Raw genomic sequence first — 72089 nt, 5'->3', positions numbered from 1 at the left:
TAGTCAGTTCTAAGACACCAGGCTTAGGTAACATTCTCTCATCATCCATTTCATGTCCTTGTTTCAGAGTGAGTGCTTCTCCTTTACCTCCCTCACCAGCCGGTGGGATGTCTTCTAAATCCTAACCAAAAGAAAGGAGCTGTAGCTTGAATTAATCTCTAAGGTGATATTTGTAAATGCAATATAGACTATTTGACCTGAAACTTCTGCAGTTGTGTGTGACTGCAGAACTAACAGTGGTACCACATGGAAAATCAGACAGGTTCGGACTGCCATGGCTTCTCGGCCTCTGTTGAGAGCCTAGTCTTCTGGATTTTAGCTGTGATGTACTGTGTAAAGATGGTTACAGATGAGGTGTAATTAACTACTGTGGCTGTGATCCACAGGCATACCTCATGTTTTATTTTGTCCATAAGAAATTTCACTCTTTGCTTCTCATTTTATTTCCAGAGCATGTTTCACAGACTAGGCTTTATGTGGCCCTCTATCAGGTTCCCTGGAGGAGGGGCTGGCAACCCACGCCAATATTCTTGCCTGGAGAATCCCGTGCACAGAGGAGCCTGGTGGGCTGCAGTCCATAGGGTCGCAAAGAATTGGAAACAAGGGCTAAATAGCAGCCATTGCAGATTGCTTTTGCTACATTGATGGGGTTTCAAGAGACTTTATTAATAAGAAAACAGAGGAACATTTTACCTTGTCTTCATCAATTAAATGATTTATTAACAAAGCTTGTAACTATGCATGATTACTGGCAAATGCAATAAGGCAATGATTTACACAATATTTTTAATTCAAACAGAAATGCCTTCATTTCTGTTATGAAGTGTCTGGTTACATATATGAAATAACCTTGCAACTTTTTCTCTTAAGAACTCCTACATTCCATACCCCTCTTGAGATCTGTTCTCTTTCTGCTGAATCTCAGTCTAAAGGAAACCTTTTGGGAAATACACTGAGAAACTTTCAAAGTCTCTCAGGACACTGCACTGTAATTGCTTAGTTAGGCGCAAAGTCTGTTCATTTTGTTCCTCGCTGCATCTCGAGGGCTGCAGTCTGGTAGTTAGCAGACACTAGTCACTACTCGGAGAAGGTGATGGCACCCCACTCCAGCACTCTTGCCTGGAAAATCCCATGGATGGAGGAGCCTGGTAGGCTGCAGTCCATGGAGTCACTAAGAGTCGGACATGACTGAGCGACTTCCCTTTCACTTTTCACTTTCATGCATTGGAGAAGGAAATGGCAACCCACTCCAGTGTCCTTGCCTGGAGAATCCCAGGGATGGGGAGCCTGGTGGGCTGTCTATGGGGTCACACAGAGTCAGACACGACTGAAGCGACTTAGCAGCAGCAGCAGCAGTCGCTACTAGTGAGTGAGTGGAAACAACAGATTTCCATTTACTCTGTTTCTCCTGTACTTTTTCTCCTATACTCTGGTTATCCTTACCCATCTGCAAGATAGGATAGAGCATGACTCCACAGAACTGTTCTGCAAATAAAGTTAACTAGGTATTTGAAAAGAGAACTGTTTCCCATATTTTCTTTTCATAGCTAATTACTACTCTATATATTCCTCCCCTACATGAAGAGTGCTCCTTCTGTTAAGTGAAAAGTTGAACTAAACTGTGAAGAGTTTCCCTAAACTCAGTTTACAAGAAAAGCTTGTTTCCTCCCTGTTCTAACCAACCTTAGAAGCATGTGAGATCTTAGTTCCCGATCAGGGCTCGAACTCAAGTCCTCTGTATTGCCAGGTGAATTCTCAACCCCTCGACCACCAGGGAAGTCCCAGGACTTTCAACATATGAACTGATGGCTGGGGGAGATGCAGGTGCTAGGAACTAAGACTTTCGACAGATGAATTTGGGTAGGGTTCATAACATGATCCATTTCCTCTATTTCATACTGCCTCTCCTTCCCTCTTTTTCCAATATTAGAAGGTAATATTAGTTAAGATTTACCAGAGGGAGTAAATGCCAGAGGCATTAAACTCCTTAGTTCTTGAAGCATACCCTCTGGATTCCCATTCTGGTGTTGTCACTTTTAGCTCTGTGACCTGGGTTTCCTCATATATAGAATGGGGGTAACAGCATTATCATGTTAAGTGCTTCAGTTCTTTGCAAATATTACACTTATACATATATATTATAAAACATTACTGAAGAAGTAAATAGCATTCCAAGTCCAGATAGCCATCCGAAAACACAACACCATTTATTACCATGCGGTGAGGGCCCAGACTGCTAATGAATGGTTTTGAAAATGGCATTATTTCAGTTTCATTTCTAGTCCTAGATTTGCTTAAACCAATAGAGTCTCAATTCAGAGATATATGTTTATGATGACAAACCCAGGGAATTAACAGAGACACGGGTTCTCTCCCTGGGTTGGGAAGATGCCCAGCAGGAGCTCATGGCAACCCATGAGCTGATATTGTTGTCTGGAGAATCCCACAGACAGAGGAGCATGGCAGGCTACGGTCCATAGGGTAGCAGTCCTGGACTTGATTGAAGCAACTAAGCACGCACGCACATAAGATTTATTAAGAAGCACCAAGACAGCCTCTATAAATAATTCTTAGATGTCTATTTACATATATTTCAAAGATATCAATGACCAACTTCAGTACACAAAGCATAAACTCATGCCCTCAGGTTCTGGCATCCTTTGCTTTAGAACTACAAGCTCAAATGACAAGGTTTTTCTGTAAGTTCACAAATGTGCTTTACTTACCCCTATAAATTGGATTTTCAAAACGTAATCAGCTATTATGCTGATAGAAAGGGTCATCGATTCGGAATCTTTCTACTCTTTGAGTGGCATATGTTAATTTAACTTGCATAATTATATATATCTGAATATGTTGTTTACTCATTGTAATATTTAAACAATTTTTCTTTTGTGTATGTGAAAAATGATTATTTTTAATTTAGAAAATTATTTTATGTTGGAGTATAGTTGGTTAACAATGTCACGTGCATTTCAGTTGTGCAGCGAAGTGATTCAGGTATACGCATACATATGCCCATTTTTTTTCAGGTTCGTTTTCCATTCAGGTAATTACATAATATTGAGTAGAGTACCCTATTCTGTACCTCCTTGACACATATCTGGAGAAAATCTTAATTCAAAAGATACATGCACCCTAAAGTTCTTTGCAGCACTATTTACAATAGCCAGGACAAGGAAGCAACCTAAATGTCCATCAGCAGAAGAATGGATAAAGAAGATTGGTACAAATACATCATGGAATATTACTCAGTCATTACCTCCTGTGTGGTTTTTCCAGCAGTCAAGCATGGATGAGAGAGGTGGACCATGAAGAAGGCTGAGCACCGAAGAACTGTTGCTTTCAAACTGTGCTACTAGAGAAGACTCTTGAAAGTTCCTTGGACTGCAAGATCAAACTGGTCAAACCTAAAGGAAATCAACCCTGAACACTTGTTGGAAGCATTGATGCTGAAGCTGAAACTCCAATACTTTGACCACCTGGTGCAAAGAGCCAACTTATTAGAAAAGACCCTGATGCTAGGAAAGATTAAAGGCAAAAGGAAAAGGGGGAGGTGAAGGATGAGATGGTTAAATAGCACCACTGACTCGACATCAATTTGAGCAAACTTTGGGAGACAGCAGAACACAGAGGGGATGCAGTCCATGGGGTCAAATAGAGTCCAACATGGCTCAGTGACTGAACAGCAATATTACCCATTACTCAATTATAAAAAAAGAATGAAATAATGCCATTTGTAGCAAAATTGATTGAACTAAAGATTATCAAACTATGTTAAATGTCAGAATAAGACAAATATCATGTGATTTCACTTATATATGAAAAGTAAAAAAAAGAAAAATTATACAAATAAACTTATTTACAAAATGGAAACAAATTCACAGACTGACAGGTTTGAAAACAAACCACCAAAGGGGAAAAGTGTATGTGTGGGGGGGGATAAATCAGGAATTTGAGATTAACATGTATACACTCTGTGCATGCATGCTAAGTCACTTCAGTCATGTGGAACTCTGTGACCCCATGTACTGTAGCCTAACAGGCTCTTCTGTCCACAGGATTCTCCAGCCAAGAATACTGGAGTGAGTTACTATGACCCCCTCAGAAGACCTTCCTGGCCCAGGGATCTAACCCAAATCTCTTATGTCTCCTGCCTTGGCACACAGGTTCTTTACCACTAGCACCACCTGGAAAACCATATACATACTACTATATATAAATAGATAATCAGAAAAGAGCTCAAAGATTTGAATTCAAGATTTCTTAAAGTAGGATTTAAATTTAAAATGCAGCCAGAAAGACTGATTGGATTCAAATAAGCAAATATATGTTGGGGAACTACACTGTGCCAGTTGTTGAAGATGGACAGATACAAACTTAGATATAGACAGATCTATTTTTCTGTCCGGAGAAGGCAATGGCACCCCACTCCAGTACTCTTGCCTGGAAAATCCCATGGACGGAGGAGCCTGGTAGGCTGCTATCTATGGGGTCGCATAGAGTCGGACACGACTGAGTGACTTCACTTTCACTTTTCATTTTTTCATGCTTTGGACAAGGAAATGGCAACCCACTCCAGTGTTCTTGCCTGGAGAATCCCAGGGAGGGCAGAGCCTGGTGGGCTGCCGTCTATGGGGTTGCACAGAGTCGGACACAACTGAAGCACCTTAGCAGCAGCATTTTCCTGTCCATCCACCTATATTCATCCATTTGGCATTGTATATTGGGTAAATGTAATGACCTTCCCAATATATTACAGGAGATCAGCATTGTGACAAGGGCAGTCTTTAAATATTGTCTTCAAGCCTGTGATAACATAGAGCATAGAACCAAAAACTTCCAAGCAAGTTGAAAGCAAAGTTCAAAGTTTTTAATAGAATATAGAAGGTTATTTTGGAATCACTTTGGCAAAAACTTTGTATTATTTTGCTTTTTACTTTTTCTCCTAGTAAAGGTGCACTTCAAGGTAAAATTATAATCATTAATTCTTAAATAATAGATATAAAACACACCTAGCATATGATTTCCCAAGCATTTTGCCTTTTGTTGTATTTATAGTTTTCACTTCCTAAGCTATGAAGACATATTTATAATTAAGGATCTCAATCTTCAGAGTGTAATCAACACATTTGACATATTTTATGTCTGAATTGCTTTCTCTGTCTGACTTAGTCTGTGTGCCTTTAGGGTAGGCACTGTGTCTAGGATGATTTATACAGTGCTGCCTACTTGGTGTTCAATAAATAATAAACAATAAAGAAAGATTGCCTAGCAAAGTTACAACTCTCATGAGAAGGACAAATTGGCTAAATGACTTAGAATTAGTTTTTTTTTTTTTTTTTATGTTGGAAAGCAATGATTTAGCATATCTTCTTTGAATGGAGTAATGTTCTCCATTTTAATATCTCAAATTAATCTAGTTGTGTATGCTCTCTCTTGCTCTCATCTGAAGCTTTAAATATAGCTTTACACTCATTTTTAAATGTTCTTGTTTTATTGAACATGCACTTTTGAGTAAGATTTAATAAAAACATCAGTGAATTGGTGAAAGACATACTCTGGTTCATCTGCTGAGTGCAGTATATGCAAACATTTGAAGTGATTCCAAATTAAACTTATGTAATGAATGTGAAAACACTTCATTTACACTTAACCTTCACTTCTGGCTTTCATACACCCTTGCCTTCCAGATTGAGAACTCTTCAGTCTTTTGCATTGTTCTCTGCATTCAATTCTTTGGCATTTCATACATCAAGGGTCCCTGTAGGATGTCCAACTGGAGAAGAACACCCTTCTGTTTCTTGCTTCATTGCAACATCCCTCTAGGCTCAAATTGGTGGGAGAAGAAAATCATGAAGCTGCAGATTGTTTTGTTCAATCCCACCTCTGGGCCTCGGACAAGTATTTTCTGCATGGAGCCCTCTTTCCACTTCTAATACTTATATTACTTTCTTACCTTCTCTAGTGAGGTATTACTCACTCACATTTCAAAATAAATGATTCTCCTTCAGAAGAGTCCACCTCCCTACCTTAGCCTTGTACTTGGCTATGTTGGTACTCTGGTATCAATACCTTAGTTCCTGGACTTCTTCAACATTGTATTCATTAGATTTGTATTTGACATGTATCTTCTTGACCAGATAATAAATCCTAGAAAGGGATGAAATTAATGAATTGATCACTAGTATATCCAGAGAGCATATCTTACTGCCTGGCACATAGGGATCATTCAACAGAAATTTGCTAAATGTTTGGCCATTTGAGACCACCACACAAGAAGATTATGTACTTTTTTTTTCTTTTTTTTTTTCATAGACATAGAGAACAAACATATAGATGCCAAGGGGGAAATAGAGGGGTGGGATGAATTGGGAAATTAAGATTGACATATGTACACTGCTATGTATGAAATGTTTGACCACCTGATGGGAAAAATTGACTTATTGGAAAAGACTCTGATGCAGATGAGACAGCAGATGAGATGGTTAGATGGCATCATTGACTTGATGGACATGAGTTTTAGCAAAGTCCAGGAGTTGGTGATGGACAGAGAAGCCTGGTGTGCTGTGGTCCATGGGGTTGCAAAGAGTCGGGCATGACTGAGAGACTGAACTGATGTATGAAATAGAAAACTAATGAGAATCTACTATATAATTCAGGTAACTCTACCCAGTACTTCCTTTCCATCTAAATGGAAAGGAAATCCAAAGAGAGGATATACATTTACAAATAGCTGATCCACTTTGACATACAATGGAAACTAATATAACATTATAAAGCAACTCTACTCCAAAAATATTAATTAAAAAAAAAAAAAGATTATACTGTATTGGCATTTTTCTTTCTGGCTTACTTCACTCTGTATAGTAGGCTCCAGTTTCATCCACCTCATTAGTACTGGTTCAAATGCATTCTTTTTAATGGCTGAGTAATACTCCATATGTACCACAGCTTTCTTATCCATTCATCTGCTGATGGACATCTAGGTTGCTTCCATGTCCTGGCTGTTAGAAACAGTGCTGCGATGAACATTGGGGTACACGTGTCTCTTTCAATTCTGGTTTCCTTGGTGTGTATGCCCAGCAGTGGGATTGCTGGATCATAAGGCAGTTCTATTTCCAGTTTTTTAAGGAATCTCCACACTGTTCTCCATACTGGTGTACTAGTTTGCATTCCCACCAACAGTGTAAGAGGGTTCCCTTTTCTCCACACCCTCTCCAGCATTTATTGCTTGTAGACTTTTGGATCGCAGCCATTCTGACTGGTGTGAAATGGTACCTCATAGTGGTTTTGATTTACATTTCTCTGATAATGAGTGATGTTGAGCATCTTTTCATGTGTTTGTTAGCCATCTGTATGTCTTCTTTGGAGAAATGTCTATTTAGTTCTTTGGCCCATTTTTTGATTGGGTCATTTATTTTTCTGGAATTGAGCTATAGGAATTGCTTGTATATTTTTGAGATTAGTTGTTTGTCAGCTGCTTCATTTGCTATTATTTTCTTCCATTCTGAAGGCTGTGTTTTCACCTTGCTTATAGTTTTCTTTGTTGTGCAGAAGCTTTTAAGTTTAATTAGGTCCCATTTGTTTATTTTTGCTTTTATTTCCAATATTCTGGGAGGTGGGTCATAGAGGATCCTGGAATTTAGAAAGATGGTAACAATAACCCTGTATACAAGACAGCAAAAGAAACACTGATGTATAGAACAGTCTTTTGGACTCTGTGGGAGAGGGAGAGGATGGGATGATATGGGAGAATGGCATTGAAATATGTATAATATCATATATGAAACGAGTCACCAGTCCAGGTTCGATACACGATACTGGATGCTTGGGGCTGGTGCACTGGAACGACCCAGAGGGATGGTATGGGGAGGGAGGAGGGAGGAGGGTTCAGAATGGGGAACACATGTATACCTGTGGCAGATTCATTTCGATATTTGGCAAAACCAATACAATATTGTAAAGTTTAAAAATAAAACAAAGTTAAAAAAAATTGCATACTCTTGTGGAAAAGTAGTTAAAATTTACTTTTGAATTCGGCATGTAAATCAAAGAAAACTTGTTACTCTCACAAATAGCTTTGAGATCCAATCATTATTTGATAAAAATCTTGTGCCTCCCTTGAGCAAATTTAACACCCTGATGCAAAATACTGTATACATTTTCATAAAAGCTGAATATTTCTAGGCCTATAATCAGCTATTAGCTGATCAGGTAAAGTTAGCATTTATTTTTCCATAAAAATGATATGAGGTTATAATGCATTCGCATCCTCTGCAGGGGGAAAAAAAAAAAAAAGAATCATTAACTATCTGCATTTAAACTTAGGACAGTCTGAGAGCACTCTATCACAATGGTTTATTGTTATTCTTTAAGGAGGCCCTTAGAATAAGGCTGTGCAGGTTGAGACCAAGGACTGTGAGGATAAGAGGAAATCATTGCAGAAGGTTAGGGAAAAAGGGCAGAACCTAAAGTGAGGAGCTGGTGAAACTCAAGAGTGAAGAGCTGTTCTGTCTGAAGAAAGAATCTGGAGTACAGGATTGAAACACACTTCTCATGCTCACTAATCCATCAGAAGACAGACACTACCAAGAGGGACCCAGAATGCCAATGCCATAAAAACACATGCTCGGAACTGGCAGAACCATGTGTGAAATGTGGGATGCTTTTGCTTGCTTTCTTGTGTTTTGTTTTGTTTTTGGTGAATCAATAAACTTCTGTATTACCAGGACACTGGAAGTTTCTAAATGCTTCTAAATATGTATGTATTTTATAAGGGAAAGAAGAAAGCTGCAATACTGATATTTCAGGAAGAAACCCAACCCAACCAAGATTCTTGCATTTCCCATCCAGGCCTAAAGATTTTCAGAAATTTAATCTCATTTAATTTTTTTTTTTTTCTGAGACCCAAAATTTAATATGATAGATCAAGTAAGAATATTATCCCAGGAGATGTGAGAGATTGTCTGTCTATACATCTTAAAAAGAATCTTATGTCTACCTATAAGAAATCTAATTTAATTTATTTACCTTAAAAGAACATTAAATTATTGCAAGGCTTTCTGCAATTAGAATCACCTGTTTAAAAAAAAAAAAAGCTAAGCAAAGTTTTAACCCAAAAAAACTTTCATGAATAAAAGAGTATGAATAATCCAAAGATTTAAGCTACTTGAAAACAGTGCATGTCTTCCAATTATCCTGATTTTAGCCCACCAGTTATTTTAGAAGAATAATTTATGTTTGATTTATGGACCATCATAATTTAGTAATTATATCAAATTTGAACGTATATTTTTTAAAAAGGGAAACAGTGGGCTGGTCCAAGTGTTAGAATGATTTGTGCCCCCCACATCCTTAAATATTAACCTTGATTGAAATCAGTACAGGATTTTCTCCCCGTCCTGTCTTCATTTTTATTCACCCACTCACAAATTTCATCTGACAATATTTCTGCTAAACTGGTATAGGCTTAACCCTTTTAGATATGTATTTGACTGGAAACACTGACTTGGCGTTCATTTTGCCTTCATAATCACTAATTATTCTGAAGGAAAAAAAAAGAATCTCAAAGAGTAAGATTCTCAAGTAAAAGTAAGAGCAAAAGTAAGATCTTTATACAGTTCCTGCTCTCTGATGATTTTTTATCATTAAATGGCAAACATTTATGATGACGGTTATAATATGTGTTTTGACAATTTTATGAATAAAGAGTATTTGAGGTCCTAACAGATAGGCATACGCATTTTCAAAATATGGAATGCAGCCTTGAATTTAACTTTATTCTGCATTCTTAGTCTTTGTACCACTTCATATACAATGTTTAATATTATGTGTTTACAAAACAAAGATACTTCTGAATAATCCTGTAGTTCCAGTTTCAAAGTAAGATGCAGTTGGAAGAAAAGCTAACCCTTATACTAATTAGTTTGAGGCATAAAGTGGTTTAGATTGTCTCAGGAAAATAGTTATTCTCCCGAGAAGTAGCAGCTTCCAGAAACCTGAATGCAAGATTAACCAAGCAGAAAGCCTTTCATTTTTGGTTTTCGGTGTACTTCAGAAATGGAACCGGTTGCTTTAGCAGCAAAGTTCTTTTTTAAAGAAATCAACTCTGAAGGAAAATGAGACACCCAAATCCGATACAGGGAATCTATGATGGATGTTCGAACTCAGGGACAACAGAATTCTTAGTGTGAAATCCATTAGTCTGCCATGATTAAGGGAGTTCATCACCATTTAGAGGAGCACGTTCTTAGGTGATCAATGGAGGTTAAAGAGGATTTTTTTTTTTCCCCTTCTAGAACTGGCTTCCTAATTAACACAAGTGAATTTTAAAATGGCCTTCTGAGTAACAGCTGTGCTATCTTTTGTTTATGCAACAGCCTTGCAGACATCCCTGTTTTTTTGGAATTGAAACAGAAATGAGAGTAATTTGCATAAGTGGAATATTAGTTGCTCTATTGGTTATTTTTCTCCATTTCCCCTTTTCTGCATATTGTTCATTTCTATTATTTTAATGATAAGTAACTTTTAGGCAGAAAACAACTGTCTGCTATTTTTTGACCTCACAGAACTGGCTAAAAACACATTAATATTAACAGAGTATTAGATTAGATTTTGCTTTAAATTAACTTCAATATGTTCTTTAAAGGAGAGTCATATTAAGTCCTCCAAAGTTTAAGATATACAAATAATGCTTAACATTAATATACAAAGAGTTACATCATTATTTGAAAATAGACTTCATTGAGTAGTTTTTAATAGCAAAATATGATTTTTGAGGGAGCTATCTTAAAATGGAGAAGGTTAAAATAGTATTCACTTAAAAACTTAAATAGATATTTCATTCAGACTATGCTTCTTAAATATAATAAATAAAAATCTCAACTAATTTCACTAAATTCATATATTGAAACATTAATTTCCAGATGGCTCATTGGGTAAAGAATCCGCCTGCAATGCAGGAGACTCAGGACACCCCAGTTCAATTCCTGGGTCAGTAAGATCCCCTGTAGAAGGAAATGGCAATGCACTCTGGAAGTCTTGCCTGAAAACTCCCATGGACAGAGAAGCCTAGCAGGTTATAGTCCATGGAGTCTCAAAGAGTGGGACAAGACTGGGTGATTCAGCAACCATGCACACACAAACTACTTTACCTCAACATGTGACCTTATTTGGAGAAGAGTCTCTGCAGAGCTAACAAACTTGAATTGAGATCATTAGGATGGATTCTAATCCAATATGGCTGGTGTCTTTATGTGAATTAAGACACAGAGAGACACATGGAAAGGAAAGACAATGTGAAGACACAGGGGGAAGGTAGTCCTTTAACAGCCTAAGAGAGATGCCTGGATCACACCCTTCCCTTAAGGCCTGGAGAAGGAGTCAACTCTGCTAAGACCTTGATCTCAGACACCCGTCCTCTGGGACTGTGAGATGGTAACATTCTGTCATTTAAGCCTCTCAGTTTGTGGTACTTCATTACAACAGCCTTGGCAAACTAATCAAAAACGTTTTTACTGCCAGGTTGTCTAATTTCAATCAAAATGTTTTTGAACTGTCTCTTAATTGTCAATTAATTATGCTGTTCAGAACCTGTAATGTTTTTTAGATGAGGCGTACAAGCACTAAGAATAATGGGTCTAAGTATCCAGCACCCCTATCTTCTGATTGTGAGATGCCAGAGAATTTGTTCAACTTCCCTGTGCCTCAATTTCATCATGAATAAAATGGAAATAATAGTAGTTCCTAACTCAGGAGTGTGGTTGTGAGGATTAAAATAGGCAAAACATATAAAGTTCCAATGCAAGTGCATGGCCTCTAGAAAGTCTGTAGACTTTATTGGTCATAATATTTACAGTTTATCTATATAAATTAACACTGAAGCCATTGTGAAACACAACCAGGAATCTACTATATTTCTAAAACTTAAGACTTGTAGGTCCACCACATCCCAGGGTGTAGACCTTACCAATTCTTGACACCATGTTATGACTTCAACCAAAAGTCCCAAAAGCCTTTTTCACTGAACAATGTGTGTGAATCATGCATCATCTTTCAGGCTCTTAAGGAGAAAATATTCTTGAATTAGCCATATTGATGATAAGATACTGAAGTCTAGCTAGAAAGATAACACATGGACACATGTGGCTCTAATACAAAGGCATAATCCATTCTACAAGAGAACTGCAGCTGACTCCCACAGCTGGATTGCACAAGTGCCCCTTACCTGTGCCAGCATCCTCGCTTTCCCTCTCTTATCTGTATTGCTCAGATAAATCTTTTCTAAATCATGTTACCCCATGGTTAGATCCTTTAGCAAGTCATCCTTTTTTGCATTAATATATGCATTCATCACATCTTAATTTACAGCTTCATGTATGTCATTTTTCCCTCTTAGACTCACAATTAAACATGTGGGATGAAAGGGCGAGGGAGAGATCTGTGCACAGAACACTACCCTTGCATGGTTTTTATATACTTTCTCTGTTTAATAACTACTGAAATGTTGGGCACAGAAAAAGTCTTCAAAGGTGCCCTGAGACAGATTTAGTCTCACTTGATGTTTACATAGAAGCTGTGCCGCTTTAGTCTTTGCACTTAATCATCCTATGTTATGGCTAGTTCATAAAGAATCTGTCTACTCTAACACACTCTCTAACATGCGAATTCTTATAAGCATCATGTTTTCTTCTTTGTATGCTCAAAATCTAGCACAGTGGCTAGCGTCAATCAGGTGCAATGTAAATAAAAGATGAATTAATTATTCTAAAAGGGGAAGGTGGGGAGTAAGTAAACGGTTGTGACAAACTTAATATTCACGCAGAGCTTTGCATAAAGGGAGGGTACAGAAAAGAAAATACAGTGGGAGAAGAAAATTCCAGGCAGATGGAAAATCAAGAGCTAAAGCACACATATGGGGAAAGGAATGTGTGCTGAAATTGCAAACAAGTCAATTTGGCTAGGGCCTCGTGTATATGAACATGAATAAGGTAGAATATAAAAAGGCAAATCCCATTTACATTGTGAAAGCTCATAAATGCAAGGCCAGGGAATTTCAACCTTAATTGTTACAGCTCTGAAAACAACACTCCATGATTCTCCATTGCCTCTGGCATAATCTGTTAGCAGTTTGTAATTTGGAAAAGCCACAGGAGAGAATTTTGATGTCGTCCAGATATATTAACTCATATTACTCTATGTTTAATTCAACCTGGATATACTTTAATCCACTAATAGAATTGTTTTGTAACTTTGATATATTTTGCACAGAGCACTTAGTTGAATATATTAAGTATCATATCTTAGGTTCTTTACTATGAAGTGGACAGTAAATTTACCTGCAGCTTCCTATAAAATGCTGATTAACTTTGACTCACTTATGCACATTGAGATTTCCTGGAAAATGAGAGACTTATGAAATATAAATACATAACCAGTAACAATGTAAGACCATATCATTTGTAAAATCAAATATATTAATTATTTACCTAAGTTGTCATCTAATTCTCTGTAAAGCTTGAAATAAAATGGAATGAAAAAGCATAGCTTTAGCTTAAGGTATCTAGTGCCAAGACAATTTCACAAAAAGTAACACAGAAACCCAGTTTGAATTAATGGCAGGCAGTCGATTGAAAGATATACCCCAATATACTAGTATGAGAAAAAATATCTGAAACAACAAAAATCCATATGATTCATGCATTTAAGAATGCATATATTATGCATGCTTGTATGGAACACATTTTTGAGTGTTGCATAGGATATACTCAAAATAGCCTATTTGTGTCAATATGGATGAATTACAGAATCATAATATTATATGAATAAAATGTTGAAAATTATTATTAAAGTTGGATATCCTTTAAAGTGTCATCTAAATTTGAATATGCCCAAAGCAAAATGTGTATTTTTTATTGATACAGACGTATGTGCTGAAATTATACTGTTCTTCTTGGAAACGATCTACATCAAACCTCATGATCATAAACTTCTCTGAGAAAAATGGGAAAAGTATTGCATAGCTTTCCAGGGTTCTAAGTGTATTGGTATTTGTATACTGCTCTTAAAACAAATATCTTTGTTATTTTAAACAAGTAAAGTATTTGAAGCAAATTCATGCCTCCTGGAGAAGCATCTTTGTCAAGTCAAAACACTTACTCTTAACACTTTTGAAAGCACATCCCAAGAAGCTGTTTCCCAAGGCAAACATTTATAAGTTACATGATGGTTTTGCCTCCAGAAGATTCTAGACACTTTTATATCAACAAGACAGAAAGGCAGAAAGGAAAGAATAAAGAAAAGAAAATCATTCTGCCTCTGCAGATAATGAAGCAACACTTTAACGGCATCGTCTTTTAGGATTTGAAATAGCTCAGCCGGAATTCCATCACTTCCACTAGCTTTGTCCCTAGTAATGCTTTCTGAGGCTCACTTGACTTCACTCCAGGGTGTCTGGCTCTTGGTGAGTGACCACACCATTGTGGTTATCCAGGTCATCAAGACCTTTTTTTAATATATACTTCTGTGTAGTCTTGCCACCACTTCCTAATTTCTTCTGCTTCTGTTAGATCCTTACTGTTTCTGTCCTTCATTGTGCCCATCCTGGCATGAAATCTTCCTTTGATCTCTCCAATTTTTTTTGTGGAGATCTCTAGTCTTTCCCTTTCTATTGTTTTCCTCTCTCTCTCTCTCTTTTTGCATTGTTCATTTTGCCTTCTTATCTCTCCTTGCTATTCTCTGGAATTCAATATTCAGTTGGGTGCACCTTTCCCTTTCTTTCTTGCCTTTGGTTTCTCTTGTTTTCTCAGCTGTCTGTAAGGCCTCCTCAGACAACCACTTTGTCTTCTTGCATTTCTTTCATTGGGATGGTTTTGATCACTATCTCCTGTACAATGTTGTGAACCTCTATCCAGCTAAGCTATTTAAAATCATAAACTATGATACTGCACAGTTAAATAAGTGTAGTTAGAGTGCTCCACATATTGTGTCAGCAAATTTGGAAAACTCAGCAGTGGCCACAGGACTGGAAAAGGTCAGGTTTTATTGCAATCCCAAAGAAGGGCAATGCCAGAGAATGTTCAAAATACTGTACACTTGTGTTAATTTCACATTTTAGCAAAGTAATACTCAAAATACTTCAAGCTAGGCTTCCTTAGTATGTGAATGGAGAACTTCCAGATATTCAAGCTGGATTTAGAAAAGGCAGAGGAACCAAGGATGAGTTTGCCAACATTCGTTGGATCATAGGGAAAGCAAGGGAGTTCCAGAAAAAAACATCTACTTCTGCTTCACAGACTAAGCTAAAGCCTTTGACTGTGTGGATCACAGCATCTGTGGAAATACCAAATCATCTTACCTGTCTTCTGAGAAATCTGTATGCAGGTCAAGAAGCAAAAGTTAGAACCAGACATGGAACAATGGACTCATACAAAATTGGGGAAAGAGTACTTCAAGGCTGTATATTGTCACCCTGCTTATTTAATTTATATGTAGAATACATCATGTGAAATGCTGGGCTGGATGAAGCACAAGTTGGAATCAAATTTTGGGAGAGATATCAACAATGTCAGATATGCAGATGATACCACACTAATGGCAGAAAGTGAAGAGGAACTAAAAAGCCTCTGGATGAGAGTGAAAGAAGAGAGTTAAAAAGCAGGCTTAAAACTCAAAGTTCAATAAACTAAGATAATGGCATCTGGTCTTATCAGATCAGATCAGATCATTCGCTCAGTCGTGTCCGACTCTTTGCGACCCCGTGAATCGCAGCATGCCAGGCCTCCCTGTCTGTCACCAACTCCCGGAGTTCACTCAGACTCACGTCCATCCAGTCAGTGATGCCATCGAGCCATCACATCCTTTGCCATCCCCTTTTCCTCCTGCCCCCAACCCCTCCCAGCATCAGAGTCTTTTCCAATGAGTCAACTCTTCACATGAGGTGGCCAGAGTACTGGAGTTTCAGCTTTAGCATCATTCCTTCCAAAGAAATCCCAAGGCTGATCTCCTTCAGAATGGACTGGTTGGATCTCCTTGCAGTCCAAGGGACTCTCAAGAGTCTCCTCTAACACCACAGTTCAAAAGCACCAATTCTTTGGCGCTCAGCCTTCTTCACAGTCCAACTCTCACAGCCATACATGACCACAGGAAAAACCATACCCTTGACTAGATGAACGTTTGTTGGCAAAGTAATGTCTCTGCTTTTGAATATGCTATCTAGGTTGGTCATAACTTTCCTTCCAAGGAGTAAGTGTCTTTTAATTTCATGGCTGCACTCACCATCTGCAGTGATTTTGGAGCCCCAAAAAATACAGTCTGACACTGTTTCTACTGTTTCCCCATCTATTTCCCGTGAAGTGATGGGACCAGATGCCATGATCCTCGTTTTCTAATGTTGAGATTTAAGCCAACTTTTTTATTCTCCACTTTCACTTTCATCAAGAGGCTTTTTAGTTCCTCTTCACTTTCTGCCATAAGGGTGGTGTCATCCGCATATCTGAGGTGATTGATATTTCTCCCAGCAATCTTGGTTCCAGCCTGTGTTTCTTCCAGTCCAGCATTTCTCATGATGTACTCTGCATATAAGTTAAATAAACAGGGTGACAATATACAGCCTTGACGTACTCCTTTTCCTATTTGGAACCAGTCTGTTGTTCCATGTCCAGTTCTACCTGTTGCTTCCTGACCTGGTCTTATCACTTCATAGCAAATATAAAGGGAAAAAATGGAAACAGTAACAGATTTTATTTTCTTGGGTTCCAAAATTACCTTGGACAGTCACTGCAGCCTTAGAATTAAAAGATGATTGCTCCTTGAAAGAAGAGCTATGACAAACCTAGAAAGTGTATTTAAAGTACAGACATCACTTTGTTAACAAAAATGTGTGTATAATCAGAGGTATGATTTTTTCAGTAGTGATGTACAGGTATGAGAGGTGGACCATAAAGAAGACTGAGCATCAAAGAATTGATGCTTTTGAAATTTTGGAGAAGACTCTTGAGAGTCCTTTGGACAATCAGGAGATTAAACCAGTCAATACTAGAGGAGATCAACCCTGAATATTCAGTGGAAGGACTGGTCCTGAAGCTGAAATTCCAATACTTTGGCCACCTGATGTGGAGAGTCAACTTATTGGAAAAGACCCTGATGCTGAGAAAGATTAAGAGTAGGAGGAGAAGGGGGTAGTAAAGGATGAGATGGTTGGATGGCAACACTGACTCAATGTGAATGAAGTTGAGCAAAGTCAGGGAGATAGTGAAAGAGAAGGTAGCCTATCGCATTGCAGTTCATGGGGCTGAAGGAGTTGGACATGACATGGCAACTATACAGCCACAGCTACAGATAATATATAGTTTTTAATACTGTTCAAATTATGTCTGAGTGTCATTATTATAGCACATTTGCACATGATTTTCATCCTGTTCTATAACACCTAAAATTTCTAACATGAGTGCATATAACTTTTATACTCAGAAAATTAAGAAAAATCATTTCAAAAATTTATAACAAGAGAAAACATTAAAATAAGCAAAATGATTTGTTTTAATTTATCATTTTTAAAAATCATAGAACCTACAAATTATTTTAAAGCACATCAAGGAAACAAACTTGAACAGATACCTCACCAAAATGAGACACAGATGGAAAATAAGCAAAGAGAATAAGATGCTCAACATTATTTCTTATTAAGGAATTGCAGTCTAAAATAAGAATGAGATACTACATCATACCTATTGTTGTTGTTTAGTATATAAGTCATGTCAGATTCTTTGTGATCCTATGGACTGTAGACAGCCAGGCTTCTTTTTCCATGGGATTTTCAGGCAAGAATATTGGAGTGGATTGACATTTCCTTCTCCAACATGCCCATTAGAATTACCAATGTCCAAAACACTGACAACATTAAATGCTAGAGAGGATGTGGAAATCTCATTGATTGCTATTAGGAATGCAAAATGATACAGCCACTTTGGAGGACAGTGACAGATTCCTGCAAAAGTAAGCCTACTTTATCATACAAGGCATAAATTAGACTGATTGGTATTTACCTGAAGGAATTGAAAACTATGTCCACACAAAATCCTTGCAAGTATTTTTATAACCACTTTATTCATAAGTGACAAAACTTGGAGTCAACCAACATTTTCTTCAGTAGGCTAGTGGGTGGATACACAGTGGTGTATCCAAACAATAGAATATTATTAAGGATGGCAAGGAATCTGTCAAATCAAAAGAATCTGTCCTCTATTGAAAAGAAATAGAGGAAATTTGCATTTTACTAAGTGAAAAAAGTCAATCTGAAAAGACTGAATACTACATGATTTCAACTATATTGCTCTATGGAAAAGGCAAAACAATGCACGCTGTAAAAAGATCAATGGTTTTTAGAGTAAAAAGAAAGGGAGACATAAACAGGCAGAATACAGAGGATTTTTAGGCCAGTGAAACTATTCTGTAGAATATTATAATGGACACATATCATTATGAAGTGAAGTGAAGTCGCTCAGTTGTGTCCGACTCTTTGTGACCCCATGGACTGTAGCCTATCAGGCTCCTCTGTCCATGGGATTCTCCAGGCAAGAGTACTGGAGTGGGGTGCCATTGCCTTCTCCAGGGGATCTTCCCAAGCCAGGGATTGAACCCTCGTCTCCCGCATTCCAGCTAGACGCTTTAACCTCTGAGCCACCAGGGAAGCCCTACATATCATTATACCTTGTCAAAAATCATAGAATAGACATCAGGAGTGAACCCCCTAATGCAAACTACTACTGTTGAGTGATAATGATGTGTTGAAGCAAGTTCAGTGTTTACAATAAGTGTACCACTCTGATTAGTCAAACTATGGTGTTTCCAGTAGTCATGTATGGATGTGACCTTTGGACCAAAAAGAAGGCTGAGTGCTGAAGAATTGATGCTTTTCAACTGTGGTGTTGGAGAATACTCTTGAGAGTCCCCTGGACTGCAAGGAGATCAAACCAAGCAATTCTAAGGGGAATCAGTCCTGAATACTCATGAAAGGACTGATGTTGAAGCTGAAACTCCAATACTTTGGCCACCTGATGTGAAGAAGTGCCTCATTTGAAAAGACCCTGATGCTGGGAAAGATTGAGGGCAGGAGGAAAAGGGATGACAGAGGATCAGATGGTTGAATGGCATCACTGACTCAATGGACATGAGTTTGAGCAAACTCTGAGAGATAATGGACAAGGAAGCCTGGCGTGCTGCAGTCCATGGGGTCACAAAGAGTCAGACATGACTAAGTGACTGAACAACTACAAAATCCCCATCTGCAATATGAGTTCCAGTTTCTTCACATCCTCATTAGCACCTTGGGTTACCTACTTTGTACCACCTCTGGTGGAGGTGTGACGGCATTCCAGTAGATCTTAGACTCTAATTTCCCGATGATTAGTAAAACTGAGCATCTATTTTTTGTTTAATGGTCATTTCTACACTCTGTTTTGTAAAGTGATAGAATATGTTGACTGTTTTCTGTTAAATCATTGGGTTTTTCTTGCTATTTTAGGTGCTTTTAAAAATATTTTGCACATGAACCTTCACCAGACAGATGTTTTACAAATGTTTCTCTTACACCATGGTTTACTTTTTCACCCACTTAACAATAATGGGCCCTTAGAAAAATCACCAGTTTTCTAAAATAAGTGATACACATAAAATAAAAATAAATATACTGAGAATAAGTTATTATTGGAAAACCTAACACCATTAATAAACAATTTTATATTTCATATAATTTAAAATGGAGAAAACATCTAAAGCATTTAACTGGAATAGCCGAGGAGTCACAGACTGGCTGAAAGAGGAAACAAAACAATCAACACTTATAGTTATGAGCTTCAATCCACACTTTTTCTACATCATTGTAACACAAATCTGAAGAAGGTGGCAATGAAGTTATGTGAGAATCTGATTAAAGTTATGCACTCATTTTTATAAAATGTATATGTGTATGTACATATGCACATATATGTATGTGTGTGTATAATTTAGAGACTTAGTACCAGAGTAGAGCTGAGAACCTAGTACATCTGGGCTCAAGTCATTTTCCAACCTCTAGAAAAAAATGCACCTTTGCAATCCTACACAGATGGTCTCTCCTCGATTATGATTTCTGTCCATCTGTGTTGTTTACTGGATAACATGAAACACATTATCTCAAGCCTATGGCAAAACACACGCTTATAAAACTATTTCACAGTGAATCAGTGAAAAGGAACACCATCCAAGAAATTTGAAAACTTAATTTTTTCCCATTTTTTAACTCATGTCACTTATTTCCTCTCCTTCACTTCTCCTTACACCTTCTAGCTTCCCCTACACAGTTACTGAAAAAAGGTAGAAAATATCTTTTCTAGATACTGTGCTTTTGAGTGACTATCCTCTGCAATCTGCACCCCCACCCCTGTCTGTAAATTGTATTTTCTAGGCTACGAAACATTCAACATACACAATTTTGATGCCCTCCCATCTAGAGACCTCTGTTTTTCAAAACAGATTTTTTATAACTGTGCTCCCCTTCTGCCTAATGTGTACCCCAGGAGAATGTTGTTGGCTTTGTGATTGAACCACATATTTTCAACAAATAACAGTGTTGAAGCCAATGAAATCTGATAGTAGCAAGCATTATTCAGTGATCTCTGAATAGAAGAGGTTCATATTTCTCTCCCCTTTGGGGTATGAAGGAAAATGACACAGTGGGATGTGTGAACTGCAGCTACATATAAGCAAATGATTTCAAAAAGTAGTGGAGTGTTTCGTGTTCTTTGGAGTCAAGTGGGAGCCCTAAACTGTCAAGCTTAGCTGCAGTGGAAATGGGTTTCTCATTGGGGACTAAGATACACATTCATTTCCTTCCCATTTGGTTTGCTGATACAGCAGCCATACCCTGGCAGGTGCTGCCTGGGACTGCCAGAGGGATGAAAGCAGAAATAAATCACATTACTCTATTGGGTTCCCAGACCAATAGCAAGAATTTATGTTGTTCCATGAAGACCAAAGTGCTTCCCAGGAACCAGGGAAAACCAATCCTTCATTGATGGTGCCAGCTAGCATTCTGCGTGAAAACAAAACTTACTGAGCAGCAAGATGAAAAGAGGTGAGGAAGCAAATTTCTAATAAGAAACCAGAAGTATCTTGAGTATCAGGACTAACAATTTTAACCATGCTGATTCAACTACATTAGGAGAGAGGTGCATTCATCTCAGTGTCATTTTTTAACTTAGCCTCTATTTTGCGTCCACCTGCTACATGCCACCCATTAGGAATACTGCACCAAACATTTTCAGACATCTAAAGCTTGGAATTTATATTGGAAAAAGAAAGGGTAGGGACTTCCTTGAATATTCTATGATTAAGACTCTATTCTTCCACTGCAGGGGACACAGGTTTAATCTTTGATTGTGGAATTAATTCTGCCTGCTGTACAGCATGAACAAAAAGTTATATAAATAAAAGTGTCCAGGTGGTGTATTTGATGATAAAATAAGCAAAGGATGTTGGACACAAGAGGCATACATCTCTCAATCTCAAGAAAGTCTAGAAGTGACCTTGATTGCTAAGTCAAATTCTAATGGATGACTGGGGAAAGGCAAGGTAAACTGATGGAGAGAAATGGGGCGAGCGTGGGGATTATTTAAGAGCTAGTAAGATGAAAGAGGAGAGTGGAAAAGCTGGCTTAAAGCTCAACATTCAGGAAACTAAGATCATGGCATCTGGTCCCGTCACTTCATGGCAAATAGATGGGGAAACAGTGGAAACAGTGTCAGACTTTATTTTGGGGGCTCCTAAATCACTGCCGATGGTGACTGCAGCCATGAAATTAAAAAATGTTTACTCCTTGGAAGGAAAGTTATGACCAACCTAGATAGCATAGTAAAAAGCAGAGACATTACTTTGCCAACAAAGGTCCATCTAGTTAAGGCTATGGTTTTTCCTGTGGTCATGTATGGATATGGGAGTTGGGCTGTAAAGAAAGCTGAGTGCCAAAGAATTGATGCTTTTGAACTGTGGTGTTGGAGAAGACTCTTGAGAGTCCCTTGGACTGCAAGGAGATCCAACCAGTCCATTCTGAAGGAGATCAGTCCTGGGTGTTCATTGGAAGGACTGATACTAAAGCTGAAACTCCAATACTTTGGCCACCTCATGCAAAGAGTTGACTCATTGGAAAAGACCCTGATGCTGGGAGGGACTTGGGGCAGGAGGAGAAGGGGATGACAGGATGAGATGGCTGGATGGCATCACTGACACAATGGGCATGAGTTTGGGTGAACTCCGGGAGTTGGTGATGGACAGAGAGGCCTGGCATGCTGCGATTCATGGTTTGCAAAGAGTCAGACACGACTGAGCAACTGAACTGAACTGAAGATGATAGAGTTGAAAGAGTGTATGAAAGGATGGGATGTTAGAGGGGAAAAGAGAAAAATGAGTTCAGTAGTGATCTAGCTGTGGGATAAGGTCTAAAATTAAGGTTCCATCTGGGGAAACCAAAACGGATCTTGAACGTCCTAACCACAGCTCAAATCACATGCTACTATCATTGACACAGTTCTATTGTCAAACAACCTTCTTTATCCTGGAGATCAAGCATAGCACCTGCTTGTCTCTGAGTTAAAGGGCTTCAGTTCCCTACCAGCCCACGGAATTTTTCAAACGAGCCAATTGTATATTCCCACAGGCATTAGGGTTCATTCTACCCTCTTTTCACTACAAACCTAGAATTTTCTATTTTTCTTGTTTTAAAATTGACATAGATTATGCACATTACGTGTGTGCATGCTAAGTCACTTCAATAGTGTCCAATGCTTTGCAACGCTATGGACTGTAGCCCACCAGGCTCCTCTGTCCATGAGATTCTCCAGGCAAGAATACTGGAGTGGCTTACCATGCCCTTCTCCAGGGAGTCTTCCCAACCCAGGGACTGGACCCAGGCCTCTTCCATCTCCTTCATTGGCAGGCAGGTTCTTTACCACTAGCACCACTTAGGAAGCTCATGAATAAAGATGAATCAGCAAGATGCAATGGCAAAAGAAAATTACCCAGGTCAAAAATTATGAAACTGTATCATTTATGCATATGTGTCTATATATCTATGTTTATACTTCTCTGTTGAACAGTAGTTTATTTGTTCATTGATAAGAGATTCTCCCTTGGCTTCGCAGAAATGCTACATTGCATTCTGATGAAAGCAGAGTCTTGGAAAACTGCTTGGATATAGGGACTGAGTAGTGCAGAAAAGAGGAAAATATGTGATTTTTCAAATTGTAGGAAACATCTATAAAAATAAACATGATAATAAATTGCAAAGCCTAGATGGTAGAAAGATTTGAGATGAAGAAAGAAACTGTAAAATGTGATAAAAAAGCAAAGACCCATGCTCTGTTTTAGATGTTTTTTCTAAATTTATCACTTTTAAAAGAAAAGTTGCTTTCTCATCTAGTATTCTCATAAGATAAAGGGAATTTGGACAAAAAACACAGGGAGAAAAAGGCATATGACTATACCAGCAGACACTGCAGTGGTTTCTACACATCAAAGAATACCAAGGATTTCTGGTGCCCACCAGAACTATGGAGAGGCAAGAAGGGGTTCTCCCCTAGAACCTTCCAATAGCATGATCCTGAGTCACTTTTGATTTCAGACTTATAGCTTCAAGAATGGTAAGACAATATATTTCCATTCTGTTTGGCTGTTTAATAACGACAGTCCTAGGTAATTAATGCACCAGGTGAAACATTCAAAACTATTTTTGGAAAGCCCAACAGTGGCAGAAAGCTCCCTTTTTTGAGAGGTTTATTTGTTAAGCTGATGCCCTTGTTTTCTCATTCAATTCATCTTGTACTGAAGCTTTTGTTACCAAGGGCTTCACCATTCCTTTTTATTTAGAAATATGTTCACCTCCAGATTCTATAATCAGAGCATTCCAGGATTAGGTTAGCATACAAATCAACTCTATAGACTCAGAAATTTATGAGTCTAGACTCTGATGGGTTCTAACAAAGAACAAAACAGAGCTCCTTGGAAAACTTTTCCATCCAATCCACTCAGCTACAACTCAACACATTTTACTTCATATTTTCTGCACTTTTTTTCCGTTGTGCTTCATGTCTGTAAAGGGTCTACACTTAACGGAAAAGGAGCGAGGGAGAGAAAGAACAGTAGGAAGGTGGGAGAGAGGAAGAGAAGAAGGGTTTCCATTAAAAAAGTAATGAGAAACTTTGACTGAAAGCAAATACAAACGTCCTTTTGCCAAATGTTAACCATTAAGAGCCCAGTTCTGCTTGTTTAGAACTGGAAGATTCTAAGGAATAAAGGTAGAGCAGGAGCAGAAGACACATTATCTCCAAAGAACATCTTTAAAAAATGAGTTTTTTTACTGTTGTTAATAAGATTCCAAAAACTTAAATGAGAGAGAAGCTTTCAATGTGAGCATTCCTTCATGTTTCCAATAGCAATTTATCCAGCATTTCATGAACCTGAAGTAGTTCCTTGGACTCGAATATAACTGGTTCAAATATTCTAAAACACTCATTATTTTTTCCCATAAATTAGCAGGTATATATTTCTCATATCTTCAATTACTTCAGCCAAAATCTGGAAAATGCTTTAATAAATGAATAATAGAGTAATAAAAACTTCTCAGTCTTTCAACAGAAGAATGCTACAAAATGCAATATTTATTGAATATCTATGACATTCTGGGTTGACAGAAACCTGTTCCTATGCAAGAATACAGGATGGCTGTAAAAGAGATTTTTAAAACTCTTCATTTTATTTGGAGATAAGCTTTTCTGTGTATATTCTTATTCATTTTTTTTTCTACTTTCTTTCCCTTAATCAAGTTATCCTAAGGCATCATTTTTATTATTTTTTAATTTTATTTTATTTTTAAACTTTACATAATTGTATTAGTTTTGCCAAATATCAAAATGAATCCACCACAGGTATACATGTGTTCCCCATCCTGAACCCTCCTCACTCCTCCCTCCCCATACCATCCCTCTGGGTCGTCCCATTGCACTAGCCCCAAGCATCCAGTATCATGCATTGAACCTGGACTGGCATCTCGTTTCATACATGATATTTTACATGTTTCAATGCCATTCTCCCAAATCGTCCCACCCTCTCCCTCTCCCTCAGAGTCCATAAGACTGTTCTATACATCACTGTCTCTTTTGCTGTCTCATACACAGGGTTATTGTTACCATCTTTCTAAATTCCATATATATGCGTTAGTATACTGTATTGGTGTTTTTCCTTCTGGCTTACTTCACTCTGTATAATAGGCTCCAGTTTCATCCACCTCATTAGAACTGATTCAAATGTATTCTTTTTAATGGCTGAGTAATACTCCATTGTGTATATGTACCACCACTTTCTTATCCATTCATCTGCTGATGGGCATCTAGGTTGCTTCCATGTCCTGGCTATTATAAACAGTGCTGTGATGAATATTGGGGTACACGTGTCTCTTTCAATTCTGGTTTCCTCGGTGTGTATGCCCTTTGATTTCTTTCACCAGTGTTTTATAGTTTTCTATATATAGGTCTTTTGTTTCTTTAGGTAGATATATTCCTAAATATTTTATTCTTTTCGTTGCAATGGTGAATGGAATTGTTTCCTTAATTTCTCTTTCTGTTTTCTCATTATTAGTGTATAGGAATGCAAGGGATTTCTGTGTGTTGATTTTATATCCTGCAACTTTACTATAGTCATTGATTAGTTCTAGTAATTTTCTGGTGGAGTCTTTAGGGTTTTCTATGTAGAGAATCATGTCATCTGCAAATAGTGAGAGTTTCACTTCTTCTTTTCCAATTTGGATTCCTTTTATTTCTTTTTCTGCTCTGATTGCTGTGGCCAAAACTTCCAAAACTATGTTGAATAGTAATGGTGAAAGTGGGCACCCTTGTCTTGTTCCTGACTTTAGAGGAAATGCTTTCAATTTTTCACCATTGAGGATAATGTTTGCTGTGGGTTTGTCATATATAGCTTTTATTATGTTGAGGTATGTTCCTTCTATTCCTGCTTTCTGGAGAGTTTTTATCATAAATGGGTGTTGAATTTTGTCAAAGGCTTTCTCTGCATCTATTGAGATAATAGTATGGTTTTATTTTTCAATTTGTTAATGTGGTGTATTACATTGATTGATTTGTGGATATTGAAGAATCCTTGCATCCCTGGGATAAAGCCCACTTGGTCATGGTGTATGATCTTTTTAATGTGTTGTTGGATTCTGATTGCTAGAATTTTGTTAAGGATTTTTGCATCTATGTTCATCAGTGATATTGGCCTGTAGTTTTCTTTTTTTGTGGGATCTTTGTCAGGTTTTGGTATTAGGGTGATGGTGGCCTCAAAGAATGAGTTGGGAAGTTTACCTTCCTCTGCAATTTTCTGGAAGAGTTTGAGCAGGATAGGTGTTAGCTCTTCTCTAAATTTTTGGTAGAATTCAGCTGTGAAGCCATCTGGACCTGGGCTTTTGTTTGCTGGAAGATTTTTGATTACAGTTTCAATTTCCGTGCTTGTGATGGGTCTGTTAAGATTTTCTATTTCTTCCTGGCCGAGTTTTGGAAAGTTGTACTTTTCTAAGAATTTGTCCATTTCTTCCACGTTGTCTATTTTATTGGCATATAATTGTTGATAGTAGTCTTTTATGATCCTTTGTATTTCTGTGTTGTCTGTTGTGATCTCTCTATTTTCATTTCTAATTTTATTGATTTGATTTTTCTCCCTTTGTTTCTTGATGAGTCTGGCTAATGGTTTGTCAATTTTATTTATCCTTTCAAATCCTTTATTTATCCTTTTGGTTTTGTTGATTTTTGCTATGGTCTCTTTTGTTTCTTTTGCATTTATTTCTGCTCTAATTTTTAAGATTTCTTTCCTTCTACTAACCCTGGGGTTCTTCATTTCTTCCTTTTCTAGTTGCTTTAGGTGTAGAGTTAGGTTATTTATTTGACTTTTTTCTTGTTTCTTGAGGTGTGCCTGTATTGCTATGAACTTTCCCCTTAGAACTGCTTTTACCATGTCCCACAGGTTTTGGGTTGTTGTGTTTTCATTTTCATTCATTTCTATGCAAATTTTGATTTCTTTTTTGATTTCTTCTGTGATTTGTTGGTTATTCAGCAGTGTGTTGTTCAGCCTCCATATGTTGGAATTTTTAATAGTTTTTCTCCTGTAATTGAGATCTAATCTTACTGCATTGTGGTCAGAAAAGATGCTTGAAATGATTTCTATTTTTTTGAATTTACCAAGGCTAGCTTTATGGCCCAGGATGTGATATATCCTGGAGAAGGTTCCATGTGCACTTGAGAAAAAGGTGAAATTCATTGTTTTGGGATGAAACGTCCTATAGATATCAATTAGGTCTAACTGGTCTATTGTATCGTTTAAAGTTTGTGTTTCCTTGTTAATTTTCTGTTTAGTTGATCTATCCATAGGTGTGAGTGGGGTATTAAAGTCTCCCACTATTATTGTGTTATTGTTAATTTCTCCTTTCATACTTGTTAGCATTTGTCTTTCATACTGTGGTGCTCCCGTGTTGGGTGCATATATATTTATAATTGTTATATCTTCTTCTTGGATTGATCCTTTGATCATTATGTAGTGACCTTCTTTGTCTCTTTTCACAGCCTTTGTTTTAAAGTCTATTTTATCTGATATGAGTATTGCTACTCCTGCTTTCTTTTGGTCCCTATTTGCATGGAAAATCTTTTTCCAGCCCTTCACTTTCAGTCTGTATGTGTCCCCTGTTTTGAGGTGGGTCTCTTGTAGACAACATATGTAGGGGTCTTGTTTTTGTATCCATTCAGCCAGTCTTTGTCTTTTGGTTGGGGCATTCAAACCATTTATGTTTAAGGTAATTACTGATAAGTATGATCCCGTTGCCATTTACTTTATTGTTTTGGGTTCAAATTTATACACCGTTTTTGTGTTTCCTGTCTAGAGAATATCCTTTAGTATTTGTTGGAGAGCTGGTTTGGTGGTGCAGAATTCTCTCAGCTTTTGCTTGTCTGAAAAGCTTTTGATTTCTCCTTCATACTGGAATGAAATCCTTACTGGGTACAATAATCTGGGCTGTAGGTTATTTTCTTTCATCATTTTAAGTATGTCTTGCCATTCCCTCCTGGCTTGAAGAGTTTCTATTGAAAGATCAGCTGTTATCCTTATGGGAATTCCCTTGTGTGTTATTTGTTGTTTTTCCCTTGCTGCTTTTAATATTTGTTCTTTGTGTTTGATCTTTGTTAATTTGATTAATATGTGTCTTGGGGTGTTTTGCCTTGGGTTTATCCTATTTGGGACTCTCTGGGTTTCTTGAACTTGGGTGATTATTTCCTTCCCCATTTTAGGGAAGTTTTCAACTATTATCTCCTCAATATTTTCTCATGGTCTTTCTTTTTGTCTTCTTCTTCTGGAACCCCTATGATTCGAATGTTGTAGCATTTAATATTGTCCTGGAGGTCTCTGAGATTGTCCTCATTTCTTTTAATTCGTTTTTCTTTTATCCTCTCTGATTCACTTATTTCTACCATTCTATCTTCTAATTCACTAATCCTATCTTCTGCCTCTGTTATTCTACTATTTGTTGCCTCCAGAGTGTTTTTAATTTCATTTATTGCATTATTCATTATATATTGACGCTTTTTTATTTCTTCTAGGTCCTTGTTAAACCTTTCTTGCATCTTCTCAATCCTTGTCTCCAGGCTATTTACCTGTGATTCCATTTTAATTTCAAGATTTTGGATCGATTTCACTATCATTATTCGGAATTCTTTATCAGGTAGATTCCCTATCTGTTCCCCTTTTGTTTGGTTTGGTGGGCATTTATCCTGTTCCTTTATCTGCTGGGTATTCCTCTGTCTCTTCATCTTGTTTAAATTGCTGAGTTTGGGGTGTCCTTTCTGTATTCTGGCAGTTTGTGGAGTTCTCTTTATTGTGGCTTTTCCTCACTGTGTGTGGGTTTGTACAGGTGGCTTGTCAAGGTTTCCTGGTTAGGGAAGCTCGTGTCGGTGTTCTGGTGGGTGGAGCTGTATTTCTTCTCTTTGAAGTGCAATGAAATGTCCAGTAATGAGTTATGAGATGTCTATGGTTTTGGGGTGACTTTGGGCAGCTTGTATCTTGAAGCTCAGGGCTGTGTTCCTTTGCTGCTGGAGAATTTGCTTGGTATGTCTTGCCCTGGAACTTGTTGGCCCTTGTGTGGTGCTTGGTTTCAGTGTTGGTATGGAGGCGTTTGATGAGCTCCTGTCTGTTAATGTTCCTTGGAGTCAGGAGTTCCCTGGGGTCAGGGTTTGGACTTAAGCCTCCTGCTTCCAGTTATTGGTCTTATTTTTACAGTAGTTTCAAAACTTCTCCTTCTATACAGCACCATTGATAAAACATCTACATTAAAGATGAAAAGTTTCTCTACTGTGAGGGTCACTCAGAGAGGTTCACAGCGTTACATGGAGAAGAGAAGAGGGAGGAAGGAGTTAGAGGTGACCCAAATGAGATGAGGTGGAATCAATAGTGGAGAGAATGGGCTAGCCAGTAGTCACTTCCTTATGTGCACTCCACAACTGGACCACTCAGAGATGTTCACGGAGTTATACAGAGAAGAGAAGAAAGAGGAAGGAGACAGAGGTGGCCAAAAGGATAAAAGGGGGGAATGAAAAGGAGGGAGACAGATCCAGCCAGTAATCAGTTCCCTAAGTGTTCTCCACCATCTGGAACACACATAAACTCAGAGTTGAGTAGAGTAGAGAGGGGTTAGGGAGGAGACACAGGCGACTTGGTGGAGAAAAAGGAGAGTCCAAAGGGAGGGAGAGCAGTCAAGCCAGTAATCTCTCTCCCTAGTGAAAAATAGGTCCTGAGGATTGGGTTCTTAAAGGTACAAAATTGGTACCAAATACATAAAAGCAAAAATTAAAAATCTAGAGTAGAGTTTGGAATTTCAAAAATACGATGTTAAAGAAAAGAAGGAAAAGAAAGAGAGAAAAAATGAACCAAGAAAAACAAACAAGGTCGTGAAAATTATAAAGAAAATACAGGTACAAAATTAATATCAAATACCAAAAAGCATAAATTAAAAATCTAGAGTAGAGTTTGGAATTTCAGATATACAATGTTATATAAAAGAAGAAGAAAAGAAAGAAAAAGAAAAAAAAAAAAATCACATTAAAAAAAACTATAGGTACAAAATTGATAACATATATAAAAAAGCTAAAATTAAAAAACTAGAGTAGAGTTTGGAATTTCAAAAATACAATGTTAAAGAAAAGAAGAAAAAAAAAAAAAAAGTCAAAAAATTATAAAATATTCATATATGAAGTTTGCTGAAGAAGAAAAAATAGGGTCTTTTTTTTTTTTTTTTTGCAAAGTAATAGGTTATAAAAGTGAAAATTAAAGGAACAATAGAGGACTTAAAAAAATTTTTTTCCTAAAAATTAAAAAAAGAAAGAAAGAAAGTAAGAATGATCGTAAAAATAGTAAAAATATATCTAGGACTTTTTCTGGTTTTGTTGTGAGTATTGTGGGTTCAGTTCACTTTTGGCTAGTTCCTTGGTCTGACTTATATTTCTCAAGATCTATAGGCCCCTTCCTATGTAGTCCGTGGTAACCACGGGGTTTTAATCTATTGCCTGTAGCTTCCAAGGTGTTTCCCTCTGTTATAACTTCTTCTGTTTGCTGGTCTCTTCAATGTCTGGTTACCACCCTGACACAAAGGGGATGGTGGGGGAAACTTTTTTTTTTTTTTTTTTAGGCTCACTTGTTCAGTTGCGCTGTGGGGAGGGAGGGAGGGATGCTGCAAACAAATAACACTGGCGTGCGCTCGCAGTGCCTCAGCCACCCTGGGTCTGCCCCTCTCACGGTGCATGTAGCCTCCCTGCCCACACTGCTCAGGTTCTAGGTTGTTCCGCCGGGAACAATCCGAGGCCGGCCCTGGGCTGCATTCACCTCCCAGGTCCAAGCCGCTCAGGTTCAGGCACTCGGGTAGTCCTCAGAGGCGCTGACTCAGTTGGGCCTGAGTTTTGTGCTCTTCCCAGGTCCGAGCAGCTCAGGTGATGAGGTGTTTGGCGAGCGCCAATGCAGCGACTTATCGCCTCCCCGCCACTCGGTTATCTGGGTGTAAAACTGGCGCACCTTCTCAGGCAAATGTTGACCGTCCAGACCCCCAAGAAGTTTTAGTTAGCAAAGAAGCCTGCTTACAGTTTTATAGATAATGTCTCTCTGGGGCTGTGATTGCCCCCTTCTGGCTCTGGCTGCCTGTCACCGGAGGGGGAAGGTCTGCAGCCGGCTATCTCTGTTCAGTCCTTTGTTCCGTGCACGGGCCTGGCGGTGTCTTAGGTTGAGGCTGGCTTTTCGCGTGGTAGATATCCCACAGTCTGGTTTGCTAGCCCAAATTATTTCGCTCAGATAGTGCTCAGGGTATTCAGGCCAGATTCTTACTCTGAGCGATGCAGCCCGCGCCACGCCTCCCTGCCCAGCCCCTGCTTGCTAATGGTGTGTGCAGGCGTCTGCGCTGCTTCTCCGCTGGGGGAGTTACCATAGGGCTCGCAATCTGCGAGTTTTAATTGTTTATTTATATTTTCTCCCTGTTATGTTGCCCTCTGTGCTTCCAAAGCTCAGCACAGATTCTGCAGTGAGAAGGTTTCCTGGTGTTTGGAAACTTCTCTCTTTTTAAGACTCCCTTCCTGGGACGGAGCTCCGTCCCTCCCTCTTTTGTCTATTTTTTTGTCTTTTATATTTTTTCCTACCTCCTTTCGAAGAGTTGGGTTGGTTTTCTGGGTGCCTGATGTCCTCTGCCAGCATTCAGTAGTTGTTTTGTGGAATTTACTGGACGTTTAAATGCTCTTTTGATGAATTTGTGGGGGAGAAAGTGTTCTCCCTGTCCTACTCCTCTGCCATCTTGGCTCCTCCCTAAGGCATCATCTTTAGGTAAAATCAACTTACTTCAATGACATGAGGATTTTTAAAATGCCCTATATTGAGGGCCTAAGGATGCAACATTTCTCCAGAATGCAGATGCACTGATCAGCTTTTTCTTGAATTTTGGGGTGTTTGTAGAGGATCCATGGGCTTCCCAGGGGGTGCTAGTGGTAAAGAATCTGCTGGCATTGCTGGAGATGCAGGAGACACCATTTTGATCACTGGGCTGGGAAGATCCTTTGGTGGAGAGCATGGCAACCCACTCCAGTATTCCTGCCTGGAGAATCCCATGGACAGAGGTGCCTGGAGTGCTACAGTCCATAGGGTCACGAAGAGTCAGACTTAACTGAAGTGACTGAGCACGCACACAGGCACGTAGAGAATCCATGAAACATGAACTAAAATTGCAGGCTAAATTACTGACACAGAATTAAAACTCTTGAAAGATTAGATGGAATTTAATCTACTGCTACTCAGCTCCTGACCCCTACTGGGAGATGGGTTTGCCTTTGAAAATGAACCTAAATTTATGAATCACCCACTTGACACTTAATCATGTAAATTAATGACAGTTGATAAGTACGCCTTTGCAATTGCAATGATGACTAAACTCTGTGTTTTGTTAACGGTGCCATTTATAGCTCACTGATTTGGGGATGGGAAAAAGACAAGTTCATTTGTTCTGTAAGTGTTCACCATGCCATTGCTGTGTCTTTGAGTTTAAAATAACTGTGATTATTTACTCAAAGCTCTTCTTTATTGAACTTTTTTTTAAAATTCTTCATCAAGTATCACCTCTTATCTACTTTAAAAATAATTCATATGTATGACTCATTACAGACACAGGTCAGGAAGGCTGTCAGCTATATAAGCCTCTGATTCTTGGTCCCTATTCCAGTTTTTCTCCCTATAAAATAAACAACAACATAAAAATAGCTGAAACACCGCTAGAATATCTGATGGACCCTCTATCTCATCTCTAAGAGAAAGAGCGCCTAGTTATCCACGGACTTTGGTTCTAGGATGGCATTATTTCATTCCATCACTCTCTGTCATTGTACTCGGTTTTCTCACCCACAACAGTATCACAGCTGCATAGCTTTGCCTATTTCTAAGGAATCAAACCCCAGTAGCCTTCCCCTCTAACCATGTATAACATCTTTCCTCATAGACACTGTTGGCTGCTCTATCCCTCACATTAAATTGTCTTTGATATTGATATTTCTGGTACTTTTATTTTACACTATCATTATCTGTAGCCATTATTTTTCTCAGTGGGTCAGAACCATTCTGCCAGTATTTTTACCTTAGATAGGCTGACCCGTTGTTTAGTTATGTGAATATTTTTACTAACGTCACCAAATGTAGAGTTCCATTGATGCTGTGTCTTAAACTCTCAGTTAAATGAATCTTAAAGTGTAACCATTCTCCCTGTCTCTTTTGTATATTAGGAACTAGTAGGGGACAATGTAGAATTTTTATGTAATTTGGCATCATAGAAAATGAAAAAAAAAATCCAGAAATAGAAAAATCATTCCAGTTGAATATTCATTGTCATCCAGCAACATTCTTACATCAGTTCAGTTCATTTCAGTTGCTCAGTTGTGTCTGACTCTTTGTGACCCCATGGACTGCAGCACCCCAGGCCTCACTGTCCATCACCAACTCCCAGAGCTTACTCAAACTCATGTCCATTGAGTCAGTGATGCCATCCAACCATCTTATCTTCTGTCATCTCCTTCTCCTCCCACCTTCAATCTTTCCCAGCATCAGGGTCTTTTCAAATGAGTCAGCCCTTCGCATCAGGTGGCCAAAGTATTGGAGCTTCAGCTTGAACATCAGTCCTTCCAATGAACACCCAGGACTGGTCTCCTTTAGGATGGACTGCTTAGATCTCCTTGCCCATCCAAGGGACTTGCGAGAGTCTTCTCTAGCACCACAGTTCAAAAGCATCAATTCTTCAGCACTCAGCTTTCTTTATAGTCCACCTCTCACATCCATACATGACTATTGGAAAAAACAGCCTTGACTAGATGGACCTTTGTTGACATAGTAAAGTCTCTGCTTTTTAATATGCTGTCTAGGTTGGTCATAACTCTCCTTTCAAGGAGTAAGTGTCTTTTAATTTCATGGCTGCAGTCACCATCTGCAGTCATTTTGAAGCCCCCCAAAATAAAGTCAGCCACTGTTTCCCCATCTATTTGCCATGAAATGATGTGACCAGATGCCATGATCTTAGTTTTCTGAGCTTTAAGCCAAGTTTTTCACTTTCCTCTTTCACTTTCATCAAGAAGCTCTTTAGTTCTTCACTTTCTGGTTGGGTCATAGTTAGATGTCTGACAGAATGTGGTCCACTGGATAAGGGAATGGCAAACCACTTCAGTATTCTTGCCTTGAGAACCCCATGAACAGTATGAAAAGGCAAAAAGATAGGACACTGAAAGATGAACTCTCTAGGCTGGTAGGTGCCCAATATGCTACTGGAGATCAGTGGAGAAATAACTCCAAAAAAGAATGAAGGGATGGAGCCAAAGCAAAAACAACACCCAGTTGTGGATGTGACTGGTGATAGAAGCAAGGTCCAATGCTATAAAGAGCAATATTGCATAGGAGCCTGGAACATTCTTGGACATTCTTACATTCAGTTCAGTTCAGTTCAGTCGCTCAGTCGTGTCTGACTCTTTGCGACCCAGTGAATCACAGCACACCAGGCCTCCCTGTCCATCACCAACTCCGGAGTTCACTCAAACTCATGTCCATCAAATCAGTGATGCCATCCAGCCACCTCATCCTCTGTCGTCCCCTTCTCCTCCTGCCCCCAATCCCTCCCAACATCAGGGTCTTTTCCAATGAGTCATCTCTTACATATCCCTGGTTAATTCTCCCATTCTTCTCAGAAGATAGATTTTTGTCCTGCTCTTCAAAACTCCTATCCTAAAACTTGGTAGATTTGTAGATATTTATCTAAGAGAGATCATGAAGACACTGGGATATGATCAACTAATCTTTCTGGCCTCAACTACAAACTCATTTTCATCCATATTTACCTTACCATATTTCTATCTTAAGAAGTTGACAGAATCAACACCCTTTCTCCTCCTTCTATGAATCTCTTGTAAAAGTCTCTTCCTGCCTTCTTTTGGAACACAAAAGCAGGTTCATATTCTTTGAATAAAGGGATAAAAATCCTCCTCTGAAAACCATGCATCTCTATGTGTACTGATACTTTTCTTTTCTTTGGAATCAAAATTCTTCATAGTTTATGCCAATCTTGCTTTCAGTATTTTTTTGACATTTTTGTCTCCCAAACTCTGATGGAATCTGATTTTTTTTATTCCTTTTGCTTCCAAGAAAACAATGATATGTTATTAGACATTTTAATGTTCCTTGCACTGACAGATGTCTACATGTCACTTCCATATCCTTTGACATAATTGATGTTTCATTTCTCTTCAGAGTTCTCATTGATCTTCAACAGTAGGCCTCTTTGGGCTTACACCTGTATTAATGAAAATTATTTTTGAATATGCTTATGAGATTTTTTTGTCTGTATTCATTGACTTCATGAGATTGGTTTTAGAGTTCTGAAAAAGGTTCTTCGATCCATTCATTTGCATAATAATTCCCTCCCACACCTTGTCAACCTTTTGCCAAACATCTTATCTTTGCTCCAGATTCTTACGTCTAACTACCAACTTCCCATCTTTACTTAAATATGCACACCTCAGTCAAAACTTTATCACCTCTCCATGTTCACAGCTTTCTCCCAACCCTGTTGTGAAAAAAAAAAAATTCTCATGCTCTTTACTTCATATGAAAGTGTTATGCTAACTTTGGTTATATACCTAAAGGGTGGGAGAAAAGGTGACTGGAAGAAATCATTGGAAAGCAACCACTTCCTAGCCATCTATAATAGGAGGTACCAAGATTCAAGTCAGTGCAAGCATAATTGACTGTTCAATAATTTCTTGGCTGGGCCCTACAATCCATACCTCAACAGCTTAGGAGGGGAAGACAGAATAAAAGAACTTCTATTGGTCATGCACTTTCTAACCAAGGAGTTAACCATCCTGTATTTCTGTGGTTTCCACTGTGAGAATGGCCACAAAGGAGGGTAGATCTGCAGTGATATCAACGCAAAGCCTGTGCATCCCCTTACAGGCAGGAAGCAAGTTTCTTCCAGTTCAGTCTTGACTGAAATCAATCAGACACTATACTGAGCAAGACTAAGATGATGAGGCCAAGAGTATTTAAAGCTGTCTGCATCAGCTACACTGACCCAACTTGATAATCATAACTGTAGACTCCTCTTGAGTTACAGCACATGAGGAAGAAGAGCGAAGAGGAGCAGGAATACCCTTCTTTACTACAAAATTGTGGTGATGGCATTGGTAGTACTCTTTGAAGCTGGCAGTTATTTAAAGAAACATAAATTCTACTATAAATATTAAAGATATTAAAAGGATAAAAAAAGATGCACCATCAATGATTTTACACCAATAATTTTTATTCATAGATAAAATAAAAACAGCTTTGAAAGATGCAGTCTATCAAAAATGACAAAAAAAAGAAACCTGAAAATCTCTTTAGCTATCAGAAATTTAATTTTATGTTATGAACCTTTCCATAATTAAAAGCTCCAGGCTTAGACAGATTCACTACAGAATTCTACCAACTATTTTAAGGAAGAAATTTTTAATAATATTAAACAAACTCAATGTTTCCCAAATACAAGCATGTAAATAAATTTCATCCAAAGATTACTTAATAATTACTCTAAAGTTTTTGATATGCTGTGTTTAACTTATAATTTAATTCAAAAGCTGGGTAGCTGGAAAGTCTGGGCCCCTTATTCTCTGCAGGCACCTCCTCGGGTGTCCCTTCTTTTTGTGCAGGCTACCTGTGTAATCTCTTTAGTGGGACCAAAATCCCTATGTGCTAGCTCCAGATTTTCTTAAGACTTAGATCTAGAACTATCATTGCATCACTTCCACCAATTCTACTAGTTCAATTAAGGCAGAAACCCATCTGTGAATCAATGCAGGCATAAGGGTGAAAATCAGAAAGCATAGAATATTGGGGCCTATCTTTTAAGACTATCCACAACACAGAGATTTAGCAAATATACAGTGATCAGACATGATCACTGATAATGATAAATAATAAGTATTCAAAAGTGAAACATTTGAGAACTTTTTAAAAATGTTCATTGTCTTAGTGTATGTGCCAAGGAGGTAAAGTATTTACTTACTTTCACCTCAGCAGCATTATTAAATATCGTATGATCTCTAGAGCTGGAGTTCCAATACTTTGACCACCTGACATGAAGAGCTGACTCATTATTAAAGACCCTGATGCTGGGATGGCAGAGGATGAGATGTTGCATGGCATCACCGACTCAATGGACATGAGTTTGAGCAGGCCCCAAGAGATGGGGAAGGACATGGAGGCCTGGCGTGCTGCAGTCCGTGGGGTTGCAAAGAGTTAGACATGACTAAGCAACTAAACAACAACAAAAGTACTTTTTTTTAATTTGAAAATGTTCATTCCATTATACTGCTTTTTCAGTATGAATAAGGCTTCTATTCTTTTCCAAATTGGTCACCAGAGTATTTGTGATATATTGGGCATCTCACTAAAAATTATGTTTCCTAGAATTTTATTTAACACTCTTCAATTTATAGTCAAGTAGTATAACCATACATGGGACTTAAGAAGCTTAATGAATACATATGTATATTATCTAATCAAAAGACCATAGCCATGCTTTCAAACAATTCTAATCTGTCATATTAATCTTTCTTTTGGATGCCATTCAGTTTCAAGGCTCTCTGAGCCATCTGAAGTAACTTATGAGCTCAAGATACAGTTCTTAAAGAATGAGTTATCTGTACCCATTGATCTAGAAAAAGCCCTACTAAAATAATTGTACTAAATGATTCCTTGCCTTTTCTATTAGAGAAGACATACCTCGTTCGCCTCCCTTCCTTAAACCATGGACCATAGTAATACATTGTCTATAATCACATAAGACTTCCAATTGCTGTTGGAATTACATGACCAAAAGTAGGCAAAGTCTAATCAATCAATAGACAACAAATTTTTTCCAAGATCTCTTCCAAAGTTTTTCAATATTTTAATCTAAATGACTGTGATGCTATTTTTGGAGTTCCTGGGTCTGTTTTCTAATTAGACCTAAAAGGAATTCAAAAGTTGATCTGAAATAATTACTATGATCTATGAAAGGAATAACTGTTCATGTTAAAACCCTCAGGTCATTTCAATTAAAAAAAGAGTGAATTGTACATATATATTGGAAGTTGAATTTAAGTAAATAACTTGGTTGATTATTGTTTCTCTAAAATACCCCAAAGGTACAAACAAACATTATGCAATCTAGAAATTGTCGGTTTGAACAATGAAGTAATTTGTGAGTTCATGAAGTACCATGAAAAAAGAAAGAAAAATATTAATGAGAGTAAAAATAGCTAACTTTGAGAAGTTCAACTTAACACACCCTTGCTTGGCCAAGTTTTTAATATCATTATCGAATAAATAGCAAAAACTTCATAAAGAAATCTAAACTCCTATTTAAGAGATTCATGGGAAATTTTGAGGAAATAGTTGTCAAATATTTTATCTTTTCTGTATTCTCTCACCCTTTGGTGTCCTAATAATAGATCAGTCTAATAAGTTTCTTAACTCCTCACCCAATTCTTACTATTATGATCTTAACCATTAACTCATCACTCATAGGTTAGGTCTGGCAGCTTTTATAGGTATGATCTCTTATAGTAGTACTTTTTTTCATCTACAAATTACATAGTCATAAATGCTTTTCTTGTTTCCAATATCTGCTTCTCTAATCATTGTTCACAAAATTATTGAATAAAATTCCATTAATGCTGCTATTATATGATCTCCATACTCAAGACTCTCAAACATGTTTTCAGATCAGATCAGATCAGTTGCTCAGTCATGTCCGACTGTTTGTGACCCCATGAATCGCAGCATGTCAGGCCTCCCTGTCCATCACCAACTCCCGGAGTTCACTCAGACTCACGTCCATTGAGTCAGTGATGCCATCCAGCCATCTCATCCTCTGTCATCCCCCTTCTCCTCTTGCCCTCAATCCCTCCCAGCAGCAGAGTCTTTTCCAATGAGTCAACTCTTCACATGAGGTGGCCAAAGTACTGGAGTTTCAGCTTTAGCATCATTCCTTCCAAAGAAATCCCAGGGCTGATCTCCTTCAGAATGGACTGGTTGGATCTCCTTGCAGTCCAAGGGACTCTCAAGAGTCTTCTCCAACACCACAGTTCAAAAGCATCAATTCTTTGGCGCTCAGCCTTCTTCACAGTCCAAATCTCATATCCATACATGAACACAGGAAAAACCATAGCCTTTACTAGACGAACCTTTGTTGGCAAAGTAATGTCTCTGCTTTTGAATATGCTATCTAGGTTGGTCATAACTTTCCTTCCAAGGAGTAAGCGTCTTTTAATTTCATGGCTGCAGTCACCATCTGCAGTGATTTTGGAGCCCAGAAAAACAAGCATGTTTTAGTCACTACCTAATTTTAATACTCAAGATAGTTTCATTTTAAAAATCTTGGAGTCAAGTGTAAGCCAGGGAATAAATATCCCATTATCTAGAGAAACTGTTTAACATTGCTATCCCTGAGTCTCAGTTTTTATGTATAACATATGAGTAGTCCTGTAGAGTTATTGATATAATTCAATAATTAGGAGAAGTACTAGCAAAGAATCTGACACAGAGTAGAGGGATTAATGCCATCAGATTTTCCTTGACTTCCAGCACACAAATTTCATCCACTTCTAAATCAGACTTAATAACATTAATACATTTCACATCCTAGATTAGATCATTTATTTGCTCAAAAAACTCTTATTAATCTATTAATTTCCAAGTAATTCAAAGAATATGTAGGTATTTTCTCATATCCCACTTACTTCAACTTATGCTGTTAATATTCTGGAGAAAAATTTTAAAGACATTTTTTCAAGTCATATATTCCTGTATGATGGTTACATTGGATAAACTATTTTTATAGAAATATGAATATACTATAATCACTTGAAATATGACTAATTAAAATAAAAATAAAAAACCTGAGCAAGATGTTTTGGGTATGTACTCAGAGGTATTTCTCTTCAAGGTAGATGCACAATATTAGTCTATACAAAAATTTTATATATATTAACCAACCCAGGTATTTATTTATTATAGCAGACAAGGATACCAAATGCATACATCTTTGTGTGTGTGTGTGTGTATGTGTTGTTCAGTCACTCAGTCATGTCCAACTCTCTGCAACCCCATGGACTGCAACACACCAGGCTTCCCTGTCATTTACTGTCTCCTGGAGTTTGATCAAACTCATATATGTTGAGTCAATGATGCAATATTCACAGAATTGTTCATACACCACTGCAATTGATTTTAGGACATTTTTGTCACCTCAGAAAGAAATTCTGTGTCTGTTAGGAGTCATTCACCATTTCATCTGATCCAAACTCCTGAACCTAGGCCAATATTAATATATTTTCTGTCATTATAGATTTGCCTAAACTGGACATTTCATGTAAATGAATTCATACATTATGAGATGCTTTGTGACTGGTTTATTGTATTTATTTATTTACTTTTTATTTTTATAAAGATTTATCCTTGTGGTATCATGTCAGTTCAGTTCAGTCTCTCAGTTGTGTCCGACTTTTTGTGACCCCATGAACTGCAACACGCCAGGCCTCCCTGTCCATCACCAACTCCCGGAGTCCACCCAAAACCATCTCCATTGAGTTGGTGATGCCATCCAACCATCTCATCCTCTGTCATGCCCTTCTCCTCCTGCCCTTAATTTTTCCCAACATCAGGGTCTTTTCAAATGAGTCAGCTCTTCGCATCAGGTGGCCAAAGTATTGGAGTTTCAGCTTCAACATCAGTCCCTCCAAGGAACACCCAGGACTGATCTCCTTTAGGATGGACTGGTTAGATCTCCTTGCAGTCCAAGGGACCCTCAAGAGTCTGCTTCAACACCACAGTTCAAAAGCATCAATTCTTCTGTGCTCAGCTTTCTTTATAGTCCAACTCTCACATCCATACATGACCACTGTAAAAACCATAGCCTTGACTAGACAGACCTTTGTTGACAAAGTAATGTCTCTGCTTTTCAACATGCTGTCTAGGTTGGTCATAACTTTCCTTCCAAGGAGTAAGCGTCTTTTAATTTCATGGCTGCAATCACCATCTTCAGTGATTTTGGAAACCAGAAAAATAAAGTCAGCTATCTATTTGCCATGAGTGATGGGACCAGATGACATGATCTTAGTTTTCTGAATGTTGACCCTTAAGCCAACTTTCTAACTCTCCTTTTTTACTTTCATCAAGAGGCTCTTTAGTTCTTCTTCACCTTCTGCCATAAGGGTGGTGTTATCTGCATATCTGAGGTTATTGATATTTCTCCCAGAAATCTTGATTCCAGCTTATGCTTCATCCAGCCCAGTATTCCTCATGATGTACTCTGCATATAAGTTAAATAAGCAGGGTGGTACCATGTATCAGTACTTATATATCTATTTTTATTGCAAGATAAAATTCCACTGAATGGATATTATATTATATAATATTATAATACATAGTATTTATCCATTCATCAGTGGATTAACATTTGAGCATTTTGATTTTGTGTATTTTGTAGCTATTTTGAATAATGTTGCCATAAAGAATCATTTACTTATTTTTGTGTCAGCAAATATATATAGATTACACATACATATTTTTTTCATCATGAGTATGTTCCTAGGGTGGAAATGCTAGGCAGTGCATTAACTCTATTGCTTAAACTTTGAGAAACTTTCAGGCTGTTTTCCAAAGTAGCTGCATCATCTCACACTCCTACCAGCATTTTGTAAGATTCCAATTTCTCTACATCCTCGACAATGCTTGTTATTCTCTTCTTTTGATCATAACCATCCCAGTAGTGGTGAAGTGGTATCTTACTGTGGTTTTAGTTCACATTCTCTCAGGGAACCAGTTACTTGTTCTCACTCTCTGCTGCTGTAGCAGGGACCCCAATAAAGCCTTCCCTGAATTTCTTGTCTAGCTTCTGATAATTCCATTGATTAAAGTGTCTAAAACCCTAATCAGTAACACTACAGGTTAATATATTCCTAGATGTGTGCCTTTCACTAAATAGCTCTTTGCCCTTTGGCAAAATCATAAATAAATCCATATTTTGGCCCCCTGCCTTCATTCTGCTCACTTTGTTGCAGCAAAGACATGTGCTTCTCTAAAATGTCCTATATCTGTTAAGGTTCTCACTATGTAATAAGGAAAGGGATAACATTATGTATTCTTAATGGACCCTTTCAATACTTTAGTGAAATAAAATTCATCTATTCCACTCACTCTTCATACTCATGTTCAGTCAAGCGTGCTCAGTGTTGACTCTTTGCCATCCCATGGATTGTAGTCTGCCAGGCTCCTCTGTCCACGGGATTCTCCCAGCATGCATACTGGAGTGGATTGCCATGCCCTCCTCCAGGGGACCTTCCTCACCCAGGGATTGAATGTGTGTCTCCTGAGTCTCCTGCATTGAAATCGGATTCTTGACCACTAAGCCACCAAGGAAGCTCATTCCACTTACTCCTACTTCCCATTGAAACAAAACTAAAAACTGGCAAGTGTAACAAGAGCAGTTAAGTCAATTTTTTCTTTAATTCTACGTTCAATCCCTTTCTCCTTCTCTCAAGTTCTTTCCAACTAACCACCTTTCTGAATAAACAGCTATGCAATTAAGGAGGTACTGATGAAAATATTATTACCAAATCATTAATTCAGTCAATACTAAGGAATTGTAAATATATGGATTTATATCTAACAGAATGAGCATTAGTTGTGCTAAATATAAAATTCCAAAAGCTATTTTTTTTAATCTTTATGAATATGGGGTGACAGTGAAGCTGCTCAGTCATGTCTGACCCTTTGTGACCCCATGAACTATACAGTACATGGAGTTCTCTAGGGCAGAATACTGGAGTGGGTAGCTGTTCCCTTCTCCAAGGGATCTTCCCAACCCAGGGATTGAACTTGTGTCTCCTGCATTACAGGCAGATTCTTTACCAGCTGAGCTACCAGGGAAACCCAATGACATGTCAGAGACATTACTTATTAACATACTAGGAGAAGAACCTAAGGACATTAATTGATGATGAAACCAATGGGAATCCACATGGAGTATGGCAACCAAAATAACTTATTCTTAGACTCTATTCAAGTTCAAAGAGCAGAGTGTTTTAAACAAAGGAGGTTCTGGTCACATTGTACCCTTAACTTGTTAGACCAACTGGATTATTGTGAGCAATTTAGGGCATTTCTCTTTAAGAGAAATATAAACAAGCACATTTAGAAAAAGACAAAAGACAATGAAGAGTTATCACAAAACCATGTCTTTTAAGAAACAGTTGAGGCAAATAAGATTGTGTCCAAAAGAGAAGACTTTGGTAGGAAAGAAAGGGCAAAGGTCATATAGCTGTTTTTGTGAAATTATGGGGGAAAGAAAATGAATAGTTTAATTCCATTAAATTCATATGTGTAGGAAATTTTATTTATTTTCCTTAATTTAAGTTCCATATTAAGCCCTTAATCATGAAGAGTAGGGTGATTTTATTTGCATTCACTTTAGAAAACTATAATATATCCTACATTTGTCAAGGGCTTTGTTTAGGTTCTAGGAATTTTCATGGTTTTAAGGTATTATAGAAGGTGGGAAGACCCTGATGATGGAAAGATTGAAGGCAGGAGGAGAAGAGGATGACGAGGATGAGATGGTTGGAGGGCATCACCGACTCAATGGACCTGAGTTTAAGCAAGCTCCAGCAGATGGTGAAGGACAGGGAAGCCTGGTGTGCAGCAGTTCATGGGGTTGCAAAGAGTTGGACATGACTGAGGGACTGAACAACAACAAGGAAGTGGAATATTTTGTATTGTGATTTTTTTAAATATAAATTTATTTAATTGGAGGCTACTTACTTTACAATATTGTATTGGTTTTGCCATACATCAACATGAATCCGCCACAGGTGTACACATGTTCCCCATCCTGAACCCCCCTCACTCCTCCCTCCCTGTACCATCCCTCTGGGTCATCCCAGTGCACTAGCCCCAAGCATCCAGTACCATGCATCGAACCTGGACTGGCGATTCATTTCATATATGATATTATACATGTTTCAATGCCATTCTCCCAAATCATCCCACCCTCTCCCTCTCCCACAGAGTCCAAAAGACTGTTCTATACATCTGTGTCTCTTTTGCTGTCTCACTTACAGGGTTATCGTTACCATCTTTCTAAATTCCATGTATATGCGTTAGTATACTGTATTGGCGTTTGTGATTCTTGAGTGACCTGACTACCTAGGTAGCCCTGCAACTTACCTTGTCCCACTTGATCTTTGATCTAAAGGCATGATGGACCACCCCTGAGCTGTGGTTCTTTTCCAAATGCTTGGCTGCCTCAGCTCTGATAGCTCTTTCAGCTACATCTTTAAGATGCTTGAAGTAGCAGCTGAATCCCTCAAATGGCTAGAACACAAAGGTTTCTGCAAGGCTGTGGATGATCCCATCTTTCTAGTCATACCAGGCATTCATTCCCTTTCTATAAAGCTGTTACTTTCCTGTACTTTAATACTTGAAATAAGTAAAACATAGATTCCCTTCTTTTCTCTGCTCTGGAATGCTTAATCCCATTTTGATATTTAAAGAAATGGTTCTTTCAAAATTTATTAGACAACATATTTTAAATAATTCAACTTATTAACTTTAAGATTTACTTGATTTATATAAAATTGTTAATCTTATGTAATTGAAATGCTCAATACAAACTTTTATTTTTGTTTGCAAAACTAAGTTTGATGCAACAAAAGTTGGTGACATACTTGGTTTCTTAAATTTTATTAGTATTCATTTTTATGACTATTTATATACATTTTGAAAAAATACTTGAAGTAAATATTCTAATGGCAACATTAAAGTGTATACTTTAGCTTGGCTTGTGATTTAATTAGAACACTTGGAATACCAGGTTCTTGCTGATCATAGCACTGATCCAGAATGCCACACTTGGAGAAAAGTATTGTAATGAAAGTGAAGAAAGTGTTGCTGCAGAACTTAACAAATAAATTGAATATTTCATGAATGCAAGTAATGAAGTTATTTATTATGCTCTAAAATCAATGTGCTATAAAGTTTATTACTCAGTAAATGTAGGGTAATTTAGTTTTACTTATACTCTTTAAAGTGGATTGATCAATTTTGGTACTGAGATTAAAAAATGCTTTGGACAAAAGTTGGGGTGGAGTTGGTGATGGACAAGGAGGCCTGACATGCTGCAGTCCATGGGATCACAAAGAGTTGGACTCGTCTGAGTGAATGAACTGAACCGAACTGGACAAAGCTGAACAAGGGTGATAAGTTGCAAGTTCAGTGAACACCCATTCTAACTGCAAATAGGATAGAGTTAGTGCCAGGATCAATGAGGCAGGAAGCAGTGAGTAAGCAAAATGGGCAACACTCTTTTGGCCTTAATGTTGAAAATGGTGTGTAGTACACCCTTACCTCAGTAGTACAGTTTGCACTGACATTGGGCAAGGTGATCATACAAAAGAACCAACATTAACACTGAGTGTCAGAAGGGGCAGTGCAGGTCAAGAGTGAGCAGTATGTCATCAAAGATTAGCCTCTGTATGATACCCACAGGGGACAGTTGAGTGGATAACAATAGATTCATGGGGAAACAGTCCCAGTAATGCCTGAGATTCTCCTTCTTGCCAAATCAGTAGCTGGAGGCCTGGAGAAGATTATATTCAGTTTACAGAAAATAAATAAATAAATAAATAAACAGGGCTTGACTTTCAGAACTCTGACTTCTCTTGAGAGTGAAGACCTGCTGTTACTCATGACAGTAGACAAAACATGTTAATTTCTCACAATCCACCAAAATTAATTATTTCCTGCTGATAAAGTTAATATTGTGCTTGCTTTGAACCGTGTGATTTGTACCTTTTAACTTTTTTCTTGCATTTTCATTAACCTATCATATAAATATGCCTTAAAATTTATCATTGTATACTAAAAATATTTCAGGTTGTAATAACAAGCATGATCTGGGTGTTTTCAGAAGAAGGTTACTGTTGAAGATAAAGCCAGATGCGCTTGAATGACCAAAGTGAAAGACATTCTGAAGATTATAAACTATAAGCAAAGTGAAAAGATAGCTTTCAGAATGGGAGAAATTATAGCCAACGAAGCAACTGACAAAGAATTAATCTCAAAAATATACAAACAACTCCTGAAGCTCAATTCCAGAAAAATAAATGACCCAATGAAAAAATGGGCTAACGAACTAAACAGACAGTTCTTCAAAGAAGACATACAGATGGCTAACAAACACATGAAAAGATGCTCAACATCACTCATTATCAGAGAAATGTAAATCAAAATCACAATGAGGTACCATCTCATGCTGGTCAGAATGGCTGCTATCCAAAAATCTACAAACAATAAATGCTAGAGAGGGTGTGGAGAAAAGGAAACCCTCTTACCCTGTTGGTGGGAATGCAAGCTAGTATAGCCACTATGGAGAACAGTATGGAGATTCCTTATAAAACTGGAAATAGAACTGCCATAAGACCCAACAATCCCACTGCTGGGCATACACACCAAGGAAACCAGAATTGAAAGAGACACATATATCCCAATGTTCATCACAGCACTGTTTATAACAGCCAGAACATGGAAGCAACCTAGATGTCCATCAGCAGATGAATGGATAAGAAAGCTGTGGTACATATACACAATGGAGTATTACCCAGCCATTAAAATGAATACATTTGAATCAGTTCTAATGAGGTGGATGAAACTGGAGCCTATTATACAGAGTGAAGTAAGCCAGAAAGAAAAACACCATTACAGGATGCTGCTGCTGTTGCTAAGTCACTTCAGTCATGTCCAACTCTGTGCGACCCCATAGACGGCAGCCCACCAGGCTCCCCCATCCCTGGGATTCTCCAGGCAAGAACACTGGAGTGGGTTGCCATTTCCTTCTCCAATGCATGAAAGTGAAAAGTGAAAGTGAAGTCCCTCAGTCATGTCAGACTCTTCAAGACCCCATGAACTGCAACCTACCAGGCTCCTCCACCCATGGGATTTTCCAGGCAAGAGTACTGGAGTGGGTTGCTATTGCCTTCTCCCCAGTACAGTATACTAACACATATACATGGAATTTAGAAAGATGGTAACGATATCCCTATGTGAGAAACAGCAAAGAGACACAGATGTATAGAACAGTCTTTTGGACTCTGTGGGAGAAGGCGAGGGTGGGATGATCTGAGAGAATAGCAGTGAAACATGTATATTATCATATGTGAAACAGATTGTCAATCCAGGTTCAACACATGAGACAGGGTGCTCAGGGCCAGTGCACTGGGATGGGATGGGGAGGGAGGAGGGAGGGGCATTCAGGATGGGGAACACACGTACACCCATGGCTATCTCATGTCAATGTATGGCAAAAACCATTACAATATTGTAAAGTAATTAGCCTTCAATTAAAATAAATAGATTAAAAAATTAAAAAAAAAGAAACAAAAGAACCATTTTTTTTCCATTTTCTGATGTAATGCAACTCATCTCTTTTTAGTCCTTAACCCCCAAGTTTAATATTGGGCTTTCTTTTGTTTTTGAACAGGCAAGTGTCTGGCTGAGGCTTAGAAATGATCTCTAGAAGGACCTAATTCAGTTTTTGGACAAGTTGCCATCCACCTCCCTGTTTTTATGGAGTGGAGGGTGATTTTTTTTCTCATTATACATGTAAAGAGCTTTATACAAACCTTATCCATACTAAGCACACAATAAAATAATAGCTGTTGTTATTGTAATAATTATAAAAAAAGTGAAAGAGTAACAAAACCAAACATTTGAATGAAATCGTCAAAACGCAATACATGTACTATGTAGTTCCATTTATATTAAGTTGCTGTAGTCATGTCTGAGTCTTTGTGACCCTACAGACCATAGCCTCCCAGGTTCCTCTGTCCATGGGGATCCTCCAGGCAAGAATACTGGAGTGGGTGGCCATGCCCTCCTCCAAGGGGTCTTCCTGACCCTGGGATCAGACCTGTGTCTCCTTCACTGAAGACAGATTCTTTACCACTAAATCCACCTGGGAATCCAATTCCATTTATAGGAAACTCTAAAAAAGGGAAAATCTACTTTTTAGTGGCAGTTTCAGTGACTATGATTGTGTGTAGTGGGGAGGTGGTATAGAGAATTACCTCAGTGTGGGGCATAAGGGCTATTTATTGCATACTGGAAGTGCTTTTATAACTTGATTGTGGTTGTATTTGCAGAAATATATAAATTTTAATTCTAAATTGGTTTATTTAATTGTATGCAAACAATGCTTCAATGAAGTTAGGAACAAGAAAGCACTGTACTTTTTTGCTGTCTCATAAATTATTCATTTCTTATCTAATATTTATACTGAACATCTAATCGCTTGTGTAAAACATTTCCTGTTTAGATATTTTCATTCAAAGTATTACATTACCCAATACTCTCAAGTTGCATTTAAAATTTATATCCACACAACTATTGCTAATTATACATTTGTATCTATCTACAAAATTGGCATCAACCCCAAGCTATTAGATGTGTAATTATCTAGTTGTTATGGTCAGATTCTCATTTGCATAGGCACCGTGGACATGTAATTTTATTACTGGCAGTTATAGAGTTCTCCCAATGTTTTTCTTAAGTCACCGTTAAAGGGTCTACTTTTGTGAGAAATGCATGATGCCTACTTCTGGTATTACTTAATATTAATGAAAATATTTTTATACACTATATATTAAATAGATAACACATTAATATAAAATTAATTAATTGCAGCATGTCATACTTTTCTTTTTGTCAGTAGAAGACATAATTTGTAGTATTTCTTATGGACTAAGGGTAAAAAGTACTTTTGGATATACAAATTTATTAAATCTACATCTTATGGGGCTTCCTTGGCTCAGATGTTAAAGAAACTGCCTGCAGTGTAGGAGACCTGCGTTTGATCCCTGGGTCAGGAAAATACTCTGGAGAAGGAAATGGCAACCCACTCCAGGATTCTTGCCTGGAGAATTCCATGAACAGAGCAGCCTGGCCCGCTATGGTCCATGGGGTTGTGACTAACAGTTTCACTTTCCTGAGATTTGCATCTAAATTGATAAGTACACAGTAAGACATTATTAACACATTACATAACATTTACATTTTGAAATATGGCACAGTGCAGAGATTAGGTTAATAAAAGTGTGCCTTCTGTAATTATCTTCCATTTAGTAGCCTAAGAATTTGTTTTTCATGCTGTTTTTTTTTTTTTCACTTAGCATAATTTCCTGATCAAGATAGTATTTTCCAACCACACTTGCCCTTCTGTGGAACTATTGTCAATGATATTATCCATTGTCTCTACTTCCCTATATAACTTGAGTTTCACCTCAGAAATTCCAATTATTTCTTAAAATTTCTTTGATTTTATATTTATATCACTTTTCTGTCTTCTAGTTTTATTGTGATATAATTGACATTCTATGGTTTCCCCGATAGCTCAGTTGGAAAAGAATCCGCCTGCAGTGCGGGAGACTCCCAGTTTGATTCCTGGGTCAGGAAGATCCCCTGGAGAAGGGATAGGCTACCCACTCTAGTATTTTTGGGGCTTCCCTTGTGGCTCAGCTGGTAAAGAACCTGCCTGCAATCTAGGAGACCTGGGTTTGATCAGTGGGTTGGGAAGATCTCATGGAAAAGGGAAAAGCTACCCTCTCCAGTACTGTTGCCTGGAGAATTCCAAGGACTGTATAGTCCATGGGGTCACAAAGAGTCGGGCACGACTTAGCAACTTTCACTTTCCAATCCACATTCAGCACTAAGTTTAAAATGTACAATATAATGATTTGACTTACATATATCCATGGAATGATTATCATAATAACTTGATGAACATTCATGATCTCATATAGATAAAATACTAAAGAAATAGAAAAACATTTTTCTTGTGATGAGAACTCTTAGGAATTACTCTTACCTTTCATACATAATAAATATCAGTATTATATTTAGCATGTTGTACATGAAATCCTCAGTATGTTTCATCTTATAACTGGAAGTTTGTACAATTTTGACTGCCTTCATTCAATTCCTCATCTCCCAATCACCTACATCTGGTAACCACAAAATATATCTTTTTCTGTAAGCTTGTTTTTGAAGTATTATTGACCTGCAGCACAATGTTAGTTCCTGTTACACAAAATAATTTCTATATATTTCGAAATGATAATCACTATAAATCTAGTTATGATATGTCGCCATACAAAGATATGGCATGGTTACTAAATATATCCCTTACACCATACATTTCATATGCATGATTCATTTATCTTGCAACTGGAAGTATGCATGTCCTTAATCTTCTTTACCTGTTTCTTTCCTCCCCACCACCCTCGTTCCCTCTGGAAACCATCCCATATGTTCTTTGTACCTATAATTCTGTTTCTATTTTATGTTTGTTCATTTGTTCTGTTTTTTAGATTCCATATATAAGTGCAGTCGTACAGTATTTGTCTTTCTTGGTTTGACCTATTTCACTTAGCATAACACTCTGTCCATCCATGTTATCACAAATGGCAAGGTTTCATTTTTTATGGCTGAGTGATACACTGATATCATATAATATATATACATATGCATTTATATCACATTTTCTTTATTCATTCATCTATTCATGGGCATTTATATTTCTTCTGTATCTTGGTTATAGTAAATAATGCTGTGAAGAATATAGGTGTGCATATATCTCTCATAATAAGTGCTTTTGTTTTCTTCAGATAAATAGCCAGGAGTAGAACCACTGGATCATGTGATTGTTCTATTTCTAATTTGTTGAGGACTCTCATACTGTTTTTTCATAGTGGTTGCATCAATCTACATTCCCACCAACAGTGCAGAAAATTTCTCTTTTTGTCACATCTTCACCAAAACCTGTTATTTGCTGTATTTTTGAAAATAGATGATGGGTGTGGCTGTGTCCCCTCTCAGCTAGTTGCTTGTTTTGAGGAAGTTCAGTACTGGTGCCTATAGGCTGGTGCGCAGGGCCAGGTCCTGAGGCTAGAAAGCAAGAGGGCGATTTCCAAAATGGTGCTGGTGAGCGCCAGTGTACATGCAATAGAAGGGGCTCCCCCAGAATGGCTGCTAACAGGGCTTGGGTCCTGGGAGTGAGTGCCAGCTGCTTCGTGCCTCCTCAGGAGATTTTCCAAGAATGGTAGGTAGGCCTGACATAGGCCCCTTCCAAGTTACTTTGTCTGCCCTGGGTCCAAGAGCAGGTGAGATTTTGTGTGTTCCCTTTAAGAGAAGAATGCCAAAATGCCAAAGAACATTCAAACTACCACACAATTGCACTCATCTCACAGGCTAGTAAAGTAATATTCAAAATTCTCCAAGCCAGGCTTCAGCAATACATGAACCGTGAACTTCCAGATGTTCAAGCTGGTTTAGAAAAGGCAGAGGAATCAGAGGTCAAGTTGCCAACATCCATTGGATCATCGAAAAAGCAAGAGAGTTTCAGAAAAACATCTACTTCTGCTTTATTGACTATGCCAAAGCCTTTGACTGTGTGGATCACAATAAACTGTGGAAAATTCTGAAAGAGATGGGAATACCAGACCACCTGACATGCCTCTTGAGAAATCTGTGTGCAAGTCAGGAAGCAACAGTTAGAACTGGACATGGAACAACATACGGCTTCCAAATAGGAAAAAGAGTACGTCAAGGCTGTATATTGTCACCCTGCTTATTTAACTTATATGCAGAGTACATCATGAGAAACACTGGGCTGGAAGAAGCACAAGCTGGAATCAAGATTGCCAGGAGAAATACCAATAACCTCAGATATGCAAATGACACCATACTCATTGGCAGAAAGTGAAGAGGAACTAAAAAGCCTCTTGATGAAAATAAAAGAAGACAGTGAGAAAGCTGGGTTAAAGTTCAACATTCAGAAAACTAAGATCATGGCATCTGGTCCCATTACTTCATGACAAATAGAAGGGGAAACAGTGGAAACAGTGTCAGACTTTTTTGGGCTCCAAAATCACTGTAGATTGTGACTGCAGCCATGAAATTAAAAGATGCTTACTCCTTGGAAGGAAAGTTATGACTAACCTAGACAGCATATTAAAAAGCAGAGACATAACTTTGTCAGTAAAGAACTGTCTAGTCAAGGCTGTGGTTTTTCCAGTAGTCATTTATGGATGTGAGATTTGGATATAGAGAAAGCTGAGCATCAAAGAATTGATGCTTTTGAACTGTGGTGTTGGAGAAAACTCTTGAGAGTCCCTTGGACTGCAAGGAGATCCAACCAGTCCATTCTAAAGGAGATCAGTCCTGAGTGTTCATTGGAAGGACTGATGTTAAAGCTGAAACTCTAATCCTTTGGCCACCTCATGCAAAGAGTTGACTCATTGGAAAAGACCCCTATGCTGGGAGGGATTGGGGGCAGGAGGAGATAGGGATGACAGAGGATGAGATGGTTGGATGGCATCACTAACCTAATGGACATGAGTTTGGGTAGACTTGCAGGAGTTGGTGATAGACAGGGAGGCATGGCATGCTGCATTCCTGGGGTCACAATGAGTAGACACGACTGAGTAACTGATCTAAACTGAACTGAACTTTCAGAGTAGAGACTGCTTCATTTACCCTCTGCTGCTGCTGCTGCTGCTAAGTCGCTTCAGTCGTGTCCAACTCTGTGTGACCCCATAGACGGCAGCCCACCAGGCTCCCCCGTCCCTGGGATTCTCCAGGCAAGAACACTGCAGTGGGTTGCCATTTCCTTCTCCAATGCATGAAAGTGAAAAGTGAAAGTGAAATTGCTCAGTCGAGTCTGACTCTTAGTGACCCCATGGACTGCAGCCTACCAGGCTCCTCCATCCATGGGATTTTCCAAGCAAGAGTACTGGAGTGGGGTGCCATTGCCTTCTCCTCATTTACCCTCTGGCTCTCCCAAAATAAGCCCCAGTGGCCTTCAAAGTCAAACATTGTCAAGACTGTCTCTCCAGTGTGGCACCCCTGTGCTGGCGAACCTGATGTGGAGTCAGACTTCTCACTCCTTGGGGACAGCCCCTGCAATGGCAATCATTCCACCTTCTGGGGGTCACCCACCCAAGACACCCACTCTCTTACCCATCTCTTTCTTCCTTTATATCTTTTGTTGTCAATGGTCTTTTCTGGTAGATTGCAGTATTTTCCATAAGATAGTTGTTCTATAAATAGTTATAATTATGGTTTGCCTGTGAGAAGAGGGGAATTCAGGGTATTTCTACGCAGGCATCTTGGGAACAATTCTCTTACACTGTGATTTTTAGTGGCACCATAGTTCTCCACTTTATGCAATACTATAAATTGAAAATATTTCTGTCTTAAGATTTATTCCAATATTTTTACTATTATGAATAGAGTAACAATGAATGCACCACTTTTACCTAATAATATTTCCTAAACAATTATAACAGGATTGAATAATAATATATAACACATACTGCTACTGCTGCTAAGTCACTTCAGTCATGTCCGACTCTGTGTGACCCCATACATAGCAGCCCACCAGGCTCCCCCATCCCTGGGATTCTCCAGGCAAGAACACTGGAGTGGCTTGCTATTTCCTTCTCCAATGCATGAGAGTGAAAAGTGAAGTTGCTCAGTCATGTCCGACTCCTTAGGACTCCATGGACTGCAGCTTACCAGGCTCCTCCATCCATGGGATTTTCCAGGCAAGAGTACTGCAGTGGGGTGCCACTGCCTTCTCCATATAACACATAAAAATACTATAAAAAATATAATAATAATAATAAAATATATCTCTTTTTTTTCAAATAAGTAATCAGATAATTTTCAAAGCATATAGTTTATTAAATATTTTTAAATATAAATAATAAGTTAACCTCAAAGTTTGCTTTAATTTACATTTCCCAATACTGAATATTATTTTTTATTAAATACTAATTTTTGTGGCATCTTTTCCATGTTTATACCTGCCTGTATTCTCTTCCCCTGCTTCCTCTTCTCCCACTCATATATATATATATATATATGTACATATATATATATATATAATATATAAACACATAACCCTATTCAATCTCATTATCATAGATTCTGTGTTTGCAAATATTCCTGTTTGTTCAAATGTATTTAGTTTTTGTTTGTTTTTAAATTTTATTTATTTATTTTATTAGCATGTACTTGCTTTACAATTTTGTGTTAGTTTCTGCTGTACAATGAATGGTATTAGCTGTAGGTGTACATATATCTCCTTCCCTTTTGGACCTCCTTCCCACCTGCTACCCCCATCCTTGTCCTCTAGATCATCATAGATCATCAATTTGAGCTCCCTGTGCTACATAGCAGCCTCCAATTAGCTGTCTGTTTCACACATGGAATCAAGAGTCAAATGTATTTGTAATCCTCAAATCAATGACTGCAGAGAATTTGCAGTCACTCATGGTTGAAACGGAGAAGGCAATGGCACCCCACTCCAGTACTCTTGCCTGGAAAATCCCACAGACAGAGGAGCCTGGTGGGCTGCAGTCCATGGGGTCGCTAGGAGTCAGACATGACTGAGCAACTTCACTTTCACTTTTCACTTTCATGCATTGGAGAAGGAAATGGCAACCCACTCCAGTGTTCTTGCCTGGAGAATCCCAGGGACGGGGGAGCCTGGTGGGCTGCTGTCTATGGGGTCACACAGTCAGACATGACTGAAGTGACTTAGCAGCAGCAGCATGGTTGAAAAAAGTGTCATCATTTGCACATTCCAGCTGAAGTCAAATAGGGCTGCACTCTTTTCTCCTTAGTTCAGTTCTCAAACTGTGAATAGGCATCATAGTCACAGATTATTTAGTGCAAAGTCTTGGGTATTTTTATGCTGTTTAAAATGGCCCCCTAGCATAGTATTGTCTAGGGCTTTCTGTTTGAAAGAAGGCTGTGATGCTTTATGGAGGAAGTGACTAGAAAGCAAGTGTGTTTAATAAACTGCATGCATTCATGAGTTGTTTTGCTGTTGGCTGTGAGTTCAATGTTAATGAACAATAAGGTGGCATTAACAGAAACACACCTAAAAAACAGCTATGTATTGATTGCTTGGTAAAAATGTGACCAGATTTTGCAAAAGCCTAATCCTGTGTTTCTCCTAGAAGCAATGGTTCAGTGTGTGTTCATATATATGTGGTATATGTGTGGGTGTAGTAATTAGTCTGTATTCCACCATTTATTTCTATTTTTCCCCCTTTTATGGCTTTTTATTTTTTTATAGTTTATTCTTTGATGAATAGAAAAATTCTTTTCTGAATGTTTCCATTTGCTTTATATATAGGAAACTTCTTTCTGTCTCATGAACTACTACATGTGTGCCCATATTTTCTTATAGTTGAATGATTTATGACATTCAACTTTTTAATACATCTGGGTTTTATTTTTTATGTAAGGTGCATAACACTGTTATTCAAGAAACCTGCTCCGTAATTAAAATGTTTCCTTTTGTTACACATGCCAGAGGCAAGTGGAACTAATGCCCGTGGGTCCCGTCACGTGTATTATTCCTTTTGAAGGTATGTCTCTGTTAATTAAATAAATACACCATTATTGGTAAAATATGGCTTCTCAGCTCTCTCTTCATGAAGAGTGTTGGTCAGAAGTTAACATAAGCCTTACAGCCACGAGGTAAAATATTTTAGTTTTAGCTTATTGTTTGTATGGAGATGTTTTGATTGTTGTTTATTTTCCTTGGGACATTTTGTTTGTTACTTCATGGTATGGAACATTCTGAGGGCATCCTTTGCATTTTAATAATGAGACTAAGTCCCCAACAGCTGACTGTGGGCTTTTTGCCTGGGTGGTCCTCGGAATGTGACACCCCCTGTGCTGCCCCAGACATCAAAGGATCCCTGGCAGGCAAGGCAGGAATTGACATTGGCCACATTCCTTGGGTCTGGCTGCAAAACATGGTCAAGAATCATTCCACCCCTACGCTTAGTGCATGGATCACCCTATCAAAACCCTGAGTTTGTTGTTTAAAATAAACCACCTAATCCATCTAATTCTCCTATCTCCCTCCCTTATTGAGTCCTTCCTTTAGAATACCAAAGACTATACAAAAAAGTAGTTGAGAGAAGTCTTTGAGACGTGCTGCCTAAGCTGAAAATGCCAAAGGAACGCCACAGCCTCCTTTTGAATGCATACGTCAACTTGCACTTGGCATTCGTTACAAACTGCTCTGTGTGCCGAGAAATGGGTCTTAGGAGAGCCACGTAAGTGTCACCATAAATGCTTCACAGAACGTGAAAGCCCTCTTCTGTGCACAATATTGTCAGACTTTATTCCACACGTTAGAGCGGTGTTTTAGTACATTTTAGGGTTGTCTCTGTAATGAAGGGATTCACCTTCTAGTGTCCTCAGTCCTTTTGATCTTTCCCTGAACAAGGAACAAATAAAGGAAAACACTTGAGCTAGAGATTTGAAACTCCACAGGGCAACAAGTTCTAAATAGAAACTGAAGACTCTGGATACACACAATACAATTCTAGCTTTTGTCAGAGGGGAAAAAAATGTCACCACATAATTAAAATAGATTATCTATAAGAGAAAATTAACAAGATAGCTCATAAAGTGTCAGGAAAGACCTCCGCTATCTTTGAATTGGCCAATTGCCGTAACTTGTACAAGAAATGTATTTGAACCTTGTCAGCTTTTTGCGTTTCCTTAGACTGAGCTTACCTCCTCCAACTTTTTGCTGCCTGCATCTTGATTTAAACTCTTTTTCATTCAGACTATAAGACTGTTATTACAAAACACTGCATTCCACATGTTGTTGCTGTTCAGTCACTAAGTCACGTCTGATTCTTTGCAACCTCATGCGCTGTTGCACAACTGGCTTCCCTGTCCTTCTCTGTCTCCCAGAGTTTGCTCAGATTCATGTCCTTTGAGTCGGTGATGCTCTCCAACCATCTCATCCTCTGCTGCTGCCTTTTCCTTTGCCTTCAATCTTTCCAGCATCACCACTCTACTCAAAAAATCCATGACAGACTCCAACCACCAAGGGCAGTAATTCTAAAATATTCTGATTCTATATGTCACCAGGCGTCATAATACTGAACCGCTTTGCCTGGTCATTCTAATCTTCCATACCTTCGAAGTGTATCCTCTTTTCAATATCCTATTCCATCTGCCTGCTAGCCTCACTTTGTTCTCATTCTTGGTAATCTGATTCACCGTCTTTAGTCAGTATACCATCTTAATTTCTTTGCACCTATTAACCATCTAAACACTAGGAGCTTCACAGTTTAATAGTTACATGCTATTGTTATGGAAATTAGACATTCTTCTCTAAACAAATTGAAACTGCCCTGGAGGTACAAATCGCAGACTATAATTTCTCAGTTTTAAAACATATTGTATAAGACAACGTGAAGTTAGGAAAGTAGAGAAGAGTGTGTGTGGTGATTAATGATGATGGTAAAAATTGACAAAGACATTTTACTTGTATCATGAGGCAATCATCAGTAACAAAAATGTCCTTGGGGAGATCAATTTGGATATTTTAAAATTTTAGTTTACTGCATGCTCATCAAAGGGTTTTGGTCAGAATTAGGACAAGGCATATAGAGTTCATTAAGAAATATGATGTGGGTAGATTGAACTAGAAGAGGTTTTATTTTATTTTTTCCCAACTCATTGCTGTTGCTGGTTTTCCCTAATAAAAATTCATGTATATTTTGTAAATAAATGAGATTCCTTCAATACAAAAGAATATAATGGAAAATGTGTGCATTTGTCTGGTTGTAGCAGCAATTTCAGGAGTAAGGGGTAGGGTGGGAACTGATCAGTGCAGAAGGCATGTCCAAAGAAGGCTATTTCTCACATCACTTGAATTTATTTTTGCCTCTTGGCCCCCATGACGTCCAGTCCTTCAAGATTTGATTGGCCACATTTGCCACAGAGTGACTGATAGAGGAAGGTTAAGGAAATGTGCTCCTACCCTGCCTGTCCCTGGCTTGAAGCCCTGGTTGGTATTCATCCTCTCGCTCTTCCGTCAGCCAGCACTCACCTCCTGGGATCACCCAGACTTTCCTCGTCAAGTTTATTACAAGTTCCGAGTTGTTTGCTCTTGTCAGGCTGTGGTTAGTGCAATTGACCGTTTAGTTATAACTGAGCACTGAAGCAGAGATAGAGAGAGAGTGACTTTCATGAATTCCAGATGAATTCCTTTAAGCTCCCTGTCTGTAACAACTCTAGAATCTTGTGGTAATAGGATCATTAGCCTTTCCTATTTTCCTGTCACTGTACTGACGTGAAGAAATCAAAACGATCCAATGCTGATCTTACCTCCAAGTTCCGTGGAATCCTTCCTGGGTCATTTCCTGGAGATCTTTCCTCTGTGGGAGCCAGGCTATCCAATTCAGTTGGTGCTTGTGTCATGGGATTCAACAATACAAATTCTGAAAACAAAAACAACAAGAGTGGTGCCGAGAATACCCAGTCCTACCTCAAACTCTCGGGCTATGGACCTATGTATTGTACATACTTTGGACATAGCATCATATGTCAGGCGTTGGCTCAATGTATGTCCTGTATCCCAGACAGTGCCCAGAGCTTTTGCTGGAGATCGATTATACTGGACTAACGGAAGGAGATCTTGAGAATCAATTCCCAAAATGTATCCCAACTGATGATTTTCAGTGACCTAATATTGGTGGCTTTAAATCAGCCATGATGGGAGTATCTGCACCTTGAAAACTGACAAATGTGTCATTAGGACATTTATTTATTTATTTTTGGAAAACCAGTTGTTGAACGTTTACCAGTGTACCACAGGCACTGCCTCTATTATGCAGTGAGTTGTTCTAGAGTTGGCATCGTATCTGATCTTCATTCTATCATTCTACTAGGCTTCCAACTTCTGAATGATATGCTATATCATAGGAGCAGTGGATGTGATGGTAAAAAAAAAAAAAAAAGATTTTGTCCTATTTCTTTTGGTATAAAAGAATCACATGGTCTGGGAAAAAATGTGTGGAATACAAGTCTTGAAAAATCGGGAATTTCATAAACTGTCAGACAGTGCTACTGACATGTATCCAGACATATATCAAGTCTGTAAAAGGCTTCTCAGGTGGACACTAGTGGTAAAGAACCAGCCTGCTAGTGCAGGAGACTTAAGAAATGCAAGTTTGATCCCTGGGTCAAGAAGATCCCCTGGAGGAGGGCATGACACTCCATTCCAGTATTCTTGCCTGGAGAATCCCATGGACAGTGGAGCCTGGAGGGTTATAGTCCATAAGGTCACACAGAGTCAGACAAAATGGAATTGACTTAGCACACATGCATGCAAGGACCTACTACTGTCTCCTTTTGGATGGAAAACATCTAACATAACCAGCCTTCAATTAAGCGGCTAATTGAACTTTTTGTGTGATGCTACCTTACCAAGTGCACACACAACTTTGACTTCTGCTGTTAGCAATCTGGGGATTCAGCATCAGTAGTAATTTGGCTAGCCGTCATGAGGAGGAATCCATGCTTTGGGTTGATGTATATATATACTACCCATTACAGATGTTTCATTTCTGTTCTAATAGTTAAACTTTGTTACATCAAGGATGGAGGCTGCTTACCCACCTGGAGTCATATCTAGTTGGATTTTGAATATACTTCTGCCGTGAGCATGCTTTGAAGGTTATTGTCATGATACCCAAAGATCTGCACACACTGTATTGATTCCCACACCCCCATTCACATGACTCTTCCCAAAGCTTCCCTGCCTCTAATCTGTCAATATTATTCTTTCTAGAGCCCTAAAAACCTAACCCTTTTCCCACTGTCCAGGATTCTGTGTATAGTCATAACTCAAGCCATTTGTACTTTTCTCTAAAGTAATGGGTTGGCCAAAAAGTTTGTTTGGAAAAATGTAATGGAAAAACCCAAACAAGCTTTTTAGCCAACCCAATGCATACCAGTAAGTATGTTGTTTATAACTCAGTGTCTGAGTCACCAAGGAAGCTGAAGAATATTGGAGTGGGTAGCTTATCCCTTCTCTAGGGGATCTTCCTCACCCAGGAATCAAACCCGGGTCTCCTGCATTGCAGACAGAGCTACTACCTGAGCTATCAGGGAAGTCCAAAGGAAAAAAAAAAAAAAATTCCCCTTTTGCCTGCTAAAGTTAAAAGATTGTCTATAGGGCAAAGTTTTAGAAATGAAGAGTGATTAAATAGTCAAACCACAGCAAGGAAGCTATCTAATATGGTTTGAGCTAAATAAGTAGAAAGAAGAAAAAGAGTGAAAACCAGAGAGGTTGCAGGTTCCCAGATTACAAACAGCTTAAAATGTCAAAGGCATTTTTTTTTTCAAATTTTAAATATTACATATGACAGTTCAGTTATGTTTAAGTAATACTGCTTTATCCCTTCTGTTATTCCTTATGTGTTCAGAATTATTTCCCCCTGTGTTTCTTCTCTGCTTTCCTCCTTCCATTTCTCTTTCTCCCTTTCTTTTCTTCCATTTTCCACTTCATTCTCTCTGAACTTCTTTTGAAGACCCCGTAAAGATTGGTGATAAATCCGTAAACAAATCTGAAAAACCTCTACCATGAAACATGCTCTCCCCATCCACCCAACCCCTGTTTCTAGTAGAAGCCATGGCTCTGAATGTTAATGTCCCCTGGATTATATTCTGATATGTTTAGATTGTTTCCTGCCAAAAGAATGAGTCAAAAAGACAAATAGCAAAGCTTCTTCGATCATTCTAGATAACTGGATTCCTCAACAGACTTACCCTACCATAGTGTCTTAGAGCAGGGGAGAACTTGTTTGATCACTTAAGGCAAGTTTAAAAATTATTGTCTCAAAGATACTGTTGAAATACATCCGTGGTCCAATGGACCCACATAATTGGTTCCATCTGATAATATATTTAAAGCAAGTCCATTATGTTAAGTTTTCATTTCTCTACTCATTTATATGTTCATTGATTTTCTTTTAACCCAATCATTCACTTATATCTACTAAGTTCTGGATTTTTGGACTTAGCTTTTAAATAAGAAGATCAACATTTATTTTCATGTCTCCAGATATTTAATAAATCATTCAAATATCTATAAACTGCGTGCCAGGCACAGTGTTAGGCAGTGGAGGGAGGTGCTGAATAAGACCCAGGTTCCCCTGTTAAGAGATGTTCAGTTGGCAGTAGATTATATATACATGTGGAGTTTTGCTCAGAAGTCAGAATTGGAGTTAAAAATGTGAAATTTTGAAACTGTCAAGTACTTCTTACTTTCCAAAATGCTTTCCAAACTATGTGTTTGAGAACTCTAGCTTCTTGAGACTTTAGAACACTGAGAAATCTTCCAGAAAAGAAGCTAGTTAACCATGTTAGCACAAATTATTGACTATGACTCCTCTTCTCAGAAAAAGGCTGACAAGATCTCACTAAATTGATTTTCTGGAAAACAAAATTTGAATATATAAATCAGATATAACTGATTTATATCATATGTTCTTATTCAAATAATTTCCCAGGGATATTTATAACACTGATATATTCATGAGTGCTCATATATTTTACCAAGAAAGCAAGAGATACAGAGTAAACAGGACATCATAAAATTTGACATGCTAGCATTTTGCAAATTTAGATTCTCACCATCTACCAAACTCAAAGTTTTCTGAAGGGTTTGCCATTTTATTTGCAGAGATAAATTCTAAGTATATTCTTCCTTAAGACTTTCCTGGCAAGAACTAGAAGAACAATGCATGTAGGCAGTGCACTTTTCCTACCTCTGAATTCTCCAGATATTTCCCTAGACAGAGTCAAAGGAAAAAATCAAATAGAAAATCAATGTGACTTCTGCAGATGCAAAAGGCACATGGATGTGAGGGTCATTTGCATGATGCGTCTTCTCTTTATTTTTCCCGCTTCTTCTGACCCCTTCAGACACAACATGAACCCATCTGTGAGCTGTCGAGACAACTCCCTCAGGGCCATCACTTTGTTTTTAAAACTTGGAAGTTTTAAGAAGACACTGTCAAATAATGTATGTATGTGTATATATATATATATATAATTGCCTGGAGCTGTGCTGACCCTGCCAGGTTTGTGAGCCCAGTGGTTGGACAAGAAAAGAAGTAGGGGCAGAAGCTATCATGCAAGGCATGCTATGAACACAAGGTCTTCCTGGATCCCTAACAACAAGAACCACACTAAGGCATGTGGGCCTTTTATAGCCAACTTTTATGCTCTGGTTTTTGTAAAAATGTGTTTTACAGGTGAACCAAAGCTTATAACAAGGGAAAGAAGGTATGAAGAGGAGCTGGCTTGTACTACTTCAGCAATATTCAAATAAAAAGAAAAGAAACAAGGGAGAGACTGACGCCTTTTCCTTCGAGGCCAAAGAAGAAAAAGAAAAGTCATGCTATTGGCCAACTCTACTTGCTGGTAATAATTAGGTCAGCCCGCTGAGAAAATGAAACACAGTGATTTTTAAACTGACATTTCTTAATTTTTCACAGAATTGGGCACGAAGCATGTACCTTCATCCAGCATGCGGCAGCCACGTGCCTGGATTTTGCCCAGGAATGTTGAACCTCTGCACACACGGGTATGCTGGGCTTTATGGGTACTTCTGGGCACTGGTTCCTCCCTCCTGCTGATTCTAGGTGATTGCTTACTGGCATCAAAAAGATGTGGCCACCTGCAGCATGTGAGGCTGGACCAAGTGAATGATGGTGCTTAGATACAGAGGTGAATTGTTTGGTTTCCTCAAATACCAACATGAAATGAAAAGTGGAAGTGTTAGTTGCTCAGTCAAGTCGGACTCTTTGCCACCCCATGGACTGTAGCACACCAGGTTGCTGTCCATGGAATTCTCCAGGCAAGAATACTGGAATGGGTTGTCATTTCCTTCTCCAGAGGATCTTCTCAACCCAGGGATTGAACCCAGGACTCCTGCATCGCAGGCAGATTCTTTACTGTCCGCGCCACCAGGGAAGCCTGAAATGAAGAGTGGAGGGTGAAAATTAAAAGGTATGTGTACTGAGCTAGTAATCAGCACCAAGCCAAACAGCGAATGTGGAGACTTCTCATTTCTCTAAAGGAACATCTTCCTGAAGACAGTAGGGGAAATGTAAGTAGCCATCCAGGCTGTTCTGTTCATATGATTCTCCAAGCAAGACTACTGGAGTGGGTTGTCATTTCCTCCAACCAGGGATTGAACCTATGTTTCCTGTGTCTCCTGCATTGGCAGGCAGATTCTTTACCGCTGAGCTACCTGGGACATAGAGATCTTAAGAAAGAAAAAATCAAGGGTCCTCTCCAAAACCCGGTACTTGCCTGCCTCACCAACCACCTCATTCCTTGCCTTTGATCTATCTATCTTATCCCTTCACTTTGTAAGCACATCAAATAATTTTAATTTCCTGTATACATTTGCAAATCCCTTCACAACAACACTTTAGTCATTTAAAGAATAACTGTGAATTGTAGTCCAGTCCAGCTGACAGACCAAGAAAGCCATCACAACTTCTCAAATAAAGTAATTTCCACCCACTTCCAGTCTTACAGTCAGCTATGGGAGAACCCAAATGAACACAAAACCTGGATCTAGTGACAATTTGCTATTGTTCTATTTATGCTTCTCCATTGCACTTAACTTTATAACCTAAATTATGGTCAGGCACAAATATTTACCACTTTTCAAACAAAATTTCTGTGAACTAGCTCCAAGTTTTCTTTTCTGTTATTTAGAATGGTAACTCAAACCCTGCCACAGTAGCCACTTTCCAAAGTTCTAACCCTCATCTCACAGATGGTAACAGTGTAAGCAAACACTGCCCCCACCCCTCCTCCAGCATCTGGGCACACTAGACCACTGTGCTTCTTCCTGTTCCACCTCCTTTCCCTCACTCAGGTCATATCTTTCATGGTCCCCTGGGTTGATTTGACAAGAGAAACTTGAGCAGAAGTGATGCAGGCCCTTCTGGATAGAAATTTGAAGAGCCATTGCATGCTTTTCTGTGTTTCTTACCTTCTTTGTTTGTGTCTTGGTGGTGATGAAAGCACCAAAGCAAGCCTCCTTCAGTGTTACCAGGAGTACAGCTGTCCCCTACCTGCAGCTGAACCACGCTGAACATGTGTCATGGGTGAGAAACCAACGTGTGTGTGTGTGTGTGTGTGTGTGTTAAGCACTGAGATTTTGGAATAGCTTGATATCAGCTTAATCTGTCTTAACTCTACCTTCTGACTCTTTGATTCATTCAGTGTAAATTAAGCTCCTCTTGCCTTTGTTTAGTATCACTGTTTTTGTATTACAAGTAGGACATCTGTAGGACACTTAAAATTTGCTTCTATACATGTACCTATGAAGTTATTATTTATAGAAATGAAAGAAATATTTGATTCCAATTGTAATTCTAATATCAAATAATGACTTGAATATAACAGTGAATAAGTGACATTCACTTTAATGAACAAGGACGGTTAAAAATTTCTAGGATCTTCTTTCAAATCTCTATCTGGTCCTTGATAGAAAAGGTTTTTTCTCTCATTAAAATGTTGATTTTTTTTTGTTTGTTTTACTGGTATAAAATGCTTAGGGTATCAACAGAATTGGCTCAGCACTTGGTCATTTTAAGTAAATTGTTTTGTGATTAAACAGGAAATTATGACAACATATAATCATAACCTATTATTAGTTCAGTAGATTATCTGCAAACAAATGAGAAAAAAAGAATTCCAGAAATCTTAAAAAAGTAGCATTTCATAGTATAATCTATACCCTTTCCTTCACCTTCCTAAGTAACATAAATGGATAATGACCTTTTGGTCCAGAGAGCATCCTGACATTTTTATCATATTTGCCTTTATCTGACATTAGATCTGTTTGAACCAAAAAATATATATCTCTATTTAATATCTCACTCAAGAGTATCCAGTTAAACAAGAGCGTCTCAACTGATTCCAAATCTGAAAGCATTATATGAGGTGACTTTTTTTTTTTCCTGTCTCCCTATGGTTTGCATAGAAAAAGAAATCTCAAGGATCAATCTTTAAGACACGTTAATCTGTCTTAATGACTGTACCCATGAGGGTATGTCAAGAAAGTATTGTTGCTTGTAATTAATAAAAAAGACAATCTATCAATGTATAGCTATTAAATCTATCAAATATATAGTTATTCAGATCAGATCAGTCGCTCAGTCGTGTCCGACTCTTTGCGATCCCATGAATCGCAGCACGCCAGGCCTCCCTGTCCATCACCAACTCCCGGAGTTCACTCAGACTCATGTCCATCAAGTCAGTGATGCCATCCAGCCATCTCATCCTCCATCGTCCCCTTCTCCTCCTGCCCCCAATCCCTCCCAGCATCAGAGTCTTTTCCAATGTGTCAACTCTTCGCATGAGGTGGCCAAAGTACTGGAGTTTCAGCTTTAGCATCATTCCTTCCAAAGAAATCCCAGGGCTGATCTCCTTCAGAATGGACTGTTTGGATCTCCTTGCAGTCCAAGGGACTCTCAAGAGTCTCCTCCAACACCACACTTCAAAAGCATCAATTCTTTGGCACTCAGCCTTCTTCACAGTCCAACTCTCACATCCATACATGACCACAGGAAAAACCATAGCCTTGACTAGACAAACCTTTGTTGGCAAAGTAATGTCTCTGCTTTTGAACATGCTATCTAGGTTGGTCATAACTTTTCTTCCAAGGAGTAAGCGTCTTTTAATAGTTATTAACTAACTTTTTATAAGGGACATTTCTACAGTTATATATACTGCCGTTTGCTACCTGTTATGGGCTGAAGTATGGGCTGTTTGGCTGTCTCTCCCAAAAATTGTATGTTGAAATCCTAACACCAGGTCCCTCCAAAGGTGATTTTTTTTTCAAAATAAAGCCTTTAAAGGTATAGTTAATTAATACAAGGCCAAATTAGAGGAAGGTGGGGCTGCTTATCCAATGTGACTGATGTCCTTCTAAGAAGACACCCATAGGAAAGACAGAAACACCCTGGAAGAATACCGGGTGATGATGAAGGCAGAGATTGGAATTATACAGCTGCAAGCCAAGAGTTATAAAAAACTGTCAGCAAGCCACCAGAAGTCAGGATGAGGTGAAGAAAATTCCCTACAGGTTTCAGATGGAGCATTGAACCCCAGATTCCAACACTATGATTTCAGACTTATAGTCTCTAGAACTGTGAGACAGTAACTTTCTATTGTGCTAACCCACCTCTTGGTGGTTCTTTGTTATGGCAGCTCTGAGAATCTAAGATACTCCCTAACCATTTAAAGTACCTGAACCAGGGAAGCATGAAGTCAAAGGACCCAAGCAGGACAGGAACTCAAGATGAAGATGTGACAGCTGCCTAATGCGTGGCCACTTGGAAAGCATTAGGTAGGGATGGAGGTGGTGTTGCTTCTGCCTGACAAGGTTTTAGAAGGTTTAGAACTCAGAGTCACCCTGTGAGAAAAAGAAACCATGGATAAAGGGCCATGTGACATGAGGCTGGAACCCTTAATCCTGAGGGATTCATCTGCCTCTCAAGAGCTCTGTGAAACCCATCTATGTGTTTTTCCCCTTCAAGTGCAGGATCATCCACAACATTTACAGCTGTCCCATGATGCAAAAGCAGCATTCATTCAGCAAAGTAAACATTCAAGAGAGGACTTGGAAGCACAAGTTCTTTTGCATTTTTATAAAAAATGAATTATTTTTTTCTTTTTTTGATCCTTCAAGAAAATTGCAAACACATATATTCTAAATATTATCTAAATTAAAAACTTGATTTCTCATTTCATATTTGGTTTCTGCCAGTCCTAATCAGCTCAATATATTAATTTCCAGAAAACATTTCCTAAAATGACCTTAATTGGAACACAAACAACCTTAAGGATAATGAGAAACTGGGAAGAAAAGGTCAGACGTAGATAAAATACAAATCTAAAAAATAAGACCAGATGAGCTCTGTACAGTTTCCTTTAAACAAATGTATTATTAAAGGAAATAGCTTAACATGCAAACTCATTAAATCACATTCCAGTGTCATTTTTCCCCTTTAAATAACTCTTTTCTGAATCAATGCAAACCAGCACTTAAGCTGTTTCCTCAGAGTATGTTTGATTTGTAAATACAGGGCAAAGGAATAAAAACAACAAAAACATCCTATTAAAAAGCAGACTAATTGGCAAAATGCCCTCTGAGCTCTTTCAGCGGATTTAAAAATCCCAGCCAAGCGTCTGAATTTATGGTAGTTTTATCTTTCATCACTGTTGTCAGGTGACTTTCATCTGTATGCCCAGCATTCAGCTCTCTACGGACTTTCAAAGTGTAAATCAGCCCTTGAACTTGGTCATGAGAAGGCATTTGACACGGAGTGTTCTAGAGAGACTAAAATATGTCTCTCTTATCGAATTGTTTGCTCTGAATTGATATTGAGTTCTTCTTCTTCCAGTCACTCACAGGCTCGTTTCAACTTTGTTTTTCTAGCCTCCCTCTCCCCACCCTTGAGTGGCAGGTATATTAGCTAAATTTCTCAGGCTAGTGGCCTGTCCCCCAGAGCAAACCAGGAAGGACTGACCTCAAGTACACAGCATGCGCGTCCAACACAGCCTTCCCCATCAGTCCACACCCGTGAAGACCAGGCGGGCTCTCAGCTGCCTTCCTGAGTGAGCTTGATGATCAAGTTTATCCCATCAGGAAGGAAAGTGTTGGTCAGAGTCCAGTTGCATGGCTTATGTTGAGAGTGAACTTTTTGACACTTCAAATCTGCCATATCAAATTAAGCAGAATAAAGCCGGCTGCTTGCTGGATTATTTATACCATCACAGGAAACTTGGAATGACTTATTAAAGAATGGAAATATTTCTCTTTCTTTAGCAAGAAGCTTGTCTCTGCCAAGATACACAGCAACTGGCTGGGTATGAGAATGGTGCTAGAGAGTTCCCACTTCCAAGGTTATTAAAACATACCTGGGCTCGTTTAAAAGCTCAGCTGAGCATGAGGATGAACACTGAGGCTGCTCCACTGAGCTGTGTGGGCAGTCCTTGTTACATGCGCATGAAAAACAAAAGGAACAGGGGCATTTGATTTTGCTGAGAATACTGCTGACCATAAGCTTTGGACAAAGGTGTTTATCACCCTAATAAGCCCCAAGGAATGCTGCCGGAAGGGTGACTCTGAAAGTGATTTTAGCGTCCTTGCTCATTTACTGAACTGAGCTGAGTGCAGAAATCGCTGATGAAAGCCAGCGATGGAATTTGGCAATATAAGCTCTGTATACGTGAGACCTTTTTTTTTAGTGTAATTTTAATTTTTCATTACAAGACAATATTAGTTCCAGTAAATAAATTGAGGATGTAGCCATAGATGAAGCTTTTAGGTACTCAGAACCTTACCACCCAGAGATACCAATTACAGACAATTATGTATTTTATATATAATTATGTACATAATCTTCCAATTATGTATCTTTATCAGTCTTTTCCTCTATGAAAAATAACATTTACACTCACAAATTGTCCAAGGAAAAAAATACATTGTTTGGTAATATGTACTTTAAGTAAAGCAGTACATGTGTACTAAGACACACATACACTCTCATACATACACTTTTATACACATAGGTACATGTATACATACATAAATCTTAAAATACACAAATGCACACATCTATATATCTATTTTATGTTTTTATTTATCTTTGAAAACATAATATCTAATCACTTGGATGTCCCATATTTATGCAAAGTTTTTCTTTCTTTTTTTTGACTAAGTTGTTTGGAACTATTCCTTTTTACCAGTACAAATAATGTTAAAATGAATATTTTCATATAGAAAGCTTCCTACTTTGAATATTGCTTTAGGGTACATTTTTCAAGGTGAATTTAATTGGGTCAAAGAAAATCAACAGCTTCAGGGCTCACAGTTCACATTTCCCAACTATTTTCCAGAAAGTTTGTACCAATTAACTCTCTCCTAGGAGTGTAGGTGGTTACTCTGAACAGCAAGTTTCAAGGTTACACATCAAGAGTCCCATACCATCTCCTCAGACACCTTGAACACATTTTTTTTTCCTATGCAAACCTCAAAATCGAATCTGTAAGACAAGTGGCTATGCTCTGTTCAGTAACAGTATAAAGAATATGATCATAGTACACAAAATATGCATATCTGAAGGAATCAACCTACATGACTTCAGGCTCTACTACAAAGCCACAGTCATCAAGACAGTATGGTACTGGCACAAAGACAGAAATATAGATCAATGGAACAAAATAGAAAGCCCAGAGATAAATCCACGCACATATGGACACCTTATCTTTGACAAAGGAGGCAAGAATATACAATGGATTAAAGACAATCTCTTTAACAAGTGGTGCTGGGAAAACTGGTCAACCACTTGTTAAAGAATGAAACTAGAACACTTTCTAACACCATACACAAAAATGAACTCAAAATGGACTAAAGATCTCAATGTAAGACCAGAAACTATAAAACTCCTAGAGGAGAACATAGGCAAAACACTCTCTGACATACATCACAGCAGGATCCTCTATGACCCACATCCCAGAATATTGGAAATAAAAGCAAAAATAAACAGGTGGGACCTAATTAAACTTAAAAGCTTCTGCTCAACAAAGGAAAGTATAAGCAAGGTGAAAACACAGCCTTCAGAATGGGAGAAAATAATAGCAAATGAAGCAACTGACAAACAACTAATCTCAAAAATATACAAGCAACTCCTACAGCTCAATTCCAGAAAAATAAATGACCCAATCAAAAAAATGGGCCAAAGAACTAAATAGACAGTTCTCAAAGAAGACATACAGATGGCTAACAAACACATGAAAAGATGTTCAACATCACTCATTATCAGAGAAATGCAAATCAAAACCACTATGAGGTACCATTTCACACCAGTCAGAATGGCTGCGATCCAAAAGTCTACAAGCAATAAATGCTGGAGAGGGTGTGGAGAAAAGGGAACCCTCTTACACTGTTGGTGGGAATGCAAACTAGTACACCAGTATGGAGAACAGTGTGGAGATTCCTTAAAAAACTGGAAGTAGAACTGCCTTATGATCCAGCAATCCCACTGCTGGGCATACACACTGAGGAAACCAGAAGGGAAAGAGACACATGTACCCCAATGTTCACCGCAGCACTGTTTATAATAGCCAGGGCATGGAAGCAACCTAGATGTCCATCAGCAGATGAATGGATAAGAAAGCTGTGGTACATATACACAATGGAGTATTACTCAGCCATTAAAAAGAATACATGTGAATCAGTTCTAATGAGGTGGATGAAACTGGAGCCTATTATACAGAGTGAAGTAAGCCAGAAAGAAAAACACCAATATAGTATACTAACGCATATATATGGAATTTAGAAAGATGGTAACAATAACCCTGTATACGAGACAGCAAAAGAGACACTGAGGTATAGAACAGTCTTTTGGACTCTGTGGGAGAGGGAGAGGGTGGGATGATTTGGGAGAATGGCGTTGAAATATGTATAATATCATATATGAAACAAATTGCCAGTCCAGGTTCGATGCACGATACTGGATGCTTGGGGCTGGTGCACTGGGACGACCCAGAGGGATAGTACGGGAGGGAGGAGGGAGGAGGGTTCAGGATGGGGAACACGTGTATACCTGTGGTGGATTCATTTTGATATATGGCAAAACCAATATAATATTGTAAAGTTAAAAAATAAAATAAAAAAATATGCATATCTATCCATTCATGATATTTGTGAGCCTTAAAATGTCTTTTTATGGCTACAAAGTTTTCTGCTTTCTCTGATTATGTTATAGGGTTGATTGTTTAAGGTTAAATATTTATTTTTAAACAGGTACATGAAAATGATTTTTGTTTATTATTCTGAGTACTCACATAATTGCTGATATAGACACTATATAAAGTTGTACAAAAAGCAGGTCAGTGTGCTGATGATGGGGAGTCTTCCATCTGTCATCTTTACTAACCAAGGGTGCCTCGTCCAGGTAAAAAGGGGAGAGAAAGCACCATTACAACTGAAAGCTGCCTGCAGAGCAAGACAAAGGCAGGGGACAATGGAAGAAAATAAATATAAAATGGACAGACAGATAGATAGACAGATGATCGAAGCAAAGAATGAGACAGGAATATGGTAGTAAAAAACACAACATAGCAGGTGGAAAGAGAGAAGGTATACAAGAGGGAGGGGGCACTGTGCTCTACAAAGTGCTTCTGGTTGTTTCTTTGTGATAAATTTGCCCTTATCTGCCTTTCCTCACCTCCTGGGAAGAGCTATATGGATTAGGAGACAATGTAAGGGCATGATTGTCTAGAGGTAATATTGAGTGGTTTTATGAATTTTTCTCCTTCCTCCTCCTCCACCTCTTTCCTTATTTTCTCTGCCAGCTCAGCCTTATTTCTTCCACAGAAGGGAGCATGTGTATCCATTCATCTGTATTTCATAACACTATTTTGGGAATGATAGATTTGAAAAATCAACTCTTGAATAGGTATTCTTTTCTGTACTCCTTCAACATCTGGATTCTTTCCTTTTTCCATTCTTAAAAAGAATGAGATTCTCCTGGACAAGAATATATAGATGGGCTTCTCTGGCAGCTCAGACACTAAAGAATATGCACATTCAGTAGGGCTTTCCAGGTGGCGCTGATGGTAAAGAACCCGCTTGCCAATGCAGGAGACTTAAGAGGCATGGGTTCGATCCCTGGATGAGGAAGACCCCCTAGAGGAGGAAAAGGAAACTCACTCCAATATTGTTGCCTGGAGAATCCCACGGACAGAGGAGCCTGTCAGGCTACAGCCTGTAGTGTCACACAGAGTTAGACATAACTGAAGCTACTTAGCACGCATGCCAGGTTTTCCTGTCCCTCACTATCTCCCAGAGCTTGCTTAAACTCATGTCCATTGAGTCAATGATGCCATCCAGCCATCTCATCCTCTGTCATCCCCTTCTCCTCCTGTCTTCAATCTTTCCCAGCAGCAGGGGTCTTTTCCAG

Source organism: Bos mutus, chromosome 10 (assembly GCF_027580195.1).
Source record: "Bos mutus isolate GX-2022 chromosome 10, NWIPB_WYAK_1.1, whole genome shotgun sequence".
Taxonomy (NCBI): Eukaryota; Metazoa; Chordata; class Mammalia; order Artiodactyla; family Bovidae; genus Bos; species Bos mutus.
This window is presented reverse-complemented; position numbering follows the sequence as displayed.